General features: G+C 37.1%; 1 protein-coding gene and 1 long non-coding RNA gene across 20 annotated transcripts; both read left to right on the top strand.

Annotated features, from left to right (window-relative positions):
* The first annotated feature begins 18,609 nt into the window (after positions 1–18,609).
* GCFC2 (GC-rich sequence DNA-binding factor 2) lies at positions 18,610–66,137 on the top strand. 19 transcript variants are annotated; one of them, XM_041755520.1, is made up of 17 exons: positions 18,615–18,958; positions 22,545–22,643; positions 27,182–27,406; positions 28,337–28,434; positions 32,926–33,041; positions 37,850–38,036; positions 40,172–40,295; positions 41,254–41,335; positions 41,830–41,942; positions 42,905–43,104; positions 45,161–45,311; positions 49,020–49,141; positions 56,472–56,548; positions 58,711–58,777; positions 60,669–60,815; positions 64,479–64,603; positions 65,451–66,137. In XM_041755520.1, the coding sequence occupies exons 1-17, from the start codon at positions 18,697–18,699 to the stop codon at positions 65,566–65,568; spliced, it is 2,313 nt and encodes a 770-aa protein (XP_041611454.1). In that variant the 5' UTR covers positions 18,615–18,696; the 3' UTR covers positions 65,569–66,137. The 19 variants fall into 19 exon arrangements, 11 of the variants coding, with proteins under 11 accessions (XP_041611466.1, XP_041611462.1, XP_041611455.1 ...); XM_041755525.1 differs by lacking the exon at positions 18,615–18,958 and adding an exon at positions 19,059–19,240; XM_041755521.1 differs by lacking the exon at positions 60,669–60,815 and having other exon boundaries at positions 18,613–18,958.
* On the top strand, positions 61,584–64,345 carry LOC121491098. The gene is made up of 2 exons (XR_005987859.1): positions 61,584–62,578; positions 62,782–64,345. It is a non-coding gene; the product is annotated as an uncharacterized LOC121491098 (long non-coding RNA).
* Positions 66,138–72,089: the final 5,952 nt, after the last annotated feature.

The following is a 72,089-nucleotide window of genomic DNA, read 5'->3' as shown; positions in this document are numbered from 1 at the left end:
AGTTGTTAACAAAACCAGGTAAGGTTTATTCCACTGAGGCTTGAGGGCAGATTTTTCTCTAATGTCTCCTTTACAAGACTAAAATCCAGGTTTTAGATCATGTAGAGTCTACCTAGGTGAATGTTTAGAAATGTAGTTCGTTGATAATTAAGCTGGAAGCACCATATGAGCCTCGAGTAGTGTTCAGTTGTATCAGCTTACAATGGGCTAGAATTTAGGATTAGAAACAATGCCCAAGTGCTTGAAGCAATCTGTTTTTAACTCACAAGGTGATAACTTATGGTTCCAAGAAGGAAAATCATTATTGTTATCACAGCTAATGGCAAGAATTAAGCCTTGAAAATGTGAGGTTTCTTCAAACTTAGATAGTTATAGTTTTTGAATTCCCTGTGTTTTCTTCATTTTTCCTAAGGTTTGTCAATGATAAGGATAGTGGAGACTGTGAGAAAAGATAAAGCTAGACTGGAGTGAAACTCAGGAGGATTTCTCCCCAGTATGAAAACTAAGAAGCTAAGAAAGTGAGTTGACTAAGAGAGATAAGGAAGCAGACATGCTGACAAAAGATATGGAAAAGGAGTCTAATTCCTACTTTCAGGTCTGCCTAAGATGCATCTATATTACTACGCACAAAACACTCTGTATTTTCATAATAATTCTTCCTCCTCCTTTTCCTTCTTCTTCTTTGTCTAAGTGCATTGATATTTGTTATTTGCTCTCCCTGACTAAAGATGAGATAACTTTATCAATTAGAATAACAACTTCAGTAATTCAAAACACATTCTGTATGTTTAAATTATGAGCACATAAAAAGCTTGAAAACTATTGTGATTATGTATTTTTAATAGTGTAGTCCTTACATTTGAGAGATGCCTAAACTACTTATGGATAAAACACCTTGACTGTAATTTATTTAAAAAATAATATATGAAGAGAAAAGTGACTAGTAGAGATGAAACAAGTTGCCCATGGGTTGAGAATTATCAAACCTGAGTACATTAAACTGTTCTGTGTATTTACTATATATATTTGGAAGTTTTCCATAATTTTTAATGAAATTGAATTATTTGGATATTCATATGAAAACATTTTTTAAGATTTATTTATTTTAGAGAGAGAGTGGAGGGAGGAGCAGAGGAAAAGGGAGAGAGAATCTCAAGCATAATCTGCTCTGAGTGTGGAGCCCAACACAGAGCTCAATCCCAGGACCCCAAGATCATCACCTGAGCCAAAATCAAAAGTTGGATACTTAACTGACAGAGCCATCCAGGCAGCAACCATATGAAAACATTTTTTAAAACATTTAAACTTTTAAAGAGGAATTAACACAGCTACTTCTCAAACTCTTCTAAAAACTGGAAGAGGAGGGAATACTTCAAATTCATTTGAAGAGTTTTCTTATAGTGTCCTTATCTGCTATTAAGGTCCGATAAGTACACTACAAGAAAAGAAGACTACAGAATAGTATTTCTGATGGATATAAATGCTATCAATGCAAAAATTCTCAACAAAATATTACCAATCCAAATTCAACAACACATTACAAAGACTATACAACATGATCAAATGGGGCCTATGATACAAAGGCCCCATGATACAAAGATGATTGAACATACAGAAAACAATTAATGTGATACACCACAGAATAAAAGAGAAAAATCATATGATCCTCTCAATTGACATTTGACAAAATATAAAATCTTCTCATGATAAAAACCCTCCACAAATCAGGCACAGAAGGAACATACCTCAACATAATAAAGGCTATATATGACAAACTTACAGCTAACCTTGTACTCAACAGTGTAAGGTTGAAAGCTTTTCTTCTAAGATCGGGAACAAGAAAAGGATGCCTAATCTCACCATTCCTATTAGACATCTTACTGAAAGTGCTAGCTAGAGCAATCAGGCAAGATAAGGAAATAAAAAGAAAATAAAGAAATTGGAGAAGAAGTAAATTGTTGTTATCTGCACATGATATGATCTTATATGTAGGAAGCCCTAAAGACTATAAACACATACAAAAACTTTTCCTTTAATAAAGGAATTCAACAAAATTGCAGAATACAAAATCAAGACACAAAAATTAATTGTGTTTTTACCATGAACAATCCAAAGAGGAACTTAAGGGGTGCCTGAGTGCTTCAGTTGGTTAAGAATCTGCCTTCAGCTTAGGTCATCATCTCAGATCCTGGGATAGAGCCACCTGTGCCTGTCAGGCTCCCTGCTCAGTGGGGAACCTGACTCTCCCTCTCCCTCTGCCACTCCCCCACTTGTGCTTTCTCGCTCTCTTACTCACTCTCTCACTGTCTATCTCAAATTTAAAAGATGTTAAACCTTAAAAAAAAAAAACCAAAAAGGTAACTAAGAGAATAATCCAATTTACAATAGCATCAAAAAGGAAAAAAAAATTAGAAATAAATTTAATCAAGAAGGTAAAAGACTAATAGACTGAAAACTGCAAAACACTAATGAAATTAAAGAAGACAAAATGGAAAGACATCTGGTATTCATGGACTGGAAAACTTGGTATAGTGTCATAATATTCATATTACCCAAAATGATCTACAAATTCAATACAATCCTGATTAAAATTCTAATGGCATTTTTTACAGAAGTAGAAAAAATAATCCTAAAATTCATATGGAACCACAAAGCATGCCAAATGGCCCAACAGCCTTAAGAAATAAGAACAAAGTTGGAGGCTTCATGTTTTCTGATTTTAAGACCTACCACAGAGTTACCATAATTAAAAACAGTATAGTACTGCCATAAGGACAGACATGTAGAAGAAAGATATGAAATAGAAAATCCACAAATGAATCCACACATAGAGTCAGTCAAATGATCTTTGACAAAGGTGCCAAGAATACACAAGGGGACTAGGATAGCATCTGCAATAGATGGCATTGGGAAAACTAGAAATCCCCATGAAAAGGAATGAAATTGGAACTTTGTCCTACACCACACACATAAATCAACTTAAAATATATTAATGCAATGAGTTCTATCCTTAAACTGTAAAACTCATAAAAGAAAGTATTAGGGATCTTCATGACATTGGTCTCAGCAATGATTTTTTATATATATATAAAACCAAAAACACAAACAACAAAATAAAAAATAGATAAGTGGAACTACATCAAACCAAAAATTTCTGCACAGCCAATGAAATACTCAACAGAAAGAAAAGAGCACCAATGGAAAGGGAGAAAAATATTTGCAAACCACAGATGTGATAAAAGATTAATACCCAAAATATACAAGGTTCTCCTACAACTTGATCACAAACAATCTAATTTTAAAATGGGTAAAGTTTTTGGGGCACCTGGGTGGCTCAGACAGTTAAGCATCCAACTCTTAATTTCAGCTCAGGTCATGATCTCAGGGTCATGAGATGGATTGCCATGTGGGGCCATGGGCTTAGCGAGGAGTCTGCTTGAGATTCTCTCTCTTTCTCTCTCTCCCTCTGCCCCTCTCCCCTGGGTCGGTCTCTCTCTCTCTCTCTCTCTCTCTCGTAAATAAATCTTTTTAAAAATTGATTTATTGATTGATTGATTAAATAATTGATTTAATGGGCAAAGGTTTTGAATAGTTTCTCCAAAGGTGTCACCAGGTATGTGAAAGATGCTCAATGTCACTAATCATTAGGGAAATCCAAATAAAAACTCCAATGAGGAGGGAAGGGGCAAGATGGCGGAAGAGTAGGGTCCCCAAATCACCTGTCCCCAACAAATTACCTAGATAACCTTCAAATCATCCTGAAAATCTACGAATTCGGCCTGAGATTTAAAGAGAGAACAGCTGGAATGCTACAGTGAGAAGAGTTCACGCTTCTATCAAGGTAGGAAGACGGGGAAAAAGAAATAAAGAAACAAAAGGCATCCAAGGGGGAGGGGCCCCGGCGAGGAGCCGGGCTGAGGCCGGGGTGAGTGTCCCCAGGACAGGAGAGCCCCGTCCCGGAGGAGCAGGAGCTGCACCAACCTTCCCGGGGGGAAAGGGGCTCCCAGGGAGTTGGAGCAGGACCCAGGAGGGCGGGGATGCCCTCGGGCTCCCTGGGACACTAACAGGCACCTGCGGTGCGCCCAGGAGAGTGCGCCGAGCTCCCTAAGGGCTGCAGCGCACACATTGACCCGGGAGCAGCTCAGAGGGGCTCGGGCAGAGGAAGAGGCTCCGCGGAGGGGGCTGCGCGGGCCGGAAGCCCGAATCCAACATTGCAGGCCCCGGAGCACAGGGTGCCCTGGACACAACCCAGGATCCAGCCTCCCCCCGGGACAGGCAGAGACCCGGAGGGCCCAGGACAGCAAGGACGCTCCTGCCCCGAGCTGAGCAGATCAGCAGCCCCGCCCCGGAGCCTCCAGGCCCTGCAAATGGAGACCTCAGTAGTTACTGCGGGAGCTGACTCCAGGGCTCCAGAGCTGGCCGCCGCCACTGGGGTTGTTCCTCTTGGGGCCTCACGGGGTAAACAACCCCCACTGAGCCCTGCACCAGGCAGAGGGCAGAGCAGCTCCCCCAAGTGCTAACACCTGAAAATCAGCACAGCAGGCCCCTCCCCCAGAAGACCAGCTGGATGGACCAGTTCCAGGGGAAGTCAAGGGACTTAAAGTATACAGAATCAGAAGATACTCCCCCGTGTTTTTTTGTGTTTTTTTGTTTTTTGTTTTGTTTTGTTTTCTTTCTTTTTGATTTCTGATTGCTTCCCCCACCCCTTTTTTTAACTTTCTTTCCTTTCCTATCTCTTTTTTCCTTTTTTTTCTTCTTTCTCTTTTTTCTTTTTCTCTTTTCTTTCCTTCTCTCTCTCTCTTTTTCTCCTTTTCCCAATACAACTTGTTTTTAGCCATCTGCACTGAGCAAAATGACTAGAAGGAAAACCTCACCTCAAAAGAAAGAATCAGAAACAATCCTCTCTCCCACAGAGTTACAAAATCTGGATTACAATTCAATGTCAGAAAGCCAATTCAGAAGCACTATTATACAGCTACTGGTGGCTCTAGAAAAAAACATAAACTACTCAAGAGACTTCATGACTGCAGAATTTATATCCAATCAGGCAGAAATTAAAAATCAATTGAATGAGATGCAATCCAAACTAGAAGTCCTAACGATGAGGCTTAACAAGGTGGAAGAACGAGTGAGTGACATAGAAGACAAGTTGATGGCAAAGAGGGAAACTGAGGAAAAAAGAGACAGACAAAAGACCATGAAGACAGATTAAGGGAAATAAAAGACAGCCTGAGATAGAAAAACCTACGTTTAATTGGGGTTCCCGAGGGCGCCGAAAGGGATAGAGGGCCAGAATATGTACTTGAACAAATCCTAGCTGAAAACTTTCCTAATCTGGGAAGGGAAACAGGCATTCAGATCCAGGAAATAGAGAGATCCCCCCCTAAAATCAATAAAAACTGTTCAACACCTCGACATTTAATAGTGAAGCTTGCAAATTCCAAAGATAAAGAGAAGATCCTTAAAGCAGCAAGAGACAAAAAGTCCCTGACTTTTATGGGGAGGAGTATTAGGGTAACAGCAGACCTCTCCACAGAGACCTGACAGGCCAGAAAGGGCTGGCAGGGTATATTCAGGGTCCTAAATGAGAAGAACATGCAACCAAGAATACTTTATCCAGCAAGGCTCTCATTCAAAATGGAAGGAGAGATAAAGAGCTTCCAAGACGGGCAGGAACTGAAAGAATATGTGACCTCCAAACCAGCTCTGCAAGAAATTTTAAGGGGGACTCTTAAAATTCCCCTTTAAGAAGAAGTTCAGTGGGACAATCCACAAAAACGAGGACTGAATAGATATCATGATGACACTAAACTCATATCTGTCAATAATAACTCTGAACGTGAACGGGCTCAATGACCCCATCAAAAGGCACAGGGTTTCAGACTAGATAAAAAAGCAGGACCCATCTATTTGCTGTCTACAAAAGACTCATTTTAGACAGAAGGACACCTACAACCTGAAAATAAAAGGTTGGAGAACGATTTACCATTCAAATGGGCCTCAAAAGAAAGCAGGGGTAGCCATCCTTATGTCAGATAAACTAAAATTTACCTCGAAGACTATAGTGAGAGATGAAGAGGGACACTATATCATACTCAAAGGATCTATCCAACAAGATGGCTTAACAATCCTCAATATATATGCCCCGAATGTGGGAGCTGCCAAATATTTAAACCAATTAATAACCAAACTGAAGAAATACTTAGATAATAATACACTTATACTTGGTGACTTCAATCTAGCTCTTTCTACCCTCGATAGGTCTTCTAAGCACAACATCTCCAAAAAAATGAGAGCTTTAAATGATACACTGGACCAGATGGATTTCACAGATATCTACAGAACTTTACATCCAAACTCAACTGAATACACATACTTCTCAAGTGCACATGGAACTTTCTCCAGAATAGACCACATACTGCGTCACAAATCGGGTCTGAACCGATACCAAAAGATCGGGATAGTCCCCTGTATATTCTCAGACCATAATGCCTTGAAATTAGAACTAAATCACAACAAGAAGTTTGGAAGGACCTCAAACACGTTGGGCTTAAGGACCATCCTGCTAAAAGATGAAAGGGTCAACCAGGAAATTAATGAAGAATTAAAAAGATTCATGGAAACTAATGAGAATGAAGATACAACCGTTCAAAATCTTTGGGATGCAGCAAAAGCAGTCCTGAGGGGGAAATACATCGCAATACAAGCATCCATTCAAAAACTGGAAAGAACTCAAATACAAAAGCTCACCTTACACATAAAGGAGCTAGAGAAAAAACAGCAAATGGACCCCATGCCCAGCAGAAGAAGAGAGTTAGTTAAAATTCGAGCAGAACTCAATGAAATCGAGACCAAAAGAACTGTGGAACAGATCAACAGAACCAGGAGTTGGTTCTTTGAAAGAATTAATAAGAGAGATAAACCATTAGCCAACCTTATTAAAAAGAAGAGAGAGAAGACTCAAATTAATAAAATCATGAATGAGAAAGGAGAGATCACTACCAACACCAAGGAAATATAAATGATTTTAAAAACATATTATGAACAGCTATACACCAATAAATTAGGCAATCCAGAAGAAATGGACGCATTCCTGGAAAGCCACAAACTACCAAAACTGGAGCAAGAAGAAATAGAAAACCTGAACAGGCCAATAACCAGGGAGGAAATTGAAGCAGTATCAAAAACCTCCCAAGACACAAGAGTCCAGGGCCAGATGGCTTCCCAGGGGAATTCTATCAAACATTTAAAGAAGAAATCATACCTATTCTACTAAAGCTGTTTGGAAAGACAGAAAGAGATGGAGTACTTCCAAATTCGTTCTATGAGGCCAGCATCACCTTAATTCCGAAACCAGACAAAGACCCCACCAAAAAGGAGAATTACAGACCAATATCCCTGATGAACATGGATGCAAAAATTCTCAACAAGATACTAGCCAATAGGATCCAACAACACATTAAGAAAATTATTCACCACGACCAAGTAGGATTTATCCCCAGGACACAAGGCTGGTTCAACACTCGTAAAACAATCAATGTGATTCATCATATCAGCAAGAGAAAAACCAAGAACCATATGATCCTCTCATTAGATGCAGAGAAAGCATTTGACAAAATACAGCATCCATTCCTGATCAAAACACTTCAGAGTGTTGGGATAGAGGGAACTTTCCTCAACATCTTAAAAGCCATCTACAAAAGGCCCACAGCAAATATCATTCTCAATGGGGAAGCACTAGGAGCCTTTCCCCTAAGATCAGGAACAAGACAGGGATGTCCACTCTCACCACTGCTATTCAACATAGTACTGGAAGTCCTAGCCTCAGCAGTCAGACAACAAAAAGACATTAAAGGCATTCAAATTGGCAAAGAAGAAGTCAAACTCTCCCTCTTCACCGATGACATGATACTCTACGTAGAAAACCCAAAAGACTCCATCCATCCCAAGATTGCTAGAACTCATACAGCAATTTGGTAGCGTGGCAGGATACAAAATCGATGCCCAGAAATCAATGGCATTTCTATACACTAACAATGAGACTGAAGAAAGAGAAATTAAGGAATCAATCCCATTTACAGTTGCACCCAAAAGCATAAGATACCTAGGAATAAACCTAACCAAAGAGGTAAAGGATCTATACCCTAAAAACTATAGAACACTTCTGAAAGAAATTGAGGAAGACACAAAGAGATGGAAAAATATCCCATGCTCATGGGTTGGCAGAATTAATATTGTGAAAATGTCAATGTTACCCAGGGGAATTTACACGTTTAATGCAATCCCTATCAAAATACCATGGACTTTCTTCAGAGAGTTAGAACAAATTATTTTAAGATACTACAAAGCTGTAGTCATCAAGGCAGTGTGGTACTGGCACAAAAACAGACACATAGATCAATGGAACAGAATAGAGAACCCAGAAGTGGACCCTGAACTTTATGGTCAACTAATATTCGATAAATGAGGAAAGACTATCCATTGGAAGAAAGACAGTCTCTTCAATAAATGGTGTTGGGAAAATTGGACATCCACATGCAGAAGAATGAAACTGGACCATTCTCTTGCACCATACACAAATATAAACTCAAAATGGATGAAAGATCTAAATGTGAGACAAGATTCCATCAAAATCCTAGAGGAGAACACAGGCAACACCCTTTTTGAACTTGGCCACAGTAACTTCTTGCAAGATACATCCACGAAGGCAAAAGAAACAAAAGCAAAAATGAACTATTGGGACTTCATCAAGATAAGAAGCTTTTGCACAGCAAAGGATACAGTCAACAAAACTAAAAGACAACCTACAGAATGGGAGAAGATATTTGCAAATGACATATCAGATAAAGGGCTAGTTTCCAAAATCTATAAAGAACTTCTTAAACGCAACACCAAAGAAACAAACAGTCCAATCATGAAATGGGCAAAAGACATGAACAGAAATCTCACAGAGGAAGACACAGACATGGCCAACATGCACATGAGAAAATGCTCTGCATCACTTGCCATCAGGGAAATACAAATCAAAACCACAATGAGATACCACCTCACACCAGTGAGAATGGGGAAAATTAACAAGGCAGGAAACCACAAATGTTGGAGAGGATGTGGAGAAAAGGGAACCCTCTTGCACTGTTGGTGGGAATGTGAACTGGTGCAGCCACTCTGGAAAACTGTGTGGAGGTTCCTCAAAGAGTTAAAAATAGACCTGCCCTATGACCCAGCAATTGCACTGTTGGGGATTTACCCCAAAGATTCAGATGCAATGAAACGTCAGGACACCTGCACCCCGATGTTTCTAGCAGCAATGTCCACAATAGCCAAACTGTGGAAGGAGCCTCGGTGTCCATCGAAAGATGAATGGATAAAGAAGATGTGGTTTATGTATACAATGGAATATTACTCAGCCATTAGAAACGACAAATACCCACCATTTGCTTCAACGTGGATGGAACTGGGGGGTGTTATGCTGAGTGAAGTAAGTCAATCAGAGAAGGACAAACAGTGTATATTCTCATTCATTTGGGGAATATAAATAATAGTGAAAGGGAATATAAGGGAAGGGAGAAGAAATGTATGGGAAATATCAGGAAGGGAGACAGAACATAAAGACTCCTATTCTGGGAAATGAATTAGGGGTGGTGGAAGGGGAGGAGGGCGGGGGGTGGGGGTGAATGGGTGACAGGTTCTGAGAGGGACACTTGACAGGATGAGCACTGGGTGTTATTCTGTATGTTGGTAAATTGAACACCAATAAAAATCGATTTATTAAAAAAAAATTAAAAAAAACTCCAATGAGATATCACTGCACACCTGTTAGGACAACTAAATACTAGTTGTGTTAAAAAATTAATTAAAAAATTAAAAATAAAATTACCATTTTAATCAGCAATCCCACTTCTGAGTATTTATCTGGAAGAATTGAAATTAGGATCTCAAAAAAATACATGCACTCCCATGTTCATTGTAGCACTGTTCACAACATCTAAGATTTGGAAACCACCTAAATGTCCATCCTCCAATGAATGGATAAAAATGTGGTGTGTACATACAATGAAATATTGTTTGGCATTAAAAATAAGAAAAATCTGCTATGTGCAACAATATGGATGAACTTTGAAGATGTGTTCAGTCACAGAAGGACAAATTCTGTATAATTCAACTTATATAAGGTATCTAAAATAGTTAAACTTATAGAAGCAGAAAGGAGAAGGGTGGTTGCTAGGATCTTAGAGGAGGAAGAATGGGTACTTGATGTTCCGCAGGTATAAGGTTTCAGCTAAACAAAATGAAAAAATTCTAGGGTTCTGCTCTACAGCACTGTGCTTATAACTAGCAATACTGTACATTACACTTAAAATTTTGCTAAAATGGAGGTGCCTGCCTGGTTCAGTTAGTAGATCATGTGACATTTGATCTTGGGGTTATGAGTTTGAGCCTCATGTTGGTGTAGAGATTATTAAAAATAAAAAAAAATAAATAAATAAAAATATTAATATTTTTTTTGTTAAAAGGGCAGAACTCATCTTAAGTGTTCTTACCACAATTTATTATTGAAATATAATTGGCATAAATATTATATTAGTTTCAAGTATAGAATATATTGATTCAATAATTCTATACATTACTCAACACTCACTACAATAAGTATAGATACCATCTATCACCATATTAAAATGTTATTAAAATATTATTGACTATATTCTCTATGCTGTACTTTTCATCCCTGTGACTTATGTATTTTATAACTGGACGTTTATACCCAAACTTTTTTTTTCCCCAAACTTTTTTTTAATCCCCTTCATCTATAACACCCATCCCCTCACCCACCTCCTCTCTGGCAAGCACTAATTTGTTCTGTATTTGAGTCTGTTTGTTTTTTGTTCATCTTTGTTTTTTAGATTACAAACATAAGTGAAATCACGGTATTTGTCTTTCTCTGTATGACTTATTTCACTTAGTATAATACCATTTAGCTCCAGCCATGTTGTCACAAATGGCAAGATTTCATTCATTTCTATGGCTGACTAATACTCCATTGTATATTTACGTCACATCTTCTTTATCCATTTGCCCATCAATGGGCACTTTGGCTGTTCCCATACCTTGGCTATTGTAAATAATGCTGCAGTCAATATGGGGTTCACATATCTTTTTGATTATTGTTTTGTTGTCTGTGGGTAAATATCCACCAATGAACTTACTGGATAATATGGCATAACTATTTTTAATTTTTTGAAGAAACTCCAAACCATTTTCCACAGTGGTTGCACCAATTTACATTCCCACCAACAGTGCATGAAGGTTCTTTTCTCTCCACATCTTTGCCTGAACCTTATTTATTGTCTTTTTGATACTAGCCATTCTGACTGGTGTGAGGTAATATCTCATTGTGACTTTGATTTGCATTTCCCGGATAATGAGTGATGTGGAGTATCTTTCCTTGTGTCTGTTGACTATTCATATGTCTTCTTTGGAAAAATGTCTATTCAAGTTGTCCGTTCATTTTTTAATGTAGTTCTTTGGGGATTTTTAGTGTTATTTTGTTTAAGTTCTTTAAATATTTTGGATATTAACACCTTATCAAACATATCATTGGTAAAAATCTTCTTCCATTTACTAGGTTGCCTTATTGTCTTGTTGATGGTTTCCATCACTGTGTAAAAGCTTTTTATTTCAATGTAATCCCAATAGTTTATTTTTGCTTTTGTTTCCCTTGCCTGAGGAGACACATCCATAAATATGTTGCTAAAGCCAATGTCCAAGAGATTACAGCCTATGTTTTCTTTTAGGAGTTTTATGGATTCAGGTCTCATGTTTTAGGTCTTTAATCCATTTTGAGTTTATTTTTATGTGTAGTGTAAGAAAGTGGTCCAGTTTCTTTCTTTTTGTTTGTTTTTTTTTTTTTTGCAAGTAGCTGTCCAGTTTTCCCTACATGATTTATTGAAAAGCCTTTTTTCCATTGCATATTCTTGCCTCCTTTGCCCTTAAAAAAAAAAAAAGGCACTTCCCGGAAGCCAACCTGTAGAGCTAATTTGGCTAATAGCAACCTGACCACTGGGAGCAGGACCCCATGTAAGTTGTGACCTTCTGGTCCCAGCACAAGGTTCCCATCATAGTAAGTACTCAAAAAATAGATACTGAAAAATTAAAGCACAACTAGGTCAATATTTTATGGATGCATTTCCACAATAACTTAAAAAAAGGGGATCCCTGGGTGGCGCAGCGGTTTGGCACCTGCCTTTGGCCCAGGGCACGATCCTGGAGACCCGGGATCGAATCCCACATCAGGCTCCCGGTGCATGGAGCCTGCTTCTCCCTCCGCCTGTGTCTCTGCCTCTCTCTCTCTCTCTGTGACTATGATAAATAAAAAAAAAATAAAAAAGGAAAAGGAACTCACTCAAAGGAAGGAAAGAGCAATACTTTACTTATAAATGTGACTTTGCAAAGTTTTGTCATCTGAGAAATTTTGAAATAGGTTGACTTAAAAGTGAATATATATCCCTTACTTTTAACAAGAGTGAATGAAAAAATAGCTCTATAATAAGAAGGAGGCAATTTCCAAAAGATTATTTGACACAATTCTCCTGTAAGTAGCCCATGTCTCACTAGAGGGAGCTCAGAACCCACTGATCAAGGGCAAGAGAAGCTGAATAAAATGTCATTTCACTTTAGAGAAAAAAGAGTCTGAGTAAATATGACATTGATTTTTCAGAGGTTGGCAATCTTTCATATTCCAACTATTAACTTCAAGTTTTAATTATAATAGGTAAATAATACAAAGCCTCCTAATAGTCAGTCAATTTAATAACCTATTATTGTAAGCAGGGTGTAGGGCAAAAAAAGAGACTCTGCATTATCTTTGCCTTCTTAGGAGAAAAGTTCCTAATGTTCATGAAAAACAGCAAGTAATATAAGTCAGTAATGAGTATAGGTACCCAGAAAGGCTGTTTAGAGAAACAGAATTCTTGCTCCTGGCCTCTCTTTTCCTAGCTCTGTGGATAAACATGTAGGACATTGTCCCCTTTCAAGTTGCACCTTCTTGGGTACCTTTGAGGAAGGGGTCTTTCTCACAGCCACAGCCACACCAAAGCCTGTATGCTCAAAAGCCTGCTTCTCCTCTGTCACCTCCTGCGTTTCCTCTGAACACTTCTACTTGAAAAACTAAAGAGTCACCATCTCAGAAGTGCTGCCCCACTGTGGCCTCAGCTGTCAAGTCCTTCATTCCCAACAGCAGTGTTAATTCAAGACTTGGAGCAAAGTTTTACTAAAGGCTTGAGGAGAGACAGCATCTTAAAAGTCCCTTGTCCCACTCTCCTCTCACCCCGGCAACTGGGAACTTCTCATTAAGCATCATTTCTCCTCAGGTTCTAAAACCACTACCACCCACAGGTTTCAAAACCTTACTCTGTCTTTTGATGTCTTTTCACATCTTTCTTTACCCTAGTCTAGGGTTCTGATATGTCCTACTCAAGCATGTCCTAAATATTGTGTGGGACATACTTATACTAGAAAACAATTCCTTGTGGCGTGCCTGGGTGGCTTAGTCTGTTAAGCATCTGCTTTCAGCTCAGGTCATGATCTCAGGGTCCTGGGATGGAGCTCCATATCCGGCTCCCTGTTCAGGGAGGAGTCCACTTCTCCCTCTCCCTTTGCCCCTCCCCCTGCTTGTGTGCACACTCTCTCAAATAAACAAATAAAATCTTTTTTTTAATCTTTAAAAAGTAAACAAAAACCACTTCCTTGTTTATCTGAAATTCAAATTTTACAAGGCATCCTATAACTTTTCTAAATCTAGCAACGCCACCCTGGAGCTTTTACTCTGCTTCCCCTGGGGTCAGAGGAGGAAACTCAGGATTCCTCCCCTTTTGTTAAGAGTCCTACTTTATCTTTTCCCATTCAGGCAATATCCAGAAAAGATAACTTATCTCACTTCTCTCCCTTGGAATATATATTTAGTTTATGTTTTAAATAGCCAAGTTTTTCAATCTGATAACATATTTGCATTCAACAAGTTAAAGTGATTTGTTTTTCAGATTTCGTTATCATGATTGAAGAGAAGTGTTTCAGAATTGCCTCATCCACACACTTAGTTCATTGAATTCATGTTAATTCAATGTATACTGTGCATTAGACACTATACTAGCTAGGTACAAGGATATCAGGAGAAAGAGAGGGGTCCTCTCTGGCAAGGCAGTGTAATTTAAAAAGGAAGTAAATAACTAGCTCCTATCAGCTGACATCTCAGAACCCTGCTGAAAAAGTGAAGTCTGCCTACTGTTTTAACATCTCAGTTAGACATGGTTTGTGAGTTGGTGACTTTTGAAGGGAAAGGGCAGCCTTCTGGAACACCAGCATCATACTTAGATTATTCTTAAATAAACTGCTTCCTTTGTGAGCAACACTGGGAGCGAATTCTGTCCTGCTGATCACCTTTCAAACTAAGACAAACGCCTAAAGCAATTTTGGAGACTGGTGGAGAATCCTTTTTGAGAAAATGTAGACACATGTCCCTTATGGTGACTGACGCCTATAGTTAGATAAACTCAATCAATGTGAATAGATTCTTATTAGTTTTCCTCTTTGAGGGTGATGTAGTTTCTAAATTTTGATGTACATAATGGCATTTGCATGTTTTTACACTTTGATATGAAATTCAACAATGATTCTTACCCAAAACATTTTTTTTAATCTCTTAAGGGTATCTACCCTATTACCTTGCTACTCAAAGTGTGGTTCTCAGACAAGCAGCTTTGGCTTCTCCCAGGAGCTTACTAAAAATGAGGACTCTGGTTTCACTACAGACCTGATTAATGAGCATCCATATTTCCACACCATCCCTAGATTATTTGAAAAAGACTAGGTTTGAAGAGCACTGTCCTAGAGCCTAGCATGGTGTTTGGACTAGTATGTGCATAATAAATGCTCGTTGAATTGTATAAAGCATAACTCTGTTTATTTATACAGTGCATAAAAGAACACTGGCTTTCCCTCTAATCACAATTATGATCATCTCATTTTAAAGTCATAATCATAAAGGGGCGCCTGGATGGCTCAGTCAGTTAAGGGTTTGCCTTCAGCTCAGGTCATGATCTCAGGGTCCTGGGATCAAGCCCCACATGTCAGTTCTCTGCCCCGTGGGAAGTCTGCTTCTCCCTCTTCCCTCTGCCCCTCCCATTGCTCATACTCGCTTTCTTTTTCTCAAATAAATAAAATCTTTAAAAATAAAAAAAAGTAATAGTCTACTTACTGGTTTTACCTTAACTGCTTTGTAGTGTGATTTAGAAAGACACCTTCCTCTGCTTCGGGAAAATAGAGCAGCACTCACTGCTGGACTTGGGAATTTCACATGGATAGGCGGTATGCCAAAAAGCACTAGACCAAATGAAATATTCACTGACATCCCGGACCCTGCCTTCAATCTTTGGAGTTCTTTCTAGCTATAAAGAATGCTTGGCCCATGTGTTGGGAAGATCTTCCTTTAAATAACACAAATATCTCCATTTCCAATCACTTGCCACAACCCTAATAAAAAGTTTTTAAGTCAGTCCCTTAATTTTACCTAGATGTTTTAAAGTTCTCTTTAGAAGTCATTAATAAATTATGAATAACTGATAATACTTTATTATAGCATTCCCCAAGTGTGTTTTAGAAAGTATAAATTCATCAAGATGAGCCATGGAAAGGAACTAAATCAATCAGGGAAATTCTGCCCGTTGCATAACCCTTTGGTGGAATATAGTCAGTAAAATGGTAAGTGTTTAAAAATTGGCTCTCTGGAAGAAAAGGCCTGATTTTTGAGGTCTGTAAGTTTCTGTGGTATGTATATTCCCACCATGGCTGATTCCAAACTACCAGCATGACATCACCGAACAAAGAGTTGGTAGTAGATGTGTGGGAGGAGCACAACAATACACAGTACTTCTACCGTACAGATATGGTGGACGTAAATAACCTCAACAGCACAGGTAACAGAAAGGGGTTGTAGGAAATAGGAAGTGGTGAGTTTTGAGTACCTATTGCCTATATTTTTTGTGTATTTTATTTGATTGTATTTCTGTAATTCCATTTTTAATGATGACTATGTTTAACAACTGGTTCACACACTGCCTGAACATTTTGCAATCACCTGTCCAGCATACACTGGAGCTGACCTCAGCTCACCAGTGAAAGAGCTGTCTCACAGCTCAGACATGCATAGACTTGGTTCATGCCACACACAGAGAAGAAAATGTGGCTCATTCCCAAAGCTAATATCCTAGAGAAAGATTCTACTTGGTCTACCATGGTTAGGTGTCTATTCTGATCCTGCTAGCCTTGTCCCAGCAGGTGGACATAGCTCCAGAAATCTGATTTGGAATGGGGGATAGATTTCTAGAGGAGAATTGGCTTAATGGTAGAGTATATCACTTAAAATGCATGGTAATGTCCATTTTAGCTATGACTCTACCCTCCAATCAATTTTTAAAATACAATCCTTATGAGACTTCCCAGGCAAGAAGTGGGGTTTTTTTGTTGTTGTTTTTTGAGCAACTGGGGTTTCAACAGTCAGTAGAAAGAAGCTAGAAGTGGTATAGTTATCTGTGATGGTGAACTTCATACTTTTTTGCTGGCATATTCCCTCAGAAGTTTCAAAAATCCATTATCTCAGAACATTTTTAGGTATATATTTATGTGTGTATCATAAATTTTGACAGTTGCCAAGGATGTAATTTCTGGTGTATTGCACATATTGTCACTTTTTAAAAGATCTATTTATTTATTTGAGAGAGAAAGTGCACACTGAGGGCAGGGGGAAATCTGTTTCTCCCACTTCTTGAACCAAATTATTAAGGAACCCAACTTCCTGACATGACGCAATCTAAATCTGGCCCTGCTTCCCTTAGCTCTCCTTAAAAACCTCCTAGCACAAAGCAAAATAGTCTGAGAAAGACAAATACCATATGATTTCACTCACAAGTGGAATTTAAGAAAAAAGAACATAGGGGGTATTAAAGGAGACAAACCAAGAAACAGACTCTTAACTACAGAGAGCAAATTGATGGTTACCAGAGGGGAGGTGGGTGGGGAATGGGCGAAATAGGTGATGAGCACTGTTTTATGGAAGTATTCAATCACTAAGTTCTACACCTGAAACTAATATTAGACTGTATGTCAACTAACTGAAATTTAAATAAAAACTTGAAACGAGGGGATCCCTGGGTGGTGCAGTGGTTTAGCACCTGCCTTTGGCCCAGGGAATGATCCTGGAGACCCGGGATCGAATCCCACATCGGGCTCCCGGTGCATGGAGCTTGCTTCTCCCTCTGCCTGTGTCTCTGCCCCTCTCTCTCTCTCTCTGTGTGTGTGTGACTATCATAAATAAATAAAAATAAAAAAAAAAACTTGAAAAAGAAAAAATCTAGCACAAACCCAAATCCTGGGTAACAAGCTCCACTCTGTCTGAACTCTGTGCAAAAATCAGTGATTCATAATCAAAAATTATTTTGAGTGGTCGACTGAAAGCTGGAGTTGCTCCTCTATTTTTGTTGAAATCAAGACATTGGAAACAGTCTGATTTCCAGGAGAATTGTTGAGTTCGGAGGTATTTATTCTCTCATCCTGACAACAAAACTTTAGATGCTGCAGGAGTTTTTACACGTGGGTGTATACACTATTGTACATTGAGAATGGATAGAGAATCGTGTCTCTTTGTAAGAAGCGGAGAGAGAAGACGACACGGGCACTGTGTGGATGCAGGGGTTATTTATTTGAGGTCTGTAAGTTTCCGTGGTATGTATATTCCCACCATGGCTGATTCCAAACTACCAGCATGACATCACCGAGCAATACATATAGAGGCAGCTACATATAGAGGGAGGGGAGCCTCGGGAACGTTCTCTTAAAACAATCCTTCCTACAAACCTCTTGGAAAGCCTTCCTGAACTTTAAAGCACGAACTAAAACTCTGTGGAGCATGGAGGCCAAACCCTGCGAGAGAATTTAAAGGAACCCAATGGTTATTTGCGTCAGATGGATGTGGTCAGAGGCGTCCAAGGAAGAATGGGCTTTACCCCCAGGCCCCCATCAAGGCTTCCTCTCTCTCAACAGCGTGAATGGATCCCGTCCAAGCTTCCCGCGGGGTCTGCCGTCCTTCTTAGTGCCGCACACCTTTCTAAACAACAGCCCCTTTTCTCTGATACATCCCCCCCCATGAGCCAAAGCATTCAACCAGGCTCTGTTGAAACCTTGCCCCCTGAGAGCAATCTTGATTTTTTGCTTACTTCTCTATCATTTATGTGCAGATTTTGCTGTTTAGCTTTCAGAAGCAATCTCCCCAAACACACACACACACACACTATTCTGGTGTGTTTCTTTTAATGCTTGGTTGGGGAGAACTTTACTCTCTTCAATAAAGCGGAAGGCAGCGAACGGGGTTCCAGTCCAGGAGGTAGGTGTAGTGCCTGAATCTTAGAGTTTGCCCAAGGAGCACCGGTGAGTGATGCTCTCCGCGGCGCCCAGCTCCGGGAGGCGGCCGGACTCTCCAGGCCTTGCATCTCCAGGCCGCCGCCCCGGAAACCACTCCCGAGCCCGGAGCGAGAGGGACAGAGCACGCATGCGCAGGGCGAAGGGGGCGCGCACACGGCGGCGGGAGCGCGCGCCGCCTTGGACGCCGCACGCGGGGGCGCAGGCGCGCGTCGGGCTCGGGCCTCGGCCATGGCTCACAGGCCGAAGAGGACTTTCCGGCAGCGCCGACCCCAGTCTAGTGACAGCGACAGCACCGAGGAGCCGTCTGCTGAACCCGGGGCGCCGGGCCTTAGGGAGGAAGGGCCACCCCCGGGAGGTGGCCGTGTGGAAGCGGCGGACCGGCATGTTCGGGGCCGCGGCCCTCGGAGCCGGGGCCGGGGCCGGGTGTGGGCGAGTTCCCGGCGCGCCGCGGGGGCGGCTCCGCGCGCGGAGGGCGGCTCGGGCGTCCCAGGTGAGGCAGGGGAGCGGGGCGGAGGGGCGCCGGAAGTGACGGAGGTGGGGAGGGAGGGACGAGGCCCGCGGGGTTCTGGGGAGGGGAGGGTCCTGGACGCGCTGCGGACCGCGGTGGCCGCGGCTGTGAGCACGGCTGCCGGCCTTCCGGTGCCCACTCGCCCGCTGCCCGCATCTCCGCGTTGGGCGGCGTGGGGGTGGGGCGGGGGACTGGAAGGAACCCTGCGTGGTTTGTGGCTCCTCTGCGTTTGCACCATCGGGTGAACTCCCACCGGTTGCAGTTGTAAGTGCAGTATTTGCTGTTTGTGAAGAGCCTAAATCGTCACAGAAGTAAAAAAAAAAAATTTTTTTCCATACTACTTTGAGGTAGGGGAAAGTGTTAGGTACTTTTGGAAACATCCTCAATTATTTTTCCAGAAAACACTTTAACCAGAATAGTCCATTAGAAGAATATAGGTAACAGACACTTGGAACATTTTCTTGTGCTTGTTTTGTTTTTCATCAGTTATTTGCAAGAAGGGAAATAAGAATAACGCTCTAGGGGCACCTGGGTGGCTCGGCGGTTGAGCGTCTGCCTTCGGCTCAGGGCCTGATCCCGGGGTCCTGGGATCGAGTCCCACGTCGGGCTCCCTGCGTGGAGCCTGCGCCTCTCTCTGCCTGTGTCTCTGCCTCTGTGTGTCTCTCTTAAATAAATAAATAACATCTTTTAAAAAAATAACATGCTACGTCACTGAGTAGCATAATGGATACAATGTGGTTTGAAGTACCCTTTCGTTTTTAAATACAGAATTTAAGCAACATAAAGTTGACAGTTGTTCCGTTTTGAATTGGAGCTTAATAAAAATGCAGTTTTCCGTTAGTATTGAGGTAGAATTTTTCTCCACCACTATTTTTAGTACAAGTGATTTTGGTGATTTCTTTAATTACGACCTTCTGTTTGTCTAAAGCTTTGAAGACCTTTTGTATTTTTCTACTCTATGGAAGTCACCTGGTCAAACTTTAATTGGGAGAATTGAGGCCAGGAGTTGCCTTTTTGCTTGCATCTAAAACAGTGGTTCTCAAAACTTTTTGGTCTTAATATCCCCTTTATGAGACTATCCCAAAGAGCTTTTGTTTCTGTAGATTATATCTATTGATATTTACCATGTTAGAGATTAAGATAAATTTTTATTCACGTTTTCTAAATTAAACCATTACCTGTATGGATAGGTAACATTTTTGAGGGGGAACACTCTTCCAGAAAATAATTTTTTTTTTTTTTTTTGGTGATAGTCACAGAGAGAGAGAGAGAGGCAGAGACACAGGCAGAGGGAGAAGCAGGCTCCATGCACCCGGAGCCCAACGTGGGACTCGATCCCGGGTCTCCAGGATCGCGCCCTGGACCAAAGGCAGGCGCTAAACCACTGCGCCACCCAGGGATCCCTCTTCCAGAAAATAGAATGACATTGTTTCAATTTACAAGTCTTTAATGTCTGGCTTCAACGAATAATACAGCCGACTTCTCAAAGGTGCTTCTGCATTCAATCTGTTGTGATGTTTCATTTGATATATGAAAAGAAAACCACAGGTTTGTGGTGTAATAGGAATACTTAATAGCCTTTTTAGATGACAGGGTGTTCTGTTTTGATATTTTAAAAAAATCAACAAAAAATAGTTTCTTGAAGGTCAGTTTGCAACATGGCAGCTGAAATCATACTTGTCAGTTATTTTATACTCCATTACGTGAAAATCCATTGGTCTGTTTTGCATTTTCAATGAACCTTTTACCCATGCACAATTGGTAAAATCTTGCATTGACTGTTGGAAACTCTTGGTTCACTGGGTTTGCAAATGCTGGTACATTTTATATAATATCCAAAAGAATCTGTTAATGTTACTGTGTTCCTTCTCATAATCATCAGTCATTAAGTGATGGAAAGATATTAAGTTCACTGTGTAGCATATAAGTTTTCCAAAATTTGAGTTTTCACTTGAAATCTCTAATTCTTGAAGTGATAGGCACATCTTTGCCATTTTTGAGAAAATGTGTCAGGTAGACATGTAGGAATAACTAGAGTTTGTCACTCATTCTTTCAAATAAAACTGTTGCTTCTTGAAGACAGTGGCTAGTTCAACGTGCAACTCATACAGACACTTTTCAGTGAGGCAACCATTATGTTTCAGTATGCCCCCCAGAGTGCTTAATACACACTTCTGTTTTGGTCCATAGACTATTTAAAAGATGTGTCCTCAAAGGTCAAGATTTAATAAATTTAATAACTTTTTGTTGCTCTATTAAGGATGGTAAGTTTACCTGTTTGTTTTCTTGGCAAGAATACAATGGCCGCCACTACAGATTGCTGTCACTGTCTTGATTCGTATTAAGAAGCCAGGAGTTTTACCCACCACTGTTTTTGCTTCATTGTATAAATAGCAACAGACTAAAAAGGGCAAATAACACGATAATACTGTGTTTCATACTTTCAATACTTTCATAGTAGTTTTGAACTCACAGACCCTCAGAAAGGGTCCTACAGACTTCCAGGGGTTGATGGACCATGCTCTCGAGAACCACCCCTCTAGTGTTAATCCATTTTGAGAACAGGTAGGAGTTGTTAAATAGTAGCAAAGAAAAATGTAATCAGTAGTTACATTCCTTTGTCTTCTAAGTTTTGATCTTTAGATTTTTTAAATTCTATATAGGTCTGTTAATTAAGGTATATTTTGAAGATAAAGAGTACTATTTATGTAATCTTAAGCTTTAAAGTTGTTCATAAAAAATACAAAATAATTATAAATTAACCAGTCCTTTTTGTCAATAATACTATGATTCTTTCACATTTTATTCAGCCCTCACAATACCCTTATGGGTGTTATCTTTGCTTAATAGATTACTGGACAGACTGTCCTTCCCAAAATCACTTAGTAGAAACAGAGATCTGTGATTTGACCACAGTGCTCGTTACAGGTACTACTTGCCACCAGTCATTGAAATAGGACATAAAGAGAATCTAAATTCCAGAATTAAATAAAATTAGATTGAAAACCCTGCTTCTCCACTGAATAACTTTGTGACACTGGACATGTTATTTAGCCTCTCCAATTCCTAATGTCCTCGTCAATAATAGTACTTACTTTATATAATTGTGAAATTCTGTAATTGTATGACATAGACCTTGTAAAACAGATTTAAGTGTGCCTAGCGTATAGGAAGTATACATCAGGATTTTTTGTTTTTGAACTTGTTCACTACCATTATTTTTCTTTTTTGTTTTAAATCTTCCTTCACTTTTTGTCATCATCTTTTTTCTCTGTTTCCTTCCATTATCATTGCATCTTCTAAGAGAATATTTTATTAGATAAGTAGATCATATAAATAGGGTAAATATATGCATTTATTAGGTCATCCATTGATTTCAGAAAGAAGGGAAATGGAGAAAGATCTGTATATACACCTCACATACATGGAGAAAAATTAAAACACTGTACGTGTACAATGCTATGTGTTGTGTAGAATTTCCATTACTGATTCCAATATCTTTTGACTCTTTCTTGTTATATTTCAAAAAATGTCCTGTTATAATCCAGAATGGTTGATCTTTTAACAGATGAAGAGGGTGAAACACATCATTCCTCAGAAAGTAAAGATGATCAGAATTCATCATCCAACAGCTCTAGCTCTCTGGAAGAAGAATTTTCATCAATAGGTTAGTAAATTTTGTAATTTTGATAAACTTTATTTCTAGTATCAGTATCTTCTATACCAGTGATTATTATTTTTGGTAACACAGCTATAGTGAAGTATGGGGCAAGTAAATCATTACCAAAATTGTCAGAGTGCCAAAATCTATTGCTCTTTTCCATTACATGACATGCCCAAAGTCAGACAGCTTGTAAGAGGCAGAGCTAGAATTCAAACCCAGGCAATCTGCTCTAGAACCTGTGTTCTTAACCACTGTGCTACACTGGGTGATTGATGCCAATATCTGAAGGATGGTAAGAATTGTTAGTGAAGATGTTTTGGGTACAGGATATAGCAAATGTAAAAAACTCTAGGGGAGATAACATAGCATGTGCAGAGAACTAAAAACAGATGTTAAAATGAAAAGATTTGGTTGGAGTTTAAGAAACAGGAATAACAACAATAAAAAGCAGACAAATTGGAGTCAGATAATACAGAGTTTGGGAGAACTACTGAAAATTTTATGCAAATAAATGGCATGACCATTTTTGTTTTTTAGAAAGATCAGTCCAGTTCAGGCAAATTCAGGCAAATTGCCACTTGTAAGCCAAATATGACCCATCACTTGCTTTTGCAAGTAAATCCTTATTAAAAGACTCATTAGTTACATGTTGTCTGTGGCTGCTTTTGCACTACAGTGACAGTTTAGAAATTGTAACATACATTATGGCTCACAAAGCTGAAAATATTTCTCTGGCCTATTATTTAGTCTCAGGGATCTAGAACTTGTGCTGTGGACCCTTGACAGTCTTACTAAGTCTGAGCCCCCTTCTGAGAAAATAAAAATATGTAGCTTTATAAAAGAAACAAATTAACTTGAGATACAATTGTTTAAATACATTTTTAAAGACTTATCATGTGTTTTATTAACTTATTAAAAACAAGAACCAGTAACTCTTGTAATTTTTTTTTTTTCTTACACAACTTCACAAGTTACAGAAGTAGAAGTACTTAGTGATGAAACCAGTATTAAGAATTGAAGCCTCGGGGCAGCCTGGGTGGCTCAGCGGTTTTGCGCCACCTTCAGCCCAGGGCCTGATCCTGGAGACCCGGGATCAAGTCCCACATCGGGCTCCCTTCATGGAGTCTGCTTCTCCCTCTGCCTGTGTCTCTGCCTCTCTCTCTCTGTCCCTCATGAATAAATAAAATCTTAAAAAAAAAAAAAAAAGAATTGAAGCTTCATAGATAAATGATGCTTTGTCTAGACTCTACATATGGTGCTGTCCATTAGAATTTTCTATGATGAGGGGATCCCTGGGTGGCTCAGTGGTTTAATGCCTGCCTTTGGCCCAGGGCGCAATCCTGGAGTCCCGGGATCGAGTTCCATGTCGGGCTCCCGGCATGGAGCCTGCTTCTCCCTCCTCCTGTATCTCTGTCTCTCTCTCTCTCTCTATGTCTATCATAAATAAGTAAATAAATAAATCTTTTAAAAAAAAAGAATTTTCTATGATGATAATAAAATTTTTATATTTTCATTGTCTGGTATATTAGCCACTAGCCACATGTGGCTATAAAGCTCTTGAAATGTGGCTGATGCAACTAAGGAACTGGATTTTGAATTTTTAAATGGTCTCATATGGCCAGTGTGTACTGTATTGTACAATGCTGCTATAGAAACTGATGGATTAGAAAGTGTAAGCCAGTAGTTGTAAAGTGTTGGCAGGATTACACATGCAAGGAGAGAGGACAGTGTTTACAGATGTATGGGATAGTTTTGTTTTTTTTTTAATTGGAGTTCAATTTGCCCACATATAGCATAACACCCAGTGCTCATCTATGGGATAGTTTTTAATTATCATGTGACAGAGGTGTTACAGGCATGTAGTGCTCTGGAGGCAAGAAATGATAAATGTCTCACAGAGTACAGGAGAGTTCACAGTGAAGAATTATCCCTCCTCAGTGTTTCAGTGTTTTAGAAACACTGAAAGTTGAAAATTTTTTCCTGTGAAAAACTTTTTTTCTTCTGGAGAAGAAAAGATGAAGGAATGCAAGAAGTCTGTGGATTTGTTTGTGGACCCAGGAATGCAGTTAGTTTTTGTTCAAACAGTGGAACTATTAGAATGATCCAAGAGTGGAAAATATCTCTTTTGAGATGTTGCAGATACTGCATGTTACACATGGGGCATGATATTAACCTGTATTCCTTAAATAAGATGATGTATGTGAAAATTATTTAACTTATAAATCTGCATGTTTTTATTGTAAAGCAATATGGTAACTTTATTCATTCCACATGTGGCGAGCATCTGCTTTGGGCTAGGTGTTGGGTATAGACAGGACAGGATAATAACTCTTCTCTTGAACTTTTCCTTCTTTATTGTAGCTTGAGAGAGGATTAGTTTTATTTATTATTAGTATTTTACTAGTGAGTCCATTGCCTATGATTTATTAAGCCCCACCAAGTCATTTGCAGATGAATCACTTCCAGTATTTCTGCTTTTGTATTCATACACTTGAGTATTTGAACATAAGTGTATCATCTTAACCCTGGTTTTACATTAAAATTTCCTAGAGGGCTATTAAAACATAGTGCTGCTCAGCCCCACCTCAGATCAACTGAAGCTGAATCTCTGGGATGGGGAGCTTGGGATAACCAGTAGATTATCAAGCTTCCTAAGTGACTCTAATGTGTAATGAGGAGTCAAGAAATGCTCATGTAACCTGTTGTGAAGGTTTGAGTCTTTAGTCTAGGTTATATTTAGCTGTTCCTCCCAGCTTTAAAGACATGTCTTTTTATCTTAGTCCACATCACATTAAGATCATTAAACCAGGAACACAAACTATGGAGCCTTCTAGCAGATCCCTGCAGTGCTTCATAATCAACATATTTGGGGCGGGGGGGGGGGGGTAATTATTCAACCAGTTAAAAATCAAGTGCACTATGTGATTTTCCCCACACTATGTAATTCACAATGAAAACATGCAACTGTTAAATGCTTTGGAAAAATGAAGAAACACCTGATCTGCATCATTTCCCTGATACTAATCTATAAATTAGTACTAGTCCATAAAAAGTAAATCACTTGATTTAATATTCCTTCTTCCTTTTTTTTTTTTTTAAGATTTCATGCACACACACTGGTATGGCGACAGGGAGAGGGAAAAGAAGAGAATCTCAAGTAGACTCCGCACTGAGCACAGAGCCCCACACAGGCTCAATCCCAGAACCCTGAGATCATGACCTGAGCCAAAAACAAGAGTTGGACATTTAGCCATTTGAGCCACCAAGGCGTCCCTGATATTTCTTGTTCTTAGTGAACATATGTTGATTTTTAGTCATCACCTGTTACTGTTTAATAATTTAAGAACTTGTTTTCCTTAGCACCAATGTCAAGCATAATGGTCAGTAATTTCTGTATTCTCTTTTTCCAAAAGTTGGAACATTCCCACATCTCCAAGCATAGGACATCTTTTTTTTTGTTTTGTTTATTTTTCAAAGAATTTGGAACAGTTTGTGGTAAAGTTTAGAACATTTTACTTGAGCCTTGGTTGTTTGACATCCCTAATTAACATTGTGAAGTGCTTGAAATAGTGAAAATTTCCTTTACCATTTTGTTTACCTTAGTATTTTGCTTAAATACTAGAAAGTTTTTCCAGAAAGTAAAGATAAATTTCAGCTTAGATCATACATGAAGAAACTTGTTTTGAATTGGAATAATACACATTAATGTTGTTTATATGCTATAAAATAAAACCTAGAAGCACCTGGGTGACTCAGTTGGTTAAGCTGCCTTTGGCTTAGGTCATGATCCCAGAGTTCTGGGATGGAGGCCAGCATCAAACTCCCTTCTCAGCAGAGAACCTGCTGCTCCCCCTGCATTTGTGTGCATGCATGCTCTGTCAAATAAATAAAATCTTAAAAAAAAAAAAAAACTAAAACATGGGTCTATTAAAAGATATCATTTAAATATTTTTCACCTGATAAATGAATCTGATTATTTTCTTTATACTTTTTAACTTCTCATTTATTCATGTGGAAATCACCACAGGATCTTGATTTAGCTGTGTGCTGGTTTTAGTCTCTTTCTTACTTCCTGTATGCCTGGATACCACAAGGAGAGGGGAAGGGCATAATACAGCATTCTTTGTGCATCAGATTGGCCTGTACCCCATCATTCGAACCTCTGCAGGTCTCACAGACTAAGCAGTTCTGTGCTCAGCTCTCTCCCCCTTCCCAACCCTCATAATCTGAGAGCTTTTAGAAATGAGAAATAGTCTTCAACAAAAACTCAGCAACAACATCTGATGAATAAGAGAGCTAGAAGATACATTGAAGTCGTATCGTTATATTTTCTGATACTTCTAAATTAGGTTCATTTTCTAATTTACATTAAATCTCTTTAAAAGTAATCTTATTGATGGAGGTTTTGAGTTCTACAGTTACATTAATACCAGAATTGGAAAAAATTGAAAAGACACTGCCTTTTTATTTTCTTTAAATACGAGGAATATGTATTTCTGTTGGTGTTTGTTTTTCATTGTCTTCCTCTTTGTTTCTTTTAGTAAATATCCCTGATTCAGCTTTTATTCAGGAAGCTCGCAGAAAACGTGAATTGGCCAGGGCCCAAAATGACTTTATCTCTTTGGATGTAAAACATACGTCTACCATTGCTGAGATGAAGAAAAATAGTAATGAAGATCCTGAGAGTGAGCCTGATGACCATGAAAGGAGAATACCATTTACCCTAAAGCCTCAAAACCTTAGACAAAGAATGGCTGAAGAAACAAGTACATACTTAATTTATTTACAATATTTAAACATTGAGGGATTTTTCACCCAAGTATAACATTACGTTAAAATTTTCCATAAAAACATAATGTATCTCATACTTTAAAAGATGTTAGAAGTTGGTTTAAAAAAAAAAAAGTTGGTTTTTATTTAATACAAATTTGGTAAATGACATCATTGTCTCTAAAAGATCTATTAAGATGTTATTACCAAATAATGTGTAATAACATTATTATCTGACCTCCTTGATCTTTTTTGGTAGGTTAAAAAAATTGTACAGTGTCTTATTTTTGATATTGAAAACTTTCATTGTCACCTTTATAAAGATTTTTTTTAACATGGAAGCATCTATAGGGATTTTAGATGTTATTTATTAAGCTCTCCCCTGCTCTGATGAAAAATGTCCTCTACCAATAATCCTTAGGCCTAATAGGACTATTTTCACATTTGTTATTTATAAACAATTACATGTTTTATCAAAATTCTTATCATTTTGAATGATATTTTTTCAGAATGAGACTTTTGGTTTCTTCATAACCCAGAAATTAATTTTCAATATTTAGATTCTAGGATAGAATTTATAATTCCTAATAAGGATTATCAAATGTTTCATTTTTTTTCTAAGTTTTTTCCCCCCGTATATGAAACTGCAGTGTTTTCATTGGGACAGTTTGTTGATGAGTACAGGTTCCCAGATTCAAGTCCCAGCTTCAGCACATTTTCCAGACAAGTTATTTAATCTCTTGATAGGAGTTTCCTCATTAAAAGAAAGAAAAGGCTGTTAGTAGTGCTTTCTTCCCAGAATTACTGTGAAGAATAAGTTAACACATATAAAGCTGCTAAGCCAGTGCATGGTAAGCCCTTCAAAAATGTTAGCTGATGCTATTAGAATGGAAAAATACAGACTACTCATGAATTTTTTTTCCTAGAACCCAGAAATGAAGAAACAAGTGAAGAAAGTCAGGAAGATGAAAATCAAGATATTTGGGAACAGCAGCAAATGAGGAAAGCAGTTAAAATTACAGAGGTAGTTATTTTTTATACCATATATATTAATTTTCTGTGGCTGCTGTAACAAATTATCACAAACTTGGTGGCTTAAAACAAGAGACATTTATTCTCTTACAGTTGTAGAGGCTAGAAGTTTGAAAGCAAGGTGTTAGCAGGGTTGTGCTCCCTCTGAAGGCCCTAGGGGAGAATCCTTTCTTGCCTTCCAACTGTCACTCCAGGTGTTCCTTGCTTTGTGACTATATAACCCCTGTCTCTATCTCCCTCTTTATATGGCCACCTTTCCTATACCTCTATTCTATTTTATAAGAATATTAAGAATATTTGTCATTGGATTTAGGGCCCACTTGGATAAGCCAGGATATTCTCATCTTTAGATATTCCACTTAATTACGACCAGAAGGACCCTTTTTCCAAATAAGGTCATATTCACAGGTTAGGACATAGACTTGTTTTTTGTGAGGCTACCATTCAACTTATTATACCTTATATATTATGTTCTCTTCCTACTAAATTATAAATATCTTCTACATATTATAGGCCACTTGAGGGGACTATATTTTTTTAATTTTATAGTAATTGTAACATACGGTAGGTATGTAAATGTGAAGTGTTTAAACAAATAAATAGATTTAAAACGAAACTAATAAAAATAATACTGTTGTTGAGGTCAGGAGTCCTAGATTTGGGTTCTGGCTGTACCACTAAAATATATGCTCCATGAGGTCAAGAGTTATAATTAACTGTTCAGTGTTTTATCCCTCTGTGCCTAATATTATGAGTGCTCAATAAATACTTGTGCAACTTTGCACAAATTATTTAGCCCTTTTTTAAAAAGATTTATTTATTTATTTTAGCAAGCACACATGCCCAAGTGGGGGGGGGGGGTGCGGAGTTGGAGAGGGAGAGAATCTCAAGCAGATTCCACATTAAGAATGGAGCCCAACATGGGACTTGATCTCACAACTCAGATCACTACCTGAGATAAAACCAAGAGTCGGATGTTGAAACAACTTTGCTACCCAGGCACAACAAATTCTTTAATTTTCTAAACTTTTCTCATCAATAAAATGGGAAGACAATGTTACCTACATGAGTAGGTGGCTATAAAGTTTAAAATCATAATTTAAATCAGAGCACTTATAAATTATATAATAGTATACAAATATAAATGTTTCATATTTTAATCTGTTTAACAAGAATGCTTTGAAAGATTATTTGCTCTTTTAAGTAAGAAGGTATTAAGATTTCCATGTTATTAAAAGTAAAATGTTAAGTGAAGGTAAGCCTTTGGTTGTAACAACATTTAGAAATTTCTGACCAGAGCAATGATATAGAGGGCTATTTTTATCATGTAAAAATAATAGACTTGGGACCCCCTCCCCTCTTCAGTAAAATCAGTATAGCAAAACAACATGAAACAAAATACTTTGAGAAAAAACTGCCACAGTCTTTACTCTGACTGCTCAAGTTTGCATAATTCCTTTTTTAAATATTTAATTGTAGTCATAGTATATATATATATCAGAAGTTCCCAGACTTCCCATTCGTGGAGCCCTCAGTATCAGTAACTTTATCCTGGTGCTTCCCCAGGCCAAAAGAAGTACCAAACAATTCCATTTATTAAGTAGTTTGAGTCAAAGAATTTAATAATATTTATGTCCTGATAACTTAGTATCTTTTGGAAAAAAACACAGATAAGTTGAAGAAAAAAGTCTTTTAATTTCATTTTTTAATAACCACAATTATTTAGTAATGGTGATGCACCTCTTGGGCACTGCATGACGTCTCAGACCTTGGAATCAAATTGTTCACTGTCCTTCTCACCTCCTTTCCAAATTGATTTTCAATCACTACTTCCTTTTTATCATATCCACCAAGAACCCACCTTCACTAATAAGACTGTAGCAGAGGACTCTAGGACGATCTAATGTTGCAACTGTGAACAAATTAAAACTAGTAGTCCAACAAATGATGAATATGTATTTCCCTAAAATATTTATATTTAAAATATTTCATAGCATCCCTTTGAGTTCATTGGGATGCCTTAGCCTGTAGTTTCAGAACCACAGTATGCATACAATTTCAAATTCTGGTTTTTTGTTTGTTTTTTTTTTGCTTGTCATGTTATAAATATTTTCCCCTATTTCTATTACATAGTTTTAATAGTGACTAATTTTTTAAACTGTATAATATTTATTAGAGTTAGTGAATCATAATTTCTTAGCCATTCTTCCTGTTGGCAAACATTTTAGGTTATTAACAATCTGAATTTTTTTTCCATTTTTTTTTTTCCATTATTAATAAGAATAGATGGGGTGCCTGGCTGGCTCAGTCGGAGCATCTGACTCCTGATCTCAAGATTGTGAGTTTGAGCCACTTGTTGGGTGTAGAGATTACTTAAATAAAACTTAAAATAAATAAGAATTGGTAAATATTTGCTTGCCCTTTTTTCCTTCCTTTTTTTCCTCTCTTGTTCAGATGTATGTTGAAGGATACTTAGGATAATGGCCAAGAGTGGTATTACAAATAAAGGACATGAACATTTCTATGGCATTACTGCATTTTTCCATATTGCTTTCTAAAGAAAATTTAAATCAATCTGTAATACCACTGATATTATGGGAATGTTTCATTGCAGTCTTGCCAGGTTAGGTGCAGGATTAGTTGCACCTAAAAAATGGAATCTCAGACTATTTGATTTGCATTTTTTATTATTAACTGTGGGTGCATTTACTGGTTTCTTTATTGAAAATCTACCACATGCTACTGTATTCGTTTCATATGACTATTGTAACAACCACAAACATTGTGGTTTAAAACACAGAACTTTATTTTCTCACACTTCAAAAGGTCAGAAACCCAAAATCCAGGTGTTAATAGGGCTATACTCCTTCCAAAAGCTCTAGAGGATAATCTATTCCTTGACTGTTCTAGCTTGTGGTAGCTGTTGGCACATAGCTACCCCTCTCTCTGCTCCATCTTCATATCTCTTTTTTTGTGCCCCAGAACTCCCTCTCCTTCTCTTATGAGGATATGTGTATTGTATTTGGGACTCATCTGGGTAATCCAGGGTAAGCCCCTTCTCCAAATCCTTAATCACATCTTTTGACATGTAAGGTAAAATTCACAGGTTTGGGAGGTAAGGACATAAACTTACCATTTTGGAATCACCATTCTGCCACTATGCCACTGAATAATAGGCCCTACTATGTACAATCTTTATAGGGGAGAGACAGCGGTTCTTTGACAGAACCTTGTACAGCGTCCTGAGATGGCACATAGAAGTAAGTGGTAGGTTTTATAGGTGAATAGGGAGATTTGGTAAAGCCTCTGCAGAAGTCAGTCCTATTTGGATGGGTCTTAGAAAGATGTGTATAATGTAAGGGATTTGAGAACAGATACCTGGATGTAAAGACATAAGATTTGAAACAGCCTGGCTGGTTTAAAGATTTGCAGGTGTGATTAGAGATGAATGGGAGAATTGGTTAAGAATTAATATAAAAGGGGCACCTGGGTGGCTCAGTGGTTGAGCATCTGCCTTTGGCTCAGGTCATGATCCCAGGGTCCTGGGATCGAGTCCCACATCAGGCTCCCCAAGAGGAGCCTGCTTCTCCCTCTGCCTATGTCTCTGTCTCTCTGTGCCTCTCATGAATAAATAAATAAATAAACTATTTTTAAAAATAAAGAATTAATATGAGAAATGATGATGCCTTATGGAAAATATAAGAAGGATAGTTAAACCACTGATTTAGCTAATTATCTGGTCCACTTCTTTGCATGTCTGTGTCTAAAACATATTCTTCAGAACTCTTTCAGCATTCTAAGGTGGTAGTGATAAACTACGATTAGCCGGAGGACAATAATATGAAATATTATAAGATGTACTAACTAGAATATGGTCCTTGACTAGTAATAGAAAACCCATATAATAGTAGCTTAAACAGAACTAAAAGCTTTACCTATACACCCTTCAGAAGACTTTCATTTACTTTTCTTTGACTAGACTAGAGTTAGGTGGATACTTCTATGATGGAGAACATAATTTTCTGAGAGTACATTAGATCATAAACAAAAGTAGCTTTAAAAACACTGAGAAGCAAGTTTTTGTGAAAAGATTTTGTAATTTGCCTCTTGCATGTAATTTTAAAATTATATATTTCGTTTTTTGTTTTGTTTTTATTTTTGAGAGAGAGTAAAGGGGGAGGGGGTGTGGAAAGGGAGAGAATCTTAAGCAGATACCACCCTGAGTCTGAAGCAAGGCTCAATGTCATGACCTGTGCCAAAAATCAAGAGTCAGATGCTGAACCAACTGAGCCAACCAGGCACCCCTAAAGTTCTGTATCTTAAAACCGAAAATTATAAAAACATTTTATTGTAACTATTAAAAACATCAAAGGCATGGAATTTAGATCTGGTGAGAAATTGAAATACCCAGTCTGCTTTTGTGCTATTAATATTTATAAGATTAATGAGCCTTTTAAAACAATACAAATTTTCATATTTTTAGGGACGAGACCTAGATCTTTCCTACAGCAGTAAACCTCAAGCACTAAAGAAGTTTGATACTTCAATTTCATTTCCACCAGTAAATTTAGAAATTATAAAGAAGCAATTAAATACCAGGTAAGTAGCACTGATTTTAAAATACATTTGTCCTAAACATTTAATAGTGAAAAAAGCACTGTGTTCTTAATTCAGTACAAATATTAATATTAAACAGATTTGTAGGGAAAGAAATATCATCACCTGTGTTACCACAGTAACACAACTGACTTTCTTTTCTGTATGTCTTTTTAGTCTTTATAATAGATACATGCTCCATGGTTAAAATCTATAAATAATCAAATTTTGCTTTTTTTCTTAATATTTTTAAAAGCCTTTATCTGCATTGTTAGATAGCCTTAATTTTTCAAAGTAGTAAGTTGGGAGTGATGGCAGTAAGATGCCATAGTCGGAAGCCTCAGACCTCATTTCCCTTTAGAGACACTGATTTAATATACAGTCCAAAAAACCTTCCAGAAACCAGTTAGAATGTTACACTGTGCCAGGCAAACTCAAAGCCAAGGATATCCACCTGTAATGGGTAAGAAAAGCCATTTCATTTCAACTGCATCAACCACTCTTATAAGCCCACACTACTTGTGAGACTGAAAGAGCTCAACTCACATCTTCTCCATTGAGAGGGAAAAAAAAGAAAAGTCGAACATACCTCCAGTGTTTTGGTTTTTGGAGGGACTGCCTGAGGGACTGTTTTTGCTTCATCTGTCTCAGAGCTATAATAGGGAACTGTCATACCTTAGATGACTTGGGGCCCCAGAAAGCAAAAGACCACTCAGTTGTGGCAGAGCCAGAAAGCCTACCATACTGCAGACAAACACCAGAGGGAGCAAGAGACTATGAATGCCTAAAGAAGAATCCCATGACTTCTCTAATAGGGAAATTTAATATAGAAGCCCATAAAAGATTTGAAGAGACTCCCCCTGTTCCTCAGATCTCTAGCCAGGCTGATGGGTGATGTCCCTCCCCTCTATGAAACTATTTCCCCTAAGTACATTTTCAAATGCATAAGACAACAACAGAAAATACCAAGAGACATAAAGAAACAGGAAAACCTGGTCCAACCAAAGGAGCAAAATAAATCTCCAGCACCATTTCTAAAGAAACAGATCTGTGAATTACTTGACAAACAATTCAGAATAATCTACTTACAGAAGCTGAAAGTGCTATAAGAGAACACACACAACTAAAAGGGAAACAATACATGAACAAAGTGGAAATATCAGCAAAGAAAAACTGTGGAAAAGAACCAGAGATTCTGGAGCTAAACAATATACACTGAATTGTAATAAATATATACTATATTGTAATAACACAATAAGCGACTGAAAACTTTAGTAGAGAGGATTAGCAACCTGTTTGATCAAACAGAAGAAAAAAGCAATGACCTCAAAGATGGTCATTTGAAATTATCAAAGAAAATGAAGAAAAGCGAAGGCTTAAGGGACCTGACATACTGTATATGTCAAGCAGAATAACACACATTATGGAATTCCAAGTAGGAGAAGAGAGAGTGGGGCAGGGAATTATCTGAAGATAAGTTCAAAAACTTACCAATTTGAGGAAGAAAATAGACATGCAATTTTAAGCTCAAAAAGATTATAAGAAGGATGCACCCAGGGAAGCTCACACTGAGATACATAATCAAACTTCCAAAAGACAGAAAGAGAATGTTGAAAGCAAAAAGACAAAAGCACCTTATCAGATACTAGGGAACCCCATAAGATTATTAGTAGATTTCTCTATAGAAATATTATAGGCCAGAAGGAGTAGGATGATGTATATAAAGTGCTGAAAGAAACTCCCAGCCAAGACTATTATAATCAATATAATTGTCCTTTAAAAATCCAAGGCGAAATAAAGACCTCAAAGCTGAGGGTGTTCATTATCATTAGACCTGCCTTACAAAAATTGCTCTTAAAAGTCCTTGAAAAAGGACTGAAAATGGTTGAAATGAAAGAAAGCCAGCCAGTGACATGAAGCATATGAAAATACAAGGCTGGCTGGCACATCAATAGAGCATTCAGCTCTTGATCTGTGGGTTGTGATTTCAAGCCCCACATTGGGTGTAGACTTAAAAGTAATAAACTAAATTTCTGACACAGCCTTGGTGTGTGTGTGTGTATATATATAAAGCTATGGTAAACATAAATATAGAAACAAATAGCTATTCATGTACTATTGTAAGATTGATGTGAAAATCACTTTTAGTTTAGGTATAGAATTTAAAAGATAAACAAAAACTGTGACACTGTTATTGAATACAAAATTTTAAGATGTGATTTGTGACATCAATAACAAGTGGAGGAAATATGAAGGAATAAGTAGAATTTTTTTGTATGTAATTGAAGTTATCAGCGTAAAATAGATTATTAGAACTATGTTTTTTGTGATTCCCATGATAAACACACAAAACTTATAGAAGATGCACAGGAGAAAATGAGAAAAGACTAAGGGCATGTGTCTACAAAAAAAATCAACAGAATACAGTAGCAAGAGAAGAAAAGGCAGAAAATACAAGACAGAAAATTTACAAAATGGCAATAACAAGATCTTCTTGTATTAGTATCACCTTAAATACAAAAAGATTAAGCTGTTATTAAATGACATAGAGTGACTGGGTAAAAAAATAAGATCCAGATATATGCTGTCACAAGAGACTCATTTAGATTTAAGAATACATATAGACTGAAAGTGAAAGGATTGAAAATAGTAAACTAAAGAGCAGTAGTGGCATAATTATGAACTGTTATAAGGGGGACGCCTGGGTGGCTCAGTGGTTGAGCTTCTGTCTTCAGCTCAGGGCATGATCCCTGAATCTGGGATTGAGTCCCACATTGGGCTCCCTGCGAGGAGCCTGCTTCTCCCTCTGTCTCTGCTTCTCTCTCTCTGTCTCATGAATAAATAAATAAATCTTTTTAAAAAAACTATTATAAGTGACAGAATGACATTATGGCTTATATAAAGAGATCAATTTATCAGAAATTCTAACGTAAACTATTATAAATATATATGCATCTGACATTACAGCATCTATATAAAGCAAGTATTGACAGCTGAAGAGAGAAATAGCAATATTATAATGAATAGTATGAGTCTTCAGTATCCTACTATCTATAATGGATGGAACATCAGTTGGAAAATCAATGAGGAAACAGTGATCTTGAACAAAACAGACCTAACCAGAATATTCCACCCAACAGGAGCAGAAGGTACATTCTTTTCAAGCACATGTGGAATACTCTTCAGGATAGATCAAATGTGAAATAACAGAAAAGCCTTAACAAATTTCAGACTGAAGTAATACCAAGTATCTTTTCCAAACACAGTGGAATGATGATGTTCATAGAGAACATTTCTGTTGCCCTTTTTTTTTTTTTTAATACTTGGGAATTTATTTTCTAATATATGGTAATAGGTTCCAAATTTTCTTCCTCTGTATCTTTTGTGTAAATCAGCTTTAAAGTAGCTTCATTCCATAATCATATTGCAGCTAAGATGTATTGGTTGTAGTGGTTCATTTAAATGGTTTGACATAGAAAAGGACATTATATAGCATTGTGAAGTACTTTATAGCATTTTATATCATATAGTGAAGTAAATATAAAAATTTTTAGATGTACCAGTTTTAGATATTAGGCTATCTATACTTAGGGAGTTAGAAAACTACCAGCCTACTGCCTGTTTTTGTAAATAAAGTTTTATTGTCACACAGCCATACTTGTGCATTTATGTATTGTCTGTGCATGCTTTAGTGCTACACCACACAATTGAGTTCATAGCAATAGGAACTATTAACTCCAAACCCTAAAATACTATCTGGATCTTTACAGGAAAAACTTGCCACGCTGTGTTCCAGATCATTGTTTTTCAGTACTGATGTTAAATGATGAAGATTGCCTTGATTCAAGACTATTTTTGTAGTAACCTCACTATTATTTACTATCTTTCTGAAAGTCCTTAATTGGAAGAAAAGAGCTAGAATTACAGCGATTGCATCTAAAATTGCATATAACGTGGGACTTGGGGTTTTTTGTATTTTGGCTTTTTTTGAAATTTTGAGACCGTTGTCTTACATTAATTATAGAATAGGAAAAAGGTAGCCGGCCACTGTTAGAGATTAGCATTTCACTTTATCTGGATAGATTTTATATTTAACTTTAGTGTTTTTTTAAAAAATATTTATTTGAGACAGAATGCACAAGAGCAGGGAACAGGGCAGAGGGAGCAGAGAGAAAATCCCAAGCAGACTCTGCTGAGCATGGAACCCAACACAAGTGTCAATCCCATAACCCTGAGATGAAGACCTGAGCCAAAATCAAGTCAGATGCCCAACCGAGCTGCCCTATTTAATTTTTTTTATTAACTGGGTTTTTTATTCTAAAAAGAAATTACGTTTTCATGGTCTAAAGACTAAAGTTAAAAGTCACACACTATAGGGGGATCCCTGGGTGGCTCAGCAGTTTAGTACCTGCCTTCGGCCCAGGGCGTGATCTGGCGTGATCGTGGAGTCCCGGGATCGAGTCCCGCATCAGGCTCCATGCATGGAGCCTGCCCCGCCCCCTCTCTGTCTCTCAAAACATTTATAAATAAATAAAATCTTTAAAAATAAATAAAATTATCCTCTAATTATCTCAAGCACCTAAAAACTTCTAAGTGTCCTTTCCTACCTTTTCCCCTGAGACCTTTCTCATTGTGGTACTCTCTTGTGTGCAGCAAGTCTCATAAACCCAGGTTTATGTGACTGTCCATTTCCTTGGTGGTGTCTGTAAGGTAGCTTTGAAAAAAATTTCATCAGACTTCTACTTACTGTACTAGAAATAAAAGTTGGAAAAACAAAGCAGTTTTCATTTTTCTTTGTTTTGTTTACTTAGATTAACATTGCTACAGGATACTCACCGCTCACACCTGAGGGAATATGAAAAATACATACAAGATGTCGAGAGCTCAAAGAGTACCATCCAGAACCTAGAGAATTCATCATCTCAAGCTCTAAATTTTAAATTCTATAAAAGCATGAAAGTTTATGTGGAAAATTTAATTGACTGTCTTAATGAAAAGGTAACATGGTTATAAATATATTTCCTTTTTATAAAGAAATCCCCTTACCATAAGATATATAAGTAAATCGCACAACTAAATACTTTCCTCTACTGTTTTCTTACACATTTTTGACATACTGTGACATTAAGGATCCCCTTAATGTTGGGCAGTTAGGGGTTTTTTGCAATTATTTTGGTATTACAAAGTTTTGTATATTAAATTGTGTTAAAATTCCATCTGTTTAAGAAAAATTCCTAAAAGGAATTAGGAAATCAAAGTGTTTAAATGTCTTTGAGGCTTGTGAAACATTGTTTAATTATTCACCAGAAAGATATATTAGTTTTATTTTTAGCTTATTTCGTTTAAAAAATGGGTTGTTTTTACATACTTATTTGGTGGGTTTTTTTTCATTTTATTTTTTTCCATTTTTTTTTTTTTTTTTACTGAAATTCAATGAATTAACCTATAGTATGTTATTAGTTTCAGAGATAGAGGTCAGTGATTTATCAGTCTTATATAACACCCAGTGCTTATTATATCATGTGCCCTCCTTTAATGCCCATCACCCAGTTACCCCATCCCTCCACCCATTTCCCTGCCCCCAGCAACACTCAGTTTTCTATGATTAAGAGACTCTTATGGTTTCATCTTATATATCTCAGAACAGTCCTTTGTTTTATTAACACATGTAGTCTTGTTTCTTGCAAATTATTTGTCTCTTTATTATCCTTTTAGTTCATAGTGTTTTTCCTCTTTTTTCCTTCTATGGTGAAAATTCCTTACTACTTAAAATTAATGTTTTATCCTACTTCATGTAGATAAACTTAGAGTTTGTCTTTTGATTTCACTTTTTTTTTTTTTTTTGATATCCTGATGTTTTGAAATTTTTGTATTAATCAGTGAATCATTCCTTTTTATAATTTCTGGTTTTGTTTCTACATACTAAGCCCTTACATTGGGGTCTTGAGTTGATCTTTTTTTTTTTTTTTTTTTTTAAGTAGATGAGTCATTTAAAAAATACATTCAACTTTCTTCACTGCTTTCATTTACATTTAAAATGTTATCAAACAATTGGATTTTTTTTTCTCTCCTCTTGTTTTAAGTTGTCTAACTTTTACTGTCCCTTGGTAGTTGCTTTCTGAAGTATTTATTGCAATACAGCTTTCTTCATTGATCCTTGAAGAATTACACTGTTAAAGTCTCTCACCCTACACATTGATGTATCCATGGTAGCTACTATGGAACATCATTGAAGTGAGGGGGTTGTTGTTGCCCAAGAAATATAAGAATGCTGATTTTATTTTATTTTTTTTTTTAAGATTTTATGTATTCATGACACAGAGAGGCAGAAACAGAGAGAGCGAAGCAGCTCCCTTTAGGGAGCCTGATGTGGAACTCAGTCCCAGGACCCCCGGGATCATGATCTGAGCCCAAGGAAGGTGCTCAACCACTATACCACCTAGGCGCCCCAAGAATGTTGATTTTATTTTTATTTTATTTATTTTTTTAAAGATTTTATTTATTTATTCATAGAGAGAGAGAGAGAGAGAGGCAGGGACACAGGCAGAGGGAGAAGCAGGCTCCATGCAGGAAGCCTGACATGAGACTCGATCCCTGGTCTCCAGGATCACACCCCAGGCTGCAGGCGGCACTAAACTGCTGTGCCACGGGGCCTGCCCAAGAATGTTGATTTTAAATAATCAGTTATTTCTGCTTCACAGGTTTTTTTTTACTAGTCTGGTTAGGTCTCTTCCGTTCTCTGGTTTTTTTTAATTTATCAGTTTTGTCAAGTGCCCTCTTATAGTCTCCCCCCCTCAGCTTATGAAAAAGAGCTGAACTCCTCATTTTCTCTTGCTCCTTGTATCTCAAATAAAGAACCCTATTTCTTATCTATCCATTCTTATCCATGTTCCTGACTTCAGCCCATTTGCTTTCATTATTATATTTATTACTGTTTTAGTATAGTTGATTTCCTGGGTTTTATGAATATTAAAAGCGTTGGCAGCCACATCTGTATCTCACAATTTTTTTTAAATTAAAATGTAGGATTGAAAATGCTCCTTTACACATAGGAATTGAGCATATACATATGCTTATGTATTTTTATAATTCATTATTGATAACCTACAAAATGTTACTTACGTGTATTTCAGATTATCAGCATCCAAGAAATAGAATCATCCATGCATGCACTTCTTTTAAAACAAGCCATGACCTTTATGAAACGCAGGCAAGATGAACTAAAATGTGAATCAACGCATTTACAACAGTTATCACGTTAGTGTATTTCGTGTTCAGTATGATTTATCGTTAAGCTGAATTATCAGCTGGAGAATATAAATATTTGTATTCTGTATAAAAAATGTTTTTTGCGTATCTTCTCACTAACCTTTCACCTACTATTTTTAAAAACCTCAAAATATGTAGAGCCAGGGCTTTAGAATGTCTTGAATTAAGTCTAAGACAAAAAAAATAAAAATAACTTCTAATCATTTTAGTATTTGAGACAATATATGGTCAGATAATGACTATTTTGAGATGAGTTGATGTAAATCTATAGGCCATGTCAGAAATGTAACTTAATAAAGATTTCATGGCCCTCCCACAGATTAGTTATGGAGGTTAAAGACATTTTGGTGGGTTTCAGTAGAGAATCATCTGTAAAATCTCAAGATTCGGATTTAAAAAAAAAATAGATTTGGATTTTAGTTCTTACACTGGTTTTGTATTTTCAGAGATGCCTTCCTTTGATTAAAGTGCTGTCCAGGGAATAGTGAAAGATGGGATCATAACCAAATAGCTGATTAAAGCAAAATGACTTCAAACACACGACCTGTAGTTATAAATTATGGTATATACTGAAGTAAAATGTAGTATGAATAAGATTGGTAATGCAAATTTAACAATTCAGGCACAGAAAAAAAAAACTGGTAAAAAGTACTAAGAAAAAGAATATGCAAAAAAGAAACTTGGTAGAATTTTGTTAGTGTTCTCAAGTGCTGAACTATTTTCGCTAGCCAAGGTGTCAGGCTAGCAAGCTCAATGCCTTTTAATATTATGGTTGGGAGCTAACATTGAAATTTCATTGCATGATGAAATATGCAATTCAAGCATATTAAGTGTGTTTATTTACACTTGTATGTATATATACCCGAGATATAACTTTGGTTTCAAAGTGTCTTACTTTATTTCTTTTGAGAATTTGCAGTATGAAATCAATTTTATTCATTAACAGGCAGAGCTGAGACATCAACAAATGAAAGCTTGGCTATAGATGAAAAAACTCAATGGATTTTAGAAGAGATTGAATCTCGAAGGTAGCTATATAAAGTGAAGACTTAAAGCATCATTGAGCAAGTATTTTTTGCTACTTAAATATAGTTAACCCATATGATATAATTAACCATAACTGAACATTAGTTTGTGAGGATGATGTAAAACCAAGATTTAGTTAAACAGTCCTAAACCCCAGCATTTAAGACACACTGGTGTATTAGGTCAGTCAGAAGGAACAGGTAAATGGTATTTCTTAGTCTGGTAATTTTTTGTAACTAGCAGCCACCCGTTATTATATTGTTACCCCCTCTTTAAAGTCTGTGTAGCCCATGAGAATGTCCTGTAAGAAAAAGAGGGAGAACTACCAGTTATGATTAATCAAGCTAAAATGCCAAAAATATTAACATAAAATTGTGTGCTAATAAGGTAGTTTATATTCTGAGCATTTTAAATAAATGGTGACTCCTGCTTTTTGTTTTAAAGCATTTCTTTTCAACAGGAACTGTTTTTGTTTTCGGTTTATTGCAAAACATAGGTCACGAAGAAGACAAGCAAGGACACTTTGTGGGAATTGTGATCACCAGGAAGGGACATCTAGTGATGATGAACTGTCTTCAGAAGACGTGATTGACTTCCAAGAAACCCAAGGTTAATTATCAAGTTTCTAATATGTCTTAATTTGAAATATTGAAATGGTAGGAAATACTTTACTGTGATTGCCCTTAAATACATAAAATATATAAAATAGTTGAAATTCAAGGAAAAAGGAACACATTTTTTACCCCCTTTTTAGACTTTTCCTGGGGCACTTGGCTGGCTCAATCAGTAGAACTGACTCTTGATCCTGAGCTTGGGGTGGTGAGCTAGAGCCCCATGTTGGGGTAGAGTTTACTCAAAAAAACAAAAAACACTTTTTCTACTTCTGAAAAAAGTGAGATAAAATGGAGAAACGTTGTGAGTATTCTACATCCTTACGGTTTTTTCCCTCAGCCTTTCTCATCTTTTGTAAAGGAATGATGAACATTTTTAATTTCATTTCTCTGCTACAAACTGTCTATATTATAGTTTTTAATTTAAAACAATTACATTTAGAGGTACCTGGTTGGCTTAGGTGGTAAAGCATGTAACTCTTGATGATCTCAGGATTATGAGTTTGAGTCCCATGGTGGGGGTAGAGGTTACTTAAAAATTTTAATGGTATGAGAAAGTAAAATATTGTATATTTGAAAGAATGTGGGCCTTACAGTCAAATAGATGGGTTTGAAGAAGGGCTGTATTCTGTGTGATCTTAGGCAGGTCCATTGACTTCCCTGAATCTCATGTTGTTTGTTTGCTTGTTTTTTGTCTGTGAATAGGTAGTAACACCTGCCTTGTAGAGAAGATAGTTATACGCTGAAATAGCAGGGACTCAATAAATGGTGGAGTTTTTTAGTGTCACTATTGCTATTAAAGTGATTTTTTGAATAAAAATTAATTTATACGTTAACATCAAAGGAAAGTTTTCAGCTCAGTTGATTACATACATAGTTGTACATGACTGTGTTTCTAGAAAGCAAATAAAGTTCACAAACTTAAAATGCCCAAAACACAGAGACTCATTTTGTTTACAGGTGATATTTTACAGGACCACAAGAAGATTTTTGAAGATGTACATGATGATTTTTGTAACATCCAGCATATTTTGTTGAAATTTCAACAATGGCGAGAAAAGTATCCTGATTCTTATTATGAAGCTTTCATTAGTTTGTGCATACCGAAGCTTTTAAATCCCCTAATCCGAGTTCAGTTGATTGATTGGAATCCTCTTAAGGTATTTAAGCTTAACATAGGAAAGAAATAAGTCTGCCATGGTCATTATTAAAATGCCCTTGTTATCAGTTTAGCTTTAAAATACATACAGTTGGGATTGATAGTGCGTTGGAGTAATAGTTTGCATTCATCTTTTCTTGTTTCTTTTCTTTTTGTTTCTCCCTTTATTTTTAAGGCTGAATAGCACTAAACATCTGTCAAGGAAACACTTTTATTTTTTATCTACTTCTATGATAAATTTAAGACCATTTTTAAATGATTTAAAAACGTAAAGATAGCATTAGCTTTTTTTTTTTTTTTTAAGATTTTATTTATTTATTCATAACAGAGAGAGACAGGCAGAGAGAAAAGCAGACTCCATGCAGGGAGCCCAACGTGGGACTTGATCCCAGGTCTCCAGGATCACACTCCGGGCTAAAGGCGGCACTAAACCGCTGGGCCACCAGGGCTGCCCAGTATTAGCTTTTAAGAATTTTAGTGTGAGGAAATTCAACTTAGGTACCAACAGTACTGAAGTTTGGAGATGAGGTATTGACAATAATTTGGTTTGGAAAGCTGCATTGAGAAGGGAGGATTTAAATGAGGACTGAAGGGTATAGGAGATTTAAACAGGAGACAAAAAGGAAAATTTTTGTAAAGGCACATAAGGAGAAATCATAGTTCAGGAGGTAGCGATTGTATAGAGTTTCAGATCCTAAAGAGATAGGAACTTATTTTGGTAAATAATGGGAGGAGTAGCATTATGAAAGTAATAAGATGTTTTAGGAAGTCCTAGCAGCAGGCTAACTTGGAGGGAAGGGAGATGAGAGATGGATATAATACTGAAAGGCTACTGCTGTACCCCAAGTCCAAGGTAGTGAATTCTTCATACAGAGTGGTAGTGACAAAGGAAAGAGAAAGGGTGGATTACAGAGAAAGAGGAAAAAAAAAGAAACAGACTCATAACCATGGAGAACAAACTGATGGTTACCAGAAAGGAGGAGGGTAGGGGGGGGTGGGGTGGGTGAAATAGGTGATAGAGATTAAAGAGTGCACTTGCTGTGATGAGCACTGGGTGATGTATGGAAGCGTTGAATCGCTATATTGTATGCCTGAAACTAATACAACTGTATATTAACCGTATTAGAATTAAAATAAAGAATTAGTAAAATACTATCACCCTGACACACCACATTGAACGGTGGCCCCAGTGTTTTGATTCTGGGTTATTAGAACAGTAGTAGTTCCATTAATAGAAATGAGGCATTTCCAGAGGGAAAAAGATTTTGAAGGAAGTTTTACTGATAGTGTGGAACATCCATGTGGATATGTCTAGTGAGGAAACAGAAATGAGAAAGTGAAATTGTAGGAATAGAGGAGAAACGAAGATAAAGATTTAACAACGTGAAGGAGACAGAGCCATATCCTTTTCTCTTTCTCTGCCCTAGTCATGCATGCCTGCCTGTTGCTGTGTTAGGTTCAGGGCCAGGCAGTATTCATAGTACAGGAACTAAGCTTATCTGTAAGAAAATGTTAAGTAGTTGGTTGAACAGCAGCCTAGTTGTTAATCACTCAAGCTGAGTCGAGTACTCTGTTACACTTAGCAGAGATCTGTTCATTCATTCATTCATTCCACAAATAATAATTGGCCATCTAATTGTAAGCTAAACCACCTAAAAATATAAATTTGTGCCTGTGAGAATCGAGGGAACCAGAAATGACTTTTGCATGAGGTAAATGATTTTTTATAAACAAATTCCATGGTTATTTTAAGTGCTATTCTTACAAATATATTTTGTTCTCAAAAGTAATGTGTGGCAGGTTCTGAACACAGTGGGCATTTTTGGAATATTTGTCATATGAATGGTGCATAGAATGTAGTTTCTTGTCATACTGTTTAGACATCATGTCTTTGTCATGTCATTCTGCCTAGTGTTGGTGGTCTAGGGCTAAATACAGGGGATTAAAATATGGAATTATTATGTTTGATTCTCAGAACAGGCGATTACTGAAAATATTATTTTTAAAATAAACTAATTTTTTAATATATTAAAAATTTTGATAATTTTATTTGTAAGTTTGATGCCATAGGTTTAAAACAGATGCCGTGGTTCACATCTATAGAAAAATTTATGGCTAACAGTATGGAAGATTCAAAGAAGGAAGATAGTTCTGATAAGAAAATCTTGCCTACTGTCATCAACAAAACAGTTATTCCTCGACTTACAGGTACTGCTTTGTAATCTTGATAAAATTAAATTATTCTCTGGCAGAGTCTAGGATCAATCATTTCTGCTATATTCACAATTTTTTTCAGAAGTTTTTGAATGCATTAAAAAAAAAAGTTTTTGAATGCAGAAATATGCAGTAAAAGCCAATAGATGTAACTGAAGGTGGTTAAAAAGTGCTTCTTTGCACAAGTGATTGGCTACCAAACTGCTAGTATTTCTCTGCCGTTAGCATTTGTGACATTAGTGTTGCTTTTATAATATCTAAGTCGTTTATTAGTGGCATACTTTCATTCCTATTCCTTTCTTTCTTTCCCTTGACTTCACCCCATTTCTGCTAATTTCTTTCTTTAAAAAACATTACTACATCTTCCCTACATCTGCACTTACAATGGTGTTTGTTTGTGCTTCCTGAAGATTTGTTTCATCTGAAATTTTACTTGATCTGTTTCACCATGTCCCTGAGAATCGATTCTTATACCAAAGTCTCCAGAACTCTTAAAAGATGAAGCAACCACTTTTGTATTGCTTCTTAGCCAATTTGGCTAAGCTCTAAGGATTTTTCTCAGTGTATCTTGCAGTACAGTCATAGTTGTATTAGAAAGTTAATACTTTTACCTAGCTCTCTTAATAACACAGAATATGTTTACTCTTCTAAAATCTCCAAATACATCACTTAAAATTAAAGTCCCTCAAATAAGTAGAATTATGAGAAATTAGTATTGTATATTTAATCTCAAGTTTTGTCCTGGACCCTCTTTTACTCTTCATGAGCCCCTTGGATAATTTCATGCCCTCCTTTAGTGCCATCTATGTCTGTGTTGTTCAGTGTGGTAACCAGTGACTAAATGTGATTATTAAAATTTTTACCTAAGTAAAATTAATATCTAGTTCCTCAGTCACCCTAATGACATTTTAAATACTTAATAGTCATATATATGTAGCTCATGGCTATCAGATAACAGTTATGATGTCTTTTTCCCATCATTCTGAAAGTTACTTTGGATAGTGCTGCTCTACATAATTTTAAATCCAAAAGAACTAGAGCAAGTCCAGATCTCTCTTACCAAAGTACTTTCTGAGTACATCTACTTGGATACCCAATAGGCATCTCCAAGTCCACATGTGAAATCATACTTACCATCTTTGCTGCAGTTCTACTTCTCTTATGTTTTTTATCTAGAAAGTGACATCTCCATCACCCATGTATTCAAACCAGGATTTTCAGTCATTCACTCCTCCATCTTTCTTACCTATACAAGCAATTGCCACATCTGGCTTGGGGTTTTTCTTTTAAAACCTATTTCATTTTTTCTATTACTTAACTTGTATTTTACAAGGGTCTACCCTGAGTTAGGCACTGTTGTTGCCTCAGCATATGCAGTAGTGAATAAAATAATATTTCCTTCTCTCCTGCAGCTTACATTCTGTGAAAAAGACAGATAATAAACAAGATAAAGAAAACCTAGAACATGTTAGTTATGAGGGATGAGATGAAAAAGTAAGAGAAAGGATACAAATTATCAAAGAGAATTGCAATTTAAAATAGACTGGCCAGAGAAGGTCTTATTGAGAAGGTCACAATTGAGATTCTGAAAGGAAGAAGTGGGCCTTAGGAATATCTGGGGAAATAGGACCCAAGGCAGTGGAAACAGCAAATGCAAAGGCCCCGAGGCAGGAGCCAGCCTGATTTGCTTGAAAAACAGCACATAGGCCAGTGTAGCTAAAGTAGAGTGAGGATGGGTGGAGAGCAGGAAGAGGTTAACAAGATGGCAAAAGCTGGGGTGCCTGGGTGGCTCAGTCAGTCAAGCGTCCAGCTCTTGGTTTCAGTTCAGGATATGATCTTGGTCATGGGATCAAGTGCTGCATTGGGCTCCCCCACCCCATCCCCCGCAGAGTCTGCTTTAGATTCTTTCTCTCCCTGCACCTCCCTAAAAATCTTTTTAAAAGATGACAGGAACTATGTTCTATAGGTCCTTATAATCATTTGTAAGACCTTAATTTCTTATTGTAAGTGAAAGAGTGAGAAGTAATTGGAGAGTTTGGAACAGAGAAATGATTATCTGCCTAACATTTTAATAGAATCACTGTGGTTACTGTGTTGAGAATGAATTGTATAGATAGACCACTTAGAAAGCTTTTGCAGTAATCCAAGCAACAGATGATAGATACTAGCTTAGGGTAGGGTATTAAAAGTGGAGGTGCTGAAAAGTGGTCAAATTCTGCATACATTTAAAGGGAGCACTAACAATTTGCTAATGGATTGGTTGTGTGGAGCAAAAGAGAGAGGAATCAAAAGTGACTGCATGGGTTTGGGCATGTGGAAGGACAAAGTTGCCATTTCCTGAAGTGGAGGAGACTGAGAGGACCACATTTAGGGTAAGGAGGTGTTATCAGGAGCTCAGTTTGACAAATGTTGAATTTGCGATGCCTGTTATCCAAATAGAGATGCCAATTAGGTTGTTGAATATGTGAATCTAAAGGAGAGGTCCAAGTAGCAGACATAAATTCGGAATTATCAGCACATAGATGCCATTTAGAGCCATAAAACTGACCTTAAATACTAAGGGTATAAATGTAAATAGGAAAGAAGAGCTAAGTGACCTGAGTCCTGAGGTACTCCAGCATTTATGAATCAAAGAGATGACAGGCACCACCAGTAAAGGAGACCACAGAGGTAGGTGGGAAACCAGGAATGCTATCCTGGATGCCAAGAAAAGAAATGTTTGTAAGGGGAGTGATCAACTTTCCCAATTGTTGCTGATAAATCAGATGGGGACTAGAATCAACCCATCAGGTTTTGCAGTGTGAAAGTCATTGCAATGGTAAGAATAGGTAGAATGGTTAGAGATAAGGCCTAATTGAATAATTGAAATGAATTCAAGAGTTAATAGGAGGAGAGAAATTAGAGATGGTTTTTGAAGAATTTTGTTGTAAAGTGAAGGAAAATCAGGCAGTACTAGAGGGAAAAGAAGGGTCAAGGGAGGGATTATTTTCAATATAAGAGAATAATTCTTCTAAGGCTAATGGGAAAGATCCAGTGGAAGTGATAGCAATACTGAAATTAAAAGGGTGAATTCCAGAAACAGGATCTTCCAGTAATCCAAAGGGGTTGAGACATTTTGTACAAATAAAAGGTTGGCCTTAGCGAGGACCATAGGTGCTTCATCCATAAGAATGGAAGACAAGTTGAGAGTATGTGGGCATACATGTAGGTAAATGTGTAGATTCTGCAGTAGTTGCTTGTCTGTTTTCCATCAGTTGAGGAAGTCATCAGCATGAGGGTGAAAGCAAAGGAAGAGAAAAAAGTAAATAGTCGTCTAGAAAAGCTAAGTTCATATACTGAGAAGAAAAAGACATAAAATGATCATCTGGGTGAGAGGGAGGTGGAATGGGCCAGGGAATACTAGGCAGAGTGAAGGGCTTACTGGAGTTTTACCTTGATAAGTTTAAAGTGTATTTTTTTCCTAGCCATGTTTTAGCAACATGGTTAGAGCCATAGACTCAGTGACAGGTGACTGAGTTAGAAAAATTCAACAGAGCCCAAAAAGGACAAGGAAATTGATGTATGCAAATACATAATGGTAATGATTGGCATGGATTTTAAATTGCGTAGGATGGAAGTCTTTGCTAAAGGCCTCAGCTGTTTATTTGCGACAAGTAAAGCAATCTAGTAAATAAATTGTACACTACTGAAACTTTGTTTCAGACTTTGTAGAATTCATTTGGGATCCCTTGTCGACCTCACAAACAACAAGTTTAATAACAAACTGCAGAGTGATTCATGAAGAACTTTCCACTTGTGCAAATGAAGTTAGTAAAGGCAAACAGGTAATAATTTCTAGAGTTGTAAACTTCATGATTCATTTATAGGTTAATGTAATTTTGTTATCTTTGTTTACAGAAGATGCAAAAAGAAATAATTACCAAAAAACAATTTGGGGAAAAATAGATTTACTTCCAATTTATAGAAACTAGGATTGAGGGGACACCTGGGTGGCTCAGTCAGTTCAGCACCTGCCTTCAGCTTAGGTCGTGATTCCAGGGTCCTGGGATCGAGCCCCACATTGGGCTCCCTGCTCATCAGAGAGTCTGCTTCTCCCTCTGCTTCTGTGCTCCCCCCATTCATGCTAACTCTGCTCTCTCTCTCTCTCCTTCAAATAAATAAATCTTCAAATAAATAAATGTAATGTTTAAAAAAAAACCTAGGATTGACCATTCCTTCTTTATAATAATAAAAGAATATACCTTCATATTTATGAACACTAACAGGAATGGCAGTTATTATTAATTATAGGATATATGTACATATAATAAGACCCAGATTATTATTTTTATTCTTATTAGATTATTCCTCTCTGTTTAGTGGTCTGATTTTTGTTCTCATGGTCAAGCCAGCCATTTTTCAGGTTGGTGACTATACATTGGCACTGCAGAGATAAACAGGTATAAAATACATTTGGGCAAACTTGTTTCTTCTAAAAGAAAAAGATTATTTACTTTTGTTCTTTTGGCAGAAATCTGGTAGATTGTGGCTTTGCTTTAACAATGATTTTAAAATTAGGTTAACATTCATTAACTAGTTATTTGTAATCTACCAAGTTAAGAGCTATAATCTCTTTAAGGATTCAAAGTTCAGTAGGATACGGAGCACCTGGCTGGCTCAGTCAGTTAAGGCATGTGAGTCTTGATCTTGGAGTCGTAAGTTCGAGCCCCACATTGGGGTGTAGATTATACTTAAAAAAAAAAGTTCAATAGGATAGATTTTCATCTCACCATGATTTAGAATTGAGTTTTACTCAACATAAGACATAGGAGAGACCTTTAAGAGGCTTTGGTGGGAGTTTGTTAAATCTTTTATTGTGGCATTCTTTTTTTATCATTCTGTTTGTTGATGAGAATGTCATATATTTATACAGTTAAATCAGTAAACCAAGTATATGTTGACCTTTAAGGAAATTGAGGGAGATTGTCAGTCTGGAGAGCATCTAGAGTAGAATGACCAAGGTAGTTGAGAAACAGGGAAGCATGTCGCATTCTTACTCTGAACACCATTAAATTTTAGCACTGGGAATTATTATGAAGGAGGAAAGGCTGTAAGAAGAGGGAGAAGGGGGAAACCTGTATGATTCTGCTCTCAAGAAGCATGTAATTTTAAAGGAGATAAGATGAATATAAATTGTTATTTAAGGGGTGCCTAGGTGGCTGAGTCGGTTAAGCTCCCTCTTGATCTCAGCTCAGGTCTTGATCCTCCAGGTCATGAGTTCAAGCCCCACGTTGGACTCCACTCTGAGCATGAAGCCGCATTAAAAAAGAAAGAAAAAAAAAAAACTTCTTTAAAATAAGAAGGGAGAGGTGGGGGAAAGGCAAGGAACACTTATTTAACTCCTGCTCTGTACTTGGCACTCTGTTAACAGTCTTATAACCTGTGTCATCTTACTTAGTTCTGATAGCTCTGTTAAAAAAAAAAATGGGTGATTCTTTTTACAGATGAAGAAACTGAGTCTCAGAAATTTGTTCATAGTAATACCTTGAATTAGAACTATGATTTGTTGGGCAGCCCAGGTGGCTCAGCGGTTTAGCACTGCCTTCAGTCCAGAGCGTGATCCTAGAGACCTAGGATCGAGTCCTATGGCGGGCTCCCTGCATGGAGCCTGCTCCTCCCTCTGCCTGTGTCTCTGCGCCTCTCTCTGTGTGTCTCATGAATAAATAAAATCTTAAAAAAAAAAAACAAAAAAAAAAAACTAGGATTTGTTTTTGGGTTTTTTTTTTTTTTTTAAGATTTTATTTATTCATGAGACACACAGAGAGGCAGAGGCACAGGCAGAGGGAGAAGCAGGCTCCCCATAGGGAGCCCAATACAGGACTTGATCCCAGGACTCCAGGATCACGTCCTGAGCCAAAGGCAGACGCTCAACCGCTGAGCCACCCAGGCATCCCTAGAACTAGGATTTGAACCTTAATCTTACTTTAAAGCCTACACTCATGTCACTAACCACATTGCCTCCCCTGAGCAGCCCAGCTAAAATACTATGAAATGTTCAAGTGGCATTTGATGAACTGGGACCTAGTGGAAAGTAAAGGATTTGAACAGATAGCAATTATGATGGAGAGGAAGGCATTCTTCACCTCCCTCCAACAGGATAAAAACATATAACATGAAAATCATTGCAGAAATTAGAGATATTTAACTTAGAAGAAGATATACATGAAGATGCTATATTTGAAGGAGGAATGGCTTTAATCTATGTTGTTACAGAGCATAGAACCAGGATTAGTAGATAAGAGCCACAGGAAAGTAGTTATGGAATCTTATATTTGCTCTCTATATGGGATTATGTAATTATAACCTAAATAGTGCTTTACTGTTTATTAAACACTTTCACATTGTTTCCTTTGATCTTCAGAGCCTTGTAATATCTGTTGACTTTAATTTCATTTTACAGATGAAGAAGCTGGGGCCCATAGGGCGCTCACTTGTAAAAGGTCGCTTGGGTACTAAGTGGTAGATCTGGCACTTCGTAGTTTGTAATAACTAAAATCTTTCAAAAGTGTTACGATTCACTCATGAAGTTTTTAGATTGGGAATTTTTGTTCTGGAAACCTTCCCACTATGAATGTTGAAAATGGGTTCTTTGTGTAGATAGTAGGAGACTGGACTTCATCATTTTTCAGCTTCAACAGTGTTGGCATTTGGAGCAGATAATTATTTGCTGTGGAAAGTTGTCCTGTGCATTGTAATATGCTTAGCACCTTCCTTGGCCTCTGACCACTAGATTCCAGTAGTGCTCCCTAGTCTTGACAACCAAAAATCTCTCCAGACATTATAATATTCCTTGGGCATAGCACAGTCACTCCTACTTAAGAATCACTGAACTACATAGCGTTAGTGGCTACTAAGTTTGCCTTGCCAGAGAGATCACTGTATTTTTTTCAGTGATGTGTAAGAAATTGAAGAGAATGAAAATGGTTCTAGAAGAATGGAATCAGACAGCAATAGTTCCCATTTTCAAAATGAGAAGTAAATGTTTCTGTAAGCTAATGCCTAGTTAAGAATGGTTTTGATTCTTGTTAAGATTCTAAAATAGATTATTATAGAGGTAGATTATAAACACTTGAAGTGGTGATGACTATAATCTATCACTGATAGGGTTCCTTAATGCAGGTGATTGTTTATCGAAGCAAATTCTCACATATTATCTCAGTTACTTTCATAGATGAATAAGATACTGTGCAGTTAGAGTAGGTAGTGTATTTAAGTATGTTATGATTGTTCCTGTGGATCTAATGGGGAAAGATAAGCTTAGCAGTGGTACAGTTGGGTACAATAAACTGGAAGAGTATACAGAATACTGGACCAAGAGGGATGTGGCTATCTTTAGGGGGAGTCTTTTAGTATTAGATATCTTCTAAATATTGGCCCTGTTCAATATTGAACTGGATGAAGATATGTAAAATGCATGCTAATAAAATTTGCCAGTGGCACAAAGTTAGGAATTCTGCATAGACTTATGGATAGTAGAATAGTATCTGAAAAGATTTCAGACACTGACTTTCAAAATACACGATGTAAAAGAAATGTATATTATGTTCTACCCCTGTATTAAAACATTCAACTGCATAAATAAAAGATAGGAAAGAACAGCCTTGAAGCAGCACAGGTAAACCAAAGAGGGACATAACCAGCAGTAAACCCAATATGAGCTAGTTGTGTCACTTGAGTACCAGAAAACCTAAGGGGAGTTCTTTCTACTGAGTGTGTGCTATTTTGAGTAAAAATGTTGATAAATGCTTTGCTCATAGATAAGACTTCCCTGGTTATGTTGCATATAATTCTGGATGTAAGGGTATTAAATAAATGGGAAGTGTCTAAGATGGTATGGAAACAGAAAATCTAGAAAAGTGAGATATCAGTCTTCAAATCTGAAGAATTGTCATGTGGAAGGGAGATTAGATTTGTTTTATATATGATACTAAGAAGTAAATTAGGGAGGACCAAGGAGTGGAAGGCATAGAAGTTTGTTGCTCTAACAGTTAATAGCTGCCCAAAGTTATGGGCAGCCTCAGGAGATCATGATTCCCTATCACTACTTGTTTTTAGGCATAGGTTGGTTGACCAGTTAGTGGAAATGTGAAAATGATATCAAGTGTTTAGATTGCTAGTTTTCAGATTTTTTTATCAACAGAACTTTTTTCACATAAAATCTTACACACCCCTATACACAAACACACAAAAGCAAAGCTGCTTTTGTTGTGATGAGCACCTGCCGTCACTCTCCCTTGAAGGCCTCAATATCTGGCCAAGCCACCTAGGATTATCTCTCTAGATATAAAGAGCAGTGTAAAAACTACTAGATAAAGCTTATAAGAGTCTTTTCAAAGCAGTTTTAAAGAGTGTACAGAGTATGTGTGTGTGGTGGTTAAAACTTTACTGTTCAGAGCACTTTCCCACCACCACCAAATAATGTATTTGAATATTTGGAAAAGGTAATGAGCTCAGAGTTTTAAAATACATGAATTTGTTTTAAATAATTTTTTTAGAAATAATGTCAAACTTACCAAAACTGTCATGAGTAAAAATAGCATACTCATAGGCCTTTCACCCAGATTCACCTATCATTAATATTTTGCCCCATTTACTTTATTATTTGCTGTCCCATTGTATGTATATATGATTTGTTTCTCCTGAACACTTTGAGAGTAAATTGCATATTTGCTAAGAATAAAGGTAGTCTATTACATAACTGTTAGGTTTTCTTTTTAATGATCGGCGGACAAAATTAAAGACAGCAGAGCCAGGCGGTAGGTTCGATAGTGCTTTAATGGGGAGGGCTCCCGGGGAGGTTCAGTGACTGGGAGAGGAGGCCTGAGTTAGGGAAGTCAGGGAAGTCGCACCTAGGCAAAGGCAAACTGCAGGAGGGTTTATCTAGAGTTTTCGGCGGGAAGATGGGGGCAGGGCAGCATTCCGATTGGGGCAGGGTTACAGGTCTTTGTAAGCTAAGTTAGGTTGGGTGACAAGGCGGCATTATCTTGAGGTTGCTGGCCTCGGGTCGGCCATTTTGAGGTCCGTGGTCTTGCCAGCCCAAAAATAACCATGGGACACTTACCATTTTTAGTAAACTTCCTGATACTTAATCTACCATCCATATTCCATTTCCCATCATTTGACTCAATAAGGTCTTTTATAGCATTTTTTTAGACTACTTTTTAAGAAACAAAAATTTGAACAATATAGAAATATCGGTCAAGGCTAGTATTCAGCATGATGTAAATTAAATGAAAAAAACAAAACATAACTGTCTTTTCTAGTACAAACACTAATTTAGTAATCTGAATAAGTTCAGATACTACTTTGGGAGATAATACCTAGAAAGTGATCTTTATTCTTTTAAAATAATTCAAAATATTTTAGAAATGGGATTTTAAAAGGTGAATTTTGTTTTTAACATTAAATAGTGATAAGTGGCCACTGGAGGAATATGTCAGACATATTTAAGTGGAAAAAAAATAGGACTTCAGTTAGATATACTTGGGGAAAAAATATATTTGGTTGAATTCTACATTTATGAGTAATTTGGTCAGTATAAGGTTTTTGACAGCTTAATTTGTGCTATATACATTGTCACTGACTTGAAAAATACTCTAGTGTGTTTGGCATTTTTATTTTTCAAATGTGGATTCCTTTTTAAGAGTAAGAATAGGATTTTATTATAGAAATTTTAGTAATACATGAAAAAGAATTTTAATTCCCCTTTTCATCCTCATACAAGGACTTGATACCATTTTAGGATATTTTCATCCAGCCTTTTACTTCAGAGTTATAATCCTGGTGGATGTGTACATTTGTATCCTACTTCTTTCCCTTAACATTATCTCATTAAATATTTAATTTTGCATGTTACTACAGTCTTTACAAACCAGCTAAGTAATATTTTCTTGCAATGGATGGATATAACATGTTATCCTAAAGTCTCTATGATTGAATATTTTGGTTGCTCCCATTCTTTGATATACAAACAATAAAATGAATGTGCCAAAGTGAATTTATTATATCGAAAGACATTGATAAACCAAGAAAGGACCCATAACTAGAGTATATAAAACGCTTCTACTAATAAGAGAATCTAATTTTAGAGACATCTGGGTGGCTCAGCAGTTGAGCATCTGCCTTTGGCTCAGGGAGTGATCCTGGGGTCCTGGGATCAAGTTCCGTATCAGGATAGCCATAGGGAGCCTGCTTCTCCCTTTTCCTATGTCTCTGCCTCTCTATCTCTGTGTCTCACAAATAAATAAATCTTTAACAACAACAAATACATAAACAAGCACCTTTTAATTAGATACTTAGCAAAACGTCATGTCCAAATGGCAAAAAATGTGAGTGGATGCTCAGAGTGCCTGGGTGGCTCAGTCGGTTAAGCATCCAGCTCTTGATTTCGGCTCAGGTCATGATCTTAGGGTCCTGCCTTGGGCTCCAAGCTCAGCAGGGAATCTGCTTCTCTCCCTTACCCTATACCCCTCCCCCTACCAGCATGCATGCTCACCATCTAAAAAGAATCTTTAAAAGAATATGAGTGGATGCTCATCGTCACATTATTCAATAGGAAAATAAAAATTAAAACATAATAAAGTATGCATACCCCAGGAATTGCAGACATTAAAAAACAAAAGGATACCACATATTAGTAAAGGTGTAGGGAGACTGGATTTCTCATACATGGCTGGTGGAAATGTAAATGGGGTATCACTCCTTCAGAAAACAATTTGACATTATGTACAAAGTTGAATGTATAAGAATAAACTAAATTCCAGCAATTCCATCCTTGTTTGTGTATCTGTTAGAAATGTATGCCTGTATATATTAAAAGACATGTATAAGAACTTTTATACAATGTTGTGTGTAATATAGACCCCAAACTGGAAACCATCTGAATGTCCCATCATTAGTATTCATGTGACAGCATATACTATATATCAATGAAAATGCACTAGCTACAGCTGTATGCACCAACGTGGGTGTAAAGTTCTCTGTACCTGATTGATATTTATTTTAACACCTGATTCTATGTGTACAAATTTGTACTTTATTTACCAAAAGAAGTAATGTTAACAGTAAACTTCTAACTGTGACTATCACTGATGCTTTTAAATTCTTATATAATAGGATTTACTTAAATCCATTGTTGTGAGAATGAAGAAAGCAATAGAAGATGATGTTTTTATTCCTCTGTATCCAAAGAGGTAAGAGCTGTTAATTTCTAGATTATATGAAATAGCTAATCACGTAACACAGATTTAAGAATGTAATGCAAAAGAAGCTATTACATGTTCTCTCAAACATACATATGCCTTTTAAGATGCAAATTGAGATTTCAACAAAGTATTGCACACTTTTTCTATGCCATGTATGATACCTGGCACAGTTGGACATAGGTTTTTTATGTTAAGAACATGACAGATGGCATCATAGATTAAATCTAGATTCTGGAGCCCAAATTTACCATTACTAGATATCTGACTTTGGGCCTCTGTGTGCATCAGTGTCTTTGTATGCAAAATGAGGTATTAATGCCTACTTCACAGGACTTTGTGAAGATGAACAGAGTGCTCAGAATAGTGCTTGGCACAGAAAGCCAGAAACTAGCTGTGAATGGTGGATTTGCTTTAGGAAACAAGTAGGGTGTTTTTGTTTTTGTTTTCCTTGCTTGAGACATTCTAGAAAAATGTTGATACATTGATGTCAAAAAAAAATTACTGCCTGTGCTCTCTTCTAGGATTCTTATGGTTTCAGGTCTCACATTTAGGTCTTTAATCTATTTTATTTTTGTGTATGGTGTAAGAAAGTGGTCCGGTTTTCCAGCAACTTTTATTGAAGAGACTGTCTTTTCCCTTTTGTATATTCTTGCCTTTTTTGTTGTAGATCAGTTGCCCATATAAGCATGGATTTATTTCTGATTCTTTATCCTGTTCCATTGACTATGTGTCTATTTCTGTGCCAGTACCATAATGTTTTGACTACTACAGCTCTATACTATGTCTTGAAATCTGGAATTGTGATGCCTCTAGTGTTGTTCTTTCTCATGACTGGTTTGACTATTTGGAGTTTTCTCTTGTTCCATACAAATTTTAATATTATTCTAGTTTTGTGAAAATGTTGTTGGTATTTTGATAGGGATTGCATTAAATCTGTAGATTGCTTTGGGTAGTATGGACATTTTAACATTATTGGATCTTCCAATCCACAAGAATGGAATTAACTTTCCATGTGTTTGTGTTGTATTCAGTTTCTTTCATTCATGTTTTATAGTTAGCAGAGTATAGGTCTTTCACCTCTTTGGTTATTTCTAGAGATTTTATTCTTTTTGGTACAGTTATAAGTGGGACTGTTTTCTTAATTTCTCTTTCTTCTACATTATTATGTAGAAATTTCTGTAAGTTAATTTTGTATCTTATAACTACTGAAGTCACTTATCCACGTAGTAGTTTCAGTGGAATCTTGAGGGTTTTCTATATACAGTATCACAAAGCATATAGTATTTGATGCATATTGATACATCAAGAAGTCATTAGTTTATAATACTGGATCATGAACTGAAGCTATCCAGTGACTATTTGCAGGATAGAAGGCTTTTGTGGAGAGAAAAGAAGGAACTTCTAAGCTTTCTGGCTAATTTGAATTGTTTAGAGATATCTGCATGTAAAAATCATGCACTGTTAAGGTTTGTTTTGTAATGTTTTAAGTAAGAGATCTATTAATTTCTTTCAAAAGTGTAAGTATGTAGTTTTTAAATTTATATTTAAAATGGGGTCCTACCTCCCTCCCTCTCCTGCCATCCATCCAGTTTTTGCCTTTCCTCCTCCATACACATATATGCGTGCAATGATAATCACTGTTAGTAACTTTTTCTTACCATTACAGAATTTCCTCATGCAGTTAGAATACTTACATATACTCTAATCTTATCCCCATCCCCCCGCTTTCTACAGCAAAGGAAATACAGAGTTTTAACCATTGTCTTGTGCCTTACTTTTTTTGACTTAGTACATCTTTGAGATCTTTTCATGTCATCACAAGAGTTTTTTTTCATTCTTTTAAGCTACAGAATATGCCTGCATATAATGTACTGGAACTGGTAAGCATGTGAGTGGTAAGCATTACCAGCAATGCTGTGGATAAGTATAGACCCACCACTCTGTTCATGTGCAAGTATACCCACAGAAGGTATTCACAGAAATAGGGTTGTTGAATCAAAGTGTAATTGTAATTTTGATATCAGAGCACTCCATTTACATTCTGTTAATGTGTTAAGATGTAATCGGGTTGGTTAAAAAACTGATTTTTTTTAAACTCTGGTTCTGAAAGATTATTGTTTGCATTTTGTCCTTCCTGTGTTTCAAATTAGCACTGTAGAAGACAAAACATCACCACATTCAAAGTTCCAAGAAAGGCAGTTCTGGTCAGGTGTAAAGGTAAGCAGAAAAATACAAAAATAAACTTTATTTTAAATCCAGTATACTGGGGCAGCCCTGGTGGCGCAGCGGTTTGGCGCCGCCTGCAGCCTGGGGTGTGATCCTGGAGACTCAGGATCGAGTCCCACATCGGGCTTCCTGCATGGAGCCTGCGTCTCCCTCTCCCTCTGCCTGTGTCTCTGCCTCTCTCTATGAATAAATAAAATCTTTTAAAAAAAAAATCAGTATACTGTAGAGCTGAGATTATCAAACTTCTGTAAAGGACCAAAGAGTAAATATTTTAAGCTTTGATGTCTCTGTTGAACTATTCAACCCTGCCTTTGTGGTGCAAAAACAGTTATAAAACATTATGTAAGCAAATCAGCATGGCTATATTTCAGTAAGATTTACTTATGGACACTGAAATTTTAGTGTCCTAATTTTCACATACAAAATACCCTCTTTCTTTTTTCCCCCAGTCGTTTCAAAATATAAAAACCATTCTTAGTTTGCCAACTCTGCAAAACCAGGCACCAAACTAGATTTAACCCACAAGCCATAGTTGGCCAACTCCTAGTCTAAAAGATGAAGCATCAAGTCATTGCTAAGTCAGTGGTAATAAGGAGGGATGGTAAGAAGTTGGGTTCAGAAGACACTTAGGATGAAGCACTGAAAGGACTTGATGACTAATTATAATTGCATATGAAGATTATGTAGGGTGCTAGCCAAGTTTCTGACTTTGGCAACTTGGTAACTTACAGTGACATTCTTTGAGGGCATTGGAGGAGATACAAGAACAGGTTTGAAGGAAAAATAAAGTTCTGTTTCAGATGGTGAATTGAAGTTATCTGTGGGAAAAATACAGGCGTAGATTTAGAAGTCTGAATTGCAGGGGACAGATTGGGGTTGGAGATTTGGGAGTCAGCCACATGTAGGCAGTATTTGGAGCCATGGTCATGAATGACAACCTCTCAGTAGATGGAGTGAAGCTGAGAAGGTGGCTAAGGACACAACCTTGGGAAACACTGACCTAAGAGGCAGGCAGAGAAAGTGAAGTCTTCAGAGAAGCCTTAGAATTATGAAACTTAGAGCAGTCATAAGAGGGTGGCATCATGGAAACTAAGCAAAGGATTTTTAAGAGTGAAGACAAGGTATTAAATGCCACCCAAGAGAATTAGGAGAAAGACTGAAAATGTTTACTGGATTTGACAATTAATAGGTTATGAGTGACCTCAGTAGGCATATTTTTTTAATAGTGTGAATCCATATTTATTATGTGGATGAGTCAGGGAAAAGACTTTCCAGGAAGAGAGAGCTCAACAATGACACAAAGTGTGGAAAAGCATTGCATGTTAGAGTAATAAATATAGTACTGGGAAGAAAATGGAAAACACCATAAAATTCACAGAAAGATATGGATTGAGAGGAAGGAAGGCAACCAATATTAATTTTATTGGAATTTCTTATGAGGGTTTTAAATTTTACATATCAGAGCAGTGAGGTGGTCAGGTTTGATGGTTTCTCAGGATCACACATTAGTAACAGTGGCATTGGCTTTTAACAGTATTCCTTCATGAATCCCTGTGTCCTGGTGGTCTTGTACCCAATGGCCCCAGACTCTGGGAGTGTGAGTTGAGGAGGAAGATTACTGATCTGGAAAGGCTCCAGTGAAGTTATTTGAGATGGGTTTTGGGTAATAGTCCTAAAAAAAATAGGATGAACAAATACATGAAGTTTGAAAAGAATTAGGTATTTATTCAGAAATGTTTTCTATTGATTTTAAAATTGATATTTTTACCAGTGCTACTGGAGTTTAAAATAGTTTGACAAACATTTTATGCTTGTTGGAGACTACTGCAGTTTTCCTTTAGAGAAACAGTACATACTCACTTGATACTTTATTTTATTTTAGCTCTTCCGCAATATTCTTCTTTGGAATGGACTCCTCCCTGATGACACCTTGCAAGAACTAGGTCTAGGGAAGCTACTAAACCGTTACCTTATTATAGCTCTACTTAATGCCATACCTGGGCCAGATGTTGTTAAAAAGTGCAACCAGGTAACTGTGAAGATTCTAATTTTATCATTTTTAAAAATTCAATTAAAATCTGTTTCGTGGGGCGCCTGGCTGGCTTAGTAGAGTATGTGACTTTTGATCTCAGGGTCATGAGTTTGAGCTCACCTTTGGGTGTAGAGATCGCCTTAAAAAAAAGTTTAAAATCTATTTTATAACAGAATAATTAAAATTGTGGTACTCACATAATAACAAATCAATCTAATAGACTAGAAACTCAAAATCAACCAACCTCTCACTATTTAAGAATTAGTATACTGGTTTGAATTGTCACCAGCAGGGAAAAGAAAAATGATTTAATAAATGGTGCCAGGCCAACTGGTTAATTCTTTACAAAATGAATTTTAAATCCTCAACTTTGACTAAATACCAGCATAAATTTCAGATGAAATAAAATGTAAAAATGAAACTGTAAAAATATTGTACTAAGAAGACAAACTTAATCTGTTTGTAAGGGAGTCCTTTTGAACTTAAAAGCAAAAGAAAAAATGGAAAACTGTAAGCGATTTGATGAAAGTATAAAACTTCAGTAAATGAAAAAAACATTTAAAAGGTATCAAGAGGGGGAGCCCGGGTGGCTCAGTGGTTTAGTGCTGCCTTCAGCCCAGGGTGTGATCTTGGAGACCCAGGATTGAGTCCTGCATCAGGCTCCCTGCATGGAGCCTGCTTCTCCCTCTGCCTATGTCTCTGCCTTTCTTTCTCTCTCTCTCTCTCTCTCTCTCTCTCTCTCTCTCTTTTTCTCTCTGTGTCTCTCATGAATAAATAAATAAAATCTTTTAAATAAATAATAAAAAGTATCAAGATTATTTGATCATTGTTAAAACTGGAAGATAGGTCCTTTGGGGTTACCATACGTATTCCTTCTGTTGGTGTGAAATTTTCTATAATGAAAAGTTTAAAAGGAAGGGAGTTGAAAAAAGTTATAAGCTATAACAAAGATTAATGTCCACACTTTTAAAAAGCTCTTTAAAATTAGAAAACAATTCAGATATTCCAAGTAAAAATGGACAAAAGACAGGAAATTCACAAAAAAAAGTAAAAATAATTTCTAAACATGTGGAAATGATTAACAAGTACTATCAGAGAAATGCAAAATAATAAAGTAAGGATATTATTTTACCTATTATGCTGACCAGGTATTGGGGTTTTGGGGTTTTTTGTTTTTTTTGTTGTTGTTGTTTTTGTTGTTTTGCTGTTATTTTCTTATTCCTTGTATTGTCCTAAGCATGAGAAAACGACAGCACGTTTCAGGGCCACTTAGAATGGGTGGTACAGGGGTTCTGAGAAACAGTCTGTGCTGGTGGAATGAGGGATAGAATTCTGGAGACTTCTGGCATGATGGCTTCAAAACCTTTAAGGTTCATACCCCTCTGACTTAGGGTAAATGCTTTGAAGTAAAATTGCTAAGATAAATCAGAGATGCACATGTAGATTTGTTAAAGAAAAAAATTGAGATCTAACTGGCTTTATTAAGGATCTGTGAATCAGGCAGTATTCCATATCAACTAGAGAGAGGCTTTCAGGAGCTGTACAAAATGTAAGGTTTTCGTAAGAAAGCAGGTGGGGAAAGAAAGCTATTAGCAAAAGAACGTGATTATTTCAGGCCAGGACATGGTCTTTTTGGGGAGAGGACAGGGATATGGGTTTTATCATGCAGATGACCTCACTAGTGCCTATCCAGAAATCTGGGGATTGACTGTTAAAAAGTAACATTTCTGGGATGAGTTGAAACTGCAGTTAAGTCTTAGGTTTGCTGGGATCCCTGGGTGGCGCAGCGGTTTGGCGCCTGCCTTTGACTCAGGGCGCGATCCTGGAGACCCGGGATCGAATCCCACGTCAGGCTCCCGATGCATGGAGCCTGTTTCTCACTCTGCCTGTGTCTCTGCCTCTCTCTCTCTCTCTGTGACTGTCATAAATAAATAAAAAAAAAAAAAAAAAAAAAAAGTCTTAGGTTTGCTGTTGTAAGAAGTAAATGACTCCATTTGGGGCATGTTTCTTTATCAGAATTTAAGTACAAAGAATATTCTTGTAGCATTATTTATAATAGAAATGGAAACAACCTGAATATCCAAAAACATTGCCTATTCATCAGATAAAAGTCATAGTTAAGAACATGGAAAAAAGTTTATAAATTTAAAAACAACATGAAACAAAGGATAGCAATTCCTAACCCACCAGATATTTTGGGCTGTGATTTTTTCATCATATAGTTTTAAAATACATTATCTCCCCAAAACTGAATTCATTGTCCATGCTATGTATTTCAGGTTCAGTTTAGTCCCCTTTGACCACGAGTCTACTATCAGAAGTAGGGAAGATGCAGGACATTCTCTCCACAGCTTATGGCTAGAAAACCTTGCCAAGGGGGCAGTTGGGTGACAGGTGGTTGAGTGGCCCACTCTTGATTTGACTCTGGTCATGATCTCAGGGTCTTGAGATGGAGCCCCATGTTGGGGTTCTTTCCCTCTGCATCCCACTCCCTCCCCAACCTCACTCACACACATGCTCACTCATTCTCAAATGAATCTTATTTAAAAAAAAAAAAAAAGTAGATAAAACCATGCCAGGACAGTGTGGCTTTAAGTCCTCTGATCATTTATGGAGAAACTAGGTAGTTCTGTGAAAATTTTATTGAGATTGTGATGCAAACCAAAAGAAAAGCATGTGCAAATAACTTTAAGTTTCAGTCCAGTCAGGGCTGGTTTTTAAACCCTAAAGAAGAGATAAGTATTTCTCCCTTAGGCAGTGTGTCTACATTTTTTCTGGATAATTGAAAAAGGTGATTAAATAGGATAAGTCTTTTTCCTCAACTGTGTTTTCAAAATAGTACTTTCCAGAACTTTTATTTAATATTTTTATAATGTATATGTGGTATATTTTGCCCAGCTTTTTACTTTTATAGATACTGATCTTGACCTTACCAATTATAGCATAATCTGTCCAAAACTTTCATTGACTATGGTCTCAGGTTTTTATTTCCTCCCATTCTCTCTCTTTTATTCTTCCTTCTGCTATGAAGAAGGTTTTGTGTTCTTAGGTTTTTTTTACTTAAAACATTTTTTTTATTTTTACTAAAACTTTCCCCAAAATCATGTATTTCCTTTAGCATAATGGTAAGTGTTGGTGTTTTCCCCATAAAAGAAAAATTGAATGCAACTAACTCTGTATGCTTCCATGAACATTTAAAGCAATATATTAACAACAACAACAAAAAAAATCCATGACTTTTTTATTCTATGTATCTTACAATCACCTACTTGATTCCTTATGTAGATCATATGCTAGGTCACCCAATTTCTTAGTATGAAATAATACAAATGCATGTATTTTATATTTATGTTGACTATAAATGTTTTGTGTCTAAGCATTTCTGGTGTTTAGTTTTACATTATGTTTATACAGATTTAATAGCTTGGGAATAGAGAGTATAGAAAGTATTACAAATACCCCTAGAGAGTAGTCATAAAGAATAGTCTATTTTAAGCTGTTGGCATTAAAATACAATTCTCTAAGAAGTATAAACTCTGACAAAAATTCTTAAAATGTATTCAACCGTAAACTGTAAAGATTAAATGAAATGATTGATGTTAGCAAAAGACATTAGATAACTGTCATTAATAAAAACTGACCGTGTGTTTTAATTAACAGATAGCAGCATCATTACCAGAAAAATGGTTCCAAAACTCTGCCATGAGAACATCTATTCCTCAGCTAGGAAACTTCATCCAGTTTTTGTTACAGTCTGCACATAAATTATCTAGAAGTGAATTCAGGTAATTTTGCATATTTATATCTCCATAAGAATAGTTCAAGGATTCTGTTCTACACTCCGCAATTTTTAGAAAGATTTGTACTTTTATTCTAATTTTAAAAGTCTGTGGAAACTACCACTATAGAATTTGTAGATATTTTCATGTGCAACCTTTGGAATCACTATTTTATACTTACACCTCATGCCTAATAGTTCAAATTTTAAATGTAAATGTCTTCCAAAATAAGCATTTCCAGAAAACTATCACACAGGGGAATTTAGGAAACTATAAACAAAAAACCTCTTAATAAGTGTATTGTTCATTTTCCTGACCATTTTAAAATCTCAGCAGTTGTTAAGTACGGGTCTGCAGGCTGCTATTTACCCAGCAATAGCTAGATCTGTTTTGGATATTTCACTAATAGCATTAAATGTTTAGTAAAGTGGTGTTTTGATAAACCACTTTCTCCAAAATGAAATTTTAAAAAAAATTTTTAAAAAGCCCAGATAATAAATAAATAAATAGCCCAGATACATAGCATTTCTGTAGGTAAATATTGTGACTGAGGCTCCAACCAAAGTAGCCCATACAAGCTGATAGCCCCACACCATAACTCAGTTTTCTGATAGATTTAACTGCTTTTTATAGTCATTTGTGTTAAAATTTGCTACCATACATCCACTAATCTACATTTAAACACTGTATGGAAAAAAACAAAAAGAAAAAAACAAAAAAAAATAAACACTGTATGGAAAAGGTAACATTTGAATATTTTATGCTACTGTAGATATTGGCTTAAAATTTTTGTTTCAGATTAATGACTAATGATTCACTATGCTCTCCTAAACATTTTCCTTTTTTTTTTCAGAGATGAAGTCAAAGAAATAATTTCTATTCTGGTGAAAATAAAAGCTTTGAATCAAGCAGAATCCTTCATAGAAGAATATCACCTAGACCACCTGAAATCAATAATTGAAGAAGTTTGAACAAGCTGTGATTTTAATATAATCAAGCTTTGATTTTAATAACAAGCTTTGATTTTAATATAATCAAACTTGCCTCCTTTGGGGATGAGGTGGAGCCAGACTCCATCCCTCCATTCCTTTTACTTTCTGGTATCATGAAAGGCTGCCCCCCTGTGGTGCTTGCAGGAATTAAGCACACAGGAGCACTTAAGTTTAACCTATTCCCTTGGATTCTTTTGACTTCTAATTTATGAAGTTGGGAAACCTTGCTATTTGGACTTTGGTGAGTGTTCTGTACTGAACCATAAAAACATATGTATGTTCTCTTCATTTTAACTATTTCTGTTTACAAATAGGTTAAAATGGAAATTTTAATTGGAATTATTTGCTAAGTATTAACTGAAACATTTTAAGGTTTTAATAACTATCGATTGTCAAATTGTCCTTCAGAAACCTGTACCAATGTATTGTGCCAACACAAGTGTAACAGAGGGCAGTGAACCCCACGCCCCCAGCATAGGCATTATCATTTTTTTTAACTCCTCGCAAATTTAGTAGATATAAAACATTTTAATTATTCATTTTCGCTATTATAGAGTGAATACTTGTTTTTTGTCCATTTATAAATTTTTTTAAAATCATCCATCTTATGGATTTGTCAGAACTTTATATTTTAAAGATATTGATGTTTTTGCCTGTCCTATGTTATAGTTTCTTCACTGATTCTTTTTTTCACTGATATTTTTATTTTAATTTTATGTATGAAGTGTGCTAAGGAAGTACTTGTAGGTAGTAACTCTTTTGTTAGGGTTTTGTCATTGGTGGTAGGCTTAGAAGTGAACTTTCTGAAACAAACTTTCTGATAATGAAAAGAAATTGAAAAAATTACTGCTGTAGCCCCGGTGGTACAGCGGTTTAGCGCTGCCTACAGCCCAGGGTGTGATCCTGGAGACCCGGGATCGAGTCCCACGTTGGGCTCCCTACATGGAGCCTGCTTCTCCCTCCGCCTGTGTCACTGCCTCTCTCTCTCTCTCTCTCTCTCTCTCTCTCTCTCATTCATGAATAAATAAGTAAAATCTTAAAAAAAAAAAAAATTACTAAAACTCTCATTTAGAAATCTTTTCTTAAATATATTTGTTAAATAACTCAAGGGCAACCCTGAACATGTATTTTATAAATTATTGCCCCAAAGATAACCAGGAAAAATTTGATTATATAGGATTTGAGTATGTGGCTTCTGCAGCATGTGGCTTCTGCCATTATCACCTCTAGTTTTGAAGCTGTGTATATTTTAACATATTGTTGTGTTATTTCTACTGCAATGAAGATTTTTGTGATTCACTGTACGAACAGTTTTCTTTTAGTACACGAATTAGGAATAGAATGTCTTCTAGAAAATTCAAACCATTACTGAAAGACAATTAGCATTCCTGCACAATTAACTGTCCCAAAGGAACTGCTGATTTCATTTTAATTTTATCCTTTCAGATCTTTTCTCTACTTACACAACATGTGTATGTTAACATAAATGACAGATCTTTATTGCGTATATGAAATTTCTAATTTTTATTAATAAAATTATATTTGGAAATTTCCCTAAAACTTTTGCATTTTTAATTAAAGATGTGTTGAGGGGGTTCCCTTGCATTTTTAACTTGGGCAGAGAGATTGATCTTTTGATAGAATGGAAAGTATTAGAACTGCTTTCAAAACTATAAATTAGGGGATCCCTGGGTGGCTCAGTGGTTTAGCGCCTGCCTTTGGCCCAGGGCGCGATCCTGGAGTCCTGGGATCGAGTTCCGCGTCGGGCTCCCGGCATGGAGCCTGCTTCTCCCTCCTCCTGTGTCTCTGCCTTTCTCTCTCTCTCTCTGTCTCTCTATCATAAATAAATAAATCTTTTTAAAAAAAAACTATAATTTAAACTCCCAGTAGTTTATTTTTTTTTTTAAGATTTTATTTATTCATGACCAACACAGAGAGGCAGAGACACAGGCAGAGGGAGAAGCAGGCTCCATGCAGGGAGCCCGATGTGGGACTCGATCCGGGTCTCCAGGACCATACCTCAGGCTGAAGGCGGCACCAAACCGCCGGGCCATTGGGGCTGCCCAAACTCCCAGTAGTTTAAATTTCACTAATACTGGGCTTCATTATACTTGGAGTTTGAACCTCAAGATTTTTATCCATCATATACTCTAATTGAGGATACTCAAAAAACATTTGTGAAACCTGCTTTTTTTTTTTTTTTTTAATTTTTATTTATGATAGTCACAGAGAGAGAGAGAGAGAGAGAGGCAGAAACACAGGCAGAGGGAGAAGCAGGCTCCATGCACCGGGAGCCTGATGTGGGATTCGATCCCGGGTCTCCAGGATCGCGCCCTGGGCCAAAGGCAGGCACCAAACCGCTGCGCCACCCAGGGATCCCGAAACCTGCTTTTAATTTAATCCCCAGTGCAGATTTTTTCTTTTTTCCTGTGACCGTGGGATGGATGTGAAGGCAGGCAACACCAGCAAGAACAAAACTGAGATAGCAGTTCTTCTCCCAGCTCAGTTCTCTCCTGGGATTTTTCAGCTTTTCGTTCACATAATGTGAAGTTTTTACAGAATCAGAAAGCTGACTTTTTTAAGACTTACTCACTATGGCTGTTAGGAACCCAAAAAGGGCCATGAAAAAAAAACACCTCAAAACAATTGAATTTTGCATTTTTTAGGCCTGTAACAAAATATTTATGTAGATGGATCCCCAAAATACCATACAAAACCTGAAAAAGACATTTTAAGAAAATAACAGACCAATATCCCTCATGAACATAGGAATAAAAGCCCTTCAAATATTGGCAAACTGAACCTAGTAGTATATAAAAAGGATGATAATTCATCTTGACCAAATAGGTTTTATTCCAAGAGGGCAAGGTTTATCAGCTTTCATCCACTTATGAACAGAGTAAAAGAGGAAATCCATATGATCATCTCAATGATTATAGGAAATACATTGGACAAAATTCAACATCCTCTCATAATACAAACCCTGGAAGTAAAAAAACTCCTCAGTCTGATAAAGGGCATCTGCAAAAGAACATCTGTGCCTAACATCATATTTCATGGTGAAATACTAAACCAAGGATGTCTGCTCTCACCATTTCTGTTCAACATTGTCCCATAGGTCACAACTATACAGTCAAGAAGAAAGCATAAACATTGATACATAAGAGTTTAGAACAGTCATTCACAAATGATATGACCGTTTCCATAGAAAACCTTATGCAATCTGCAAAAAATCAACCAGAACTAATAAATGAATTAATTAGCAAGATCTTAGAAAAATCAAAGCCCAGGGCATGGATTGGAAACAAATTAACAAATTTTAGAAACCATAGCATTCCAGTAGCAGCAAAAAACATCAAATACTTAGGAATAAATTTATAGAAAGATATGCAAGACGTCTTCTTGGCACTAAAGGGCAACACATTGCTGAGACGATGTTTTTAAAACTTGCGAGACCTAGGGCAGCCCTGGTGGCACAGCGGATAGCACCGCCTGCAGCCTCGGGTGTGATCCTGGAGACCCGGGATCGAGTCCCACGTCAGGCTTCCTGTAGGAGGCCTGCTTCTCCCTCTGCCTGTGTCTCTGCCTCTCTCTGTGTCTCTCATGAATAAGTAAATAAAATCTTTAAAAGATAATAATAAATGTAATACCCACACAAAAAAAGCATGTATGAGGGCAGCCCGGGTGGCTCAGTGATTTAGTGCCACCTTTGGCCCAGGGTGTGATCCTGGAGACCTGGGTTCGATTCCCACGTCAAGCTCCCTGCTCCCTGAATGATCTCAGTTATCAGTGAGTACCACTGAAGACCGTACTAATTGCTCTTCATGATACTTTCAAAGGTCATTAGTGGATGTTAACTGAGGAAAACAGGGATATCAGAAGTTTTGTTTTTAACAATCATACTCCATTAGACAAGTGGGTTTTAAGCCGTTTTCTACCCAAACAAACCTAACCTAACAAATTCCCATCAAGAATTAGTACCCTAGAACCACTGTCCTGAAGGATTTCATGTTAGGGATTCAGTGTGATCTAACCAGAAACGCCCCAGAAAGATTCCATAAGAGAATCAAAGACTATTTATGTGGACAATATTCTCTTAAATAGACAAGTCTCATGGAGTTAGTCTAGAGCAATGTGAATTAATGTCAATGAAGATTTTAAAGGCTTTTTTTTTTTTTTTTTATTGATTTATGACAGAGAGAGGCAGAGACACAGGCAGAGGGAGCAGGCTCCATGCACTGGGAGCCCGACGTGGGATTCGATCCCGGGTCTCCAGGATCGCACCCTGGGCCAAAGGCAGGCGCCAAACTGCTGCGCCACCCAGGGATCCCCAATTTTACAGGCTTTTTATTAAATGTCCAAAGAGGATTAAGGTTGACTATTCAATTCAGTATTTTCCTATAGATGGTATTGAGACAGAATTAAGTAACTACAGACCCACAGTTCCCAAATTGAGCTGAGATGCCCTGGGCCCTGTTGTAACTCAGAGACACTGCGGGAGATTTTTAATCTTCAAGGGGGCAGTACTTGACACCAGTCACAAACCACTGGAGCTTCCTGCTCAAGGTTGTTCGGGGTCAACATTAGATCATGTTACATTACTTTAGAAGACAGTATGTGTTTGTGTAGCTGACTTACCAGAGGTTGTTCTTGTTAAAAGCAAATGGAAACCAGCCTTGAAAATTCTCTGAGCCGGCAAAACCGGTTTCATCTTACAAGCGAAAATTAATTTCGCTTATTTTGCAAAAGTGCCATGACCTGGGCCATTTTTTATTTACACCTCTGGAAATCATAAGCCAAACTTAAACTGTTTCCCAAGGTTGATATGAGATCACCACTGACCAATACACTATCATTTAAGAAGATTCTAATGTAACCAATGACTGTGAAGAATAAAGTCACTGCTTTATATATAGAAACTTTATATAACAACATGTAACTGATGGGTGCCTGGCTGCTCAGTTGAAGAATGTGTGACTCTTGATCTTGGGATCGTGAGTTCGAGTCCCACATTGGCCTTACACATTACTGAAAAAAAACTTTAAAAATAACAGCACACACCTGAGCTTCATTCCATGTCTTGGCTTAAGTGCTCCCAGTTCACAAACTGTATTTACCTACTTGGAGTCCTACCCACTCTTAGCTTATGGGCAAAGCCAGGTCAGAACACATGGAAGTTGCATATTCCAGCTGTGTTTGAGCAGAGAGTACAGCAGGCAGAACTGATCATTCTCAGAGCAAAGCCAGTGGCATCATTCAACCAGAGAACTTGGGGTGCAAGTTGGCTTGAATCAAGACCACAGCCTACTTGTCCAAACTGAAAACTAATTCCCCTGCTCCACCCAGGCAGAGAAGCTAATTTAAAATACCACTGAGTGTGGCTCCTGGCCCCTCCTGACCAGGAAGCCTGACTAGAAACACTTGAGAGGACGCTTAGAGCAGGTGTTCCTGCTTTGTCTGGGCAGGGAGCTAGATCATAGGCCCTATCACTGCTGAGTAGCTTCTGGCCCCATCTTAGTAGATGAACTAACCAGGAACACCTGGGAGGCTGCTTGGAGCTAGATCTCCTACTCCACCCTGCAGGGAAGCGGTTAATAGCCCTTCCCACTGCTGAATGTAGCTCCTGAATCCCGCCTCACCAAGTCTGGACATCCAGATCCATGAAGACCAAAAGACCCCAACCAAATAGGTTCAATCTGAATAAAACTACATTGAGACACATTATAAACTGTCAAAAGTCAAAAGCCATATATGGCAAGTCAACATCTAACATATTCTATGGTAAAAGGTTGAAAGCTTTCCCTCTAAGATTAGGAACAAGACAAGTGTGCCCACTCTCACAATTCCTATTTAACATAGTACTGGAAGTCCTAGCCAGAGCAATCAGGTAAGAAAAAGAAATAAAGGCATCAGGATTGGGAAAGAAGAAGCAAAATTGACTTTATTTGCAAATGACATGACTTTATATGTATAAAATCCTAAAGTCTCCCCTCCCCAAAACCTGTTAAATCTAACCAATGAATTCAGTGAAGTTGCAGGAAACAAAATTAACATATAAAAATCAGTAGTGTTTCTACAGAGTAAAAATGATTATCTGAAAATAAATGAAGAAAACAATCCCATTTACAGTAGCATAAAAAAATAAAAATATTTAATTAATTTAACCAGAACATGAAAACTCTCTACATTGACAACTATAAGACATTGATGAAAGAAATCAAAGAAGAGGGATCCCTGGGTGGCGCAGTGGGTTGGCGCCTGCCTTTGGCCCAGGGCGCGATCCTGGAGACCCGGGATCGAATCCCACGTCGGGCTCCCGGTGCATGGAGCCTGCTTCTCCCTCTGCCTATGTCTCTGCCTCTCTCTCTCTCACTGTGTGCCTATCATAAATAAATAAAAATTAAAAAAAAAAAAAGAAAGAAAGAAATCAAAGAAGACACAAATAAATGGAAATGGATCTCACATTCATGGATTGGAGAAATTAATATTGCTAAAATGCC

The sequence above is a fragment of the Vulpes lagopus genome, chromosome 5 (assembly GCF_018345385.1).
Source record: "Vulpes lagopus strain Blue_001 chromosome 5, ASM1834538v1, whole genome shotgun sequence".
Taxonomy (NCBI): Eukaryota; Metazoa; Chordata; class Mammalia; order Carnivora; family Canidae; genus Vulpes; species Vulpes lagopus.
This window is presented reverse-complemented; position numbering and strand designations above follow the sequence as displayed.

What these genes read in the sequence shown, in the direction of transcription:
- GCFC2 (XM_041755520.1), top strand. Translation starts at nt 18,697, where the DNA reads ATGGCTCACAGGCCGAAGAGGACTTTCCGGCAGCGCCGACCCCAGTCT. An exon ending in GCATTTACAACAGTTATCAC is followed by an intron (nt 40,296 to 41,253) that starts GTTAGTGTATTT and finishes ATTCATTAACAG; the next exon opens with GCAGAGCTGAGACATCAACA. An exon ending in TTGATTGGAATCCTCTTAAG is followed by an intron (nt 43,105 to 45,160) that starts GTATTTAAGCTT and finishes TTTATTTGTAAG; the next exon opens with TTTGATGCCATAGGTTTAAA.